This window comes from Medicago sativa, chromosome 7, assembly GCF_051527215.1.
Source record: "Medicago sativa cultivar Bolivia chromosome 7, Bolivia_mono, whole genome shotgun sequence".
Classification (NCBI taxonomy): Eukaryota; Viridiplantae; Streptophyta; class Magnoliopsida; order Fabales; family Fabaceae; genus Medicago; species Medicago sativa.
In genome coordinates this window covers 72,489,644-72,561,732 of record NC_140755.1, presented here as the reverse complement: position 1 = coordinate 72,561,732, position 72,089 = coordinate 72,489,644, and the positions used below count along the sequence as shown (strand labels likewise).

The window sequence follows — 72,089 nt, the reverse complement described above, 5'->3', positions numbered from 1 at the left end:
AAACCTCCACATAAACATGTGACATGTGGCTTAGACCCCACAAACACTTTGTCTTTCTTCCCTTTCATCCATCTCTCTTCTCTCAAATATGTGGGGGTGTATGGGTGGTATGAAAATATGAGTGGTCTACCAATCATTTTCCTAAAAAAATCATGAGTGGTTACAATAACTATAGTTGATTTTCTCACATACTAACTTCTCACTTTAAAACAAATTACACACCCTTAAAACAAAAATAAAAAATTCATTAACAAATGGAGGACATGAAGAAGACTTTTTTATTTGGACGATGTAGTGGATGTTTGAAAAACAGGAAAATTATTACTCCCTCCGTTTCAAAATGAGTGTCGTTTTAGGTGTTTGCACACATATTAAGAAATGCAATGATTAAAAGAAAGAGAATGATTATTTTACCAAATTATCCTTATTAACTATTGGTTAGTTTTAAAAGTAATACTTTGGAAGTAGTGTGCAGAGTATCAATTGGAGGGTACAATTGAAAAGAAAAAGTTATTATTGCATTGGAAACTGAACGCGACATTCATTTTGAAACAATTTTTTTGGCTAAAGCGACACTTATTTTGAAACAGAGGAGTATATTTGTAGGATATTGCAAGGAAACGGAGAAGAAATTACCAGAAAGCACCAGTAGCTATTTCCTGGATGATTTAATACTACTCATTAAAACTTATTCTTCACACATCTTCCACAGCAAACTGCGGAAATAAAGATGAAATTCACAACAGGTGCTTCAACTTCGGCAAAAAAACTTCGTCACCATGAGGTGTTTGTGAGTTTTAGGGGCGAAGACACGCGACACAATCTCATCGATCATCTTTTTACTGCTTTAAAAAGTAAAAAGATTGTTCCATTTTTGGATAGTAAAATGATGTTGAAAGGTGAATCCATAGGATCGGAGCTTCGTCGTGCAATTGACTTATCTCAAATTTATATTGTGGCCTTTTCAAAGAATTATGCTTCCTTAACATGGTGTTTGCGGGAATTGGTTGAGATCATTTATTTCGCTCAACAATATGATAAACGTATTCTACCAATTTTCTACCATGTTGATCCATCTGATGTGAGACATCAAAAAGGAACTTTTGCTGAATCCTTTATAAAGCATGGATAAAATTTTGGATATGATTCAAAGGTGGTGTTGAGGTGGAAGGAAGCTCTCACTCAAGTGGCCAATCTGTGTGGGTGGACTTTAACCAATGACAAGTAAGTCATCTTCTTTGAAAGATATACACTTAGCGAGAGTAAAAAACGATCTCACATCATTCATACTAATCACATATAATCTTTTCATTTGTTGCTCTCTCTTTTCTTATTTTATTTTTATGGTGATATGATCAAAATCACACATGATAGAATCCATTCTCGATAGATACGTAGATAGATTGGGTGGTCAATGGTGGTGGATCGTGGTTGGAGGTAATTAGAAAGTGGTTATAGTAGTGGATGGCGACCACGGGTGGTGGTGATAGCGTTGATAAAACAAGAACTCTAAAATCTGTTTTTTGATGATTTTGAGATTTAATTGAAAACTTTTTTCAAATTAAAGGAAAAACTAATTCAACCATGTTATTCTTGAATATATTTTGTTTTCAAGAAACTAAATGTTTCTCATGTTTGCGCTGTTGATGAAATAGTACACGAATAAGTTTTTTTTGGACCAAATAGTGTACCAATAAGTTGAAGTAAATGATAAATGACTACTTTATATAATCATATTGCATTTATTTAATAATAATTTTACATATTCATCTATCTCTATTTATCTCAGCTCATTTTATTTTATAGGTATACAATAACTTTTTTATTTCCATATATATCTTGTAAAAGAAAACAAAGGAAGCCATTGTTGCCCTTGCATTATACGTGCTTATCTGTCTGTCAAATAGATTTAAAGTTAGAGAGAGAAAAATTTAATTGTGCAAGAAAGTATTAAGAGTATCATCATCACATTGAAGTCAATGTCAAATAATTAACACGTTAAAATAAAATGATACGTTTAGAAGTTAACAAATTTTTTTTTTTTTTTGAGGGTATAGAAGTTAACAAAATTATTTTTCAACTTACCTAAGAATTTCTATTTGCACAAACACGTAGAATGGATACATTTCGGAATTGTAAGCGTGGCACAAAAATAAGATGGACAATCAGAGTCTTGACGACATTCCTTCTTACGTATGCCTCCTTCTGTTACAACAAGAAGTAGCGAAATAAATAGGATGACAACATATACAATCTTCAGACTTGTAGTCATATTTTCCTAATTTGTTTGTAATAAATGTAAATGTGTGTGCTCATTTTATATGTAAAACATTAATGCTTTGTTTATGTCTATGTATTTTTTTTAAATTAGAATATATAAAATATCTCTTAATTATATCCATGTGTCATATTTGTCCTTTGCAGTAGATCACCTGACTATTATTTTAAATAAAATATATCTTAACTTTATTAAGGATTCATCGTTAAAATATTTTTGGTCATTAAAGTTAATTTATTTATCCAACCCTTTTTTTAGCCTTTCATGGTAGACAACGCGAAAATTGCAAAATAATGATTTTGAAGGATGATGAAGTTAGTTGTGGGAATAATATAATATGAGGTGATTAATTAGCATATCAATAATATGGGTTCTCTATTTCTGGTGAGCTCGCCATGGCGAGTTGCTCAGGACATAACTCATGATTTTAGGCGTCCCGAGAAGTTGGGGCCGTTTTCGGACAACCCTAAGTGTTTCTTTTGATGTATTTGACTGCTGTTTTGACTTGAAAACCTACTGGAACATCAATTGGATTGGATTAAAATGGTTTTGATGAATTGAAATGAAACTTAGTTGAATATGGTCAAGGACGTATAATTTTCCGAAACTTGTTTTTCTCAAATAAAATAACGGGGTTATGATTTGTTTTCTATAACAATGAGCTTAGAATGATTATGTGGGCTTAAGACTTGATCTTACTTTGAAAATGATTTTTTTTTTTGAAAATGAGAAAATGAGACGAATTTTGTGAATTTTGTGAATAACCGAAATTGAGCTATGATATTGATATGTATGAACTACTGTGATGTTATGTGATATGTGAATATGATATGTTGATGCATTTGAACATGAATGTCTTCTTTTGATGAAATAAATTGGAAATAGACAGTTTTTGTAAAATATGCAAACTTTACTAAAATTGAGTGTTACGATCTTATAACTTGCAAATGGCTTTGCATTCATGATAATATGGTGAAATAAGGATGAATCAATGTTTGATTGGTGAATTAAATGTCTGTTATCATGATGTGGTGAAATATTCGTCTTTATGCGATTTGATGATTTGTGAACAATGTGTTTCTTTATGGTGATAAATATTGTCGATGACTTTGATGATGACTCTTTGTTGATTATGATTTGTTGAATTGTGTGGATGTAAATACTTGATAATGCAAATTGTGTTGAATTTATGAAGAATGTAATTGGAGGTGTACTTTACATTGCTTTGGTGAATATGTTAGTTTCGTGATTTGTGCATTGTCGAATTTTTACTTGAACTCCATGCATTCATAGTCATGTTGAGTCTTATGAATAATGTAAATGGAGGTGTACTTTTACATCTCTTTGGTGAAATACGTAACTGGAGGTGTACTCTTACGTGGGTGTGAATTCAATACGGTAAAATTATCTCCGGAATCTAATTGGTACCACATTCATCTAGAAGAGTCTAGAACATTGCATGCATTTGATAATTGGTGAGTCGTGTCATACTTGACTATGTGAATTGGTGATTATGTGCATTGGTGAAACTTGGTGAATATGTGAGAATATATGAAAAAGGTGAATTTGTATATATTGCTTTATTATGCTTGTAGGCTTGATGAATAATGTTGATGTGGAATTTCATTGTTGAATGATTTAATTAAATGTCTATTTATTGATCATTGAAAATGAATATGTCGCTTTACTTTCATTGATTATATATTATTTGTGGAATATTAACTAACCCCTAGTGGTCGTTTGGTTGACCGTCTGCCTATTTGTATGAATGGGTAGATCTCGTTTCTTTTCTTTGAAGTCTTAGTTAGGGATCTGATTAGGATGTCGAACTTCTATTATTTACTTATGTCTTTTGAAACTTGTTGCTCATTTATATATTATTTGAGACTTGAGATTTTATTTGGTGATGAATTATAAGACTTATGGCATGGTTATGGAGAACTGTTAAGTTGTTGAGATCATCTTGTATGCTTGTCTTCCGTTTGCAAAATTTTTATGAAAATCGATTATGCATGTTTTTGACAAATGAAATCGTAGCATCTAAACTCTTTTGAAATAATTATTTGTTTTGCATGATTTATTGCTTAAGGAGTTTAGGGTGTTACAACACTCGTTAACAAGGCTCCATTTTTAATACAAGAAAACAGTATTTTATAGACTAGAAAATACTTGTTTTCTTTTTCATAAATGGTTCTTATGATGATACAAGATTCGATCCTTAAGAGAAAAAAAAAATGATATAACATAGGTACGATACTCTCTTATAGCATCAAACCACTTCAGATGAAATAATCTGTGAGAATAAAAATTAAAGGGTTAAATATATTTTTGGTCCCTATAAATATACCAACTTTTCAGTTTAGTTCCTCTAAAAAATTTCTTCAACTTTTAGTCCCTATAAAATTTTCAATCACTACTTTTGGCCCCTATTTTAAATTTCATTTTAGTATTTTTTTAATGAAATTGTACAAAAATGTGTAGAATATTGTAAAAATCTTTCTTAAAAAAATTAGAATTTTTTAACCAAACATAAATTAAATATGAATTTTTAACCGTCAAAAATATAAAAATTCATATTAAATTCTTTTTTTGTTAAAAAATTCTAAATTTTTTTGGGAGAGATTTTTATAATATTATGAATTTTTCTACAAAATTTTATTCAAAAATATGAATTCTACATATGATTTTACTTTAAAGGAGGGACCAAAAGTGAAGATGGAAAATTTTTAAGGGATTAAAAGTTGAAGGAAAATTTTAGAAGGACTAAAACAAAAAGTTTGTATATTTATAGGGACCAAAAACATATTTAACCCAAAATTAAAAGCCAAAGCAATACTAGAATGAATGAAGGTGGAAAGAAGAGGGACAAGGCAACACTTAAAATGACAGTGATAAGAACCCAATGGTTAACATAATAAGAGTAAAAAATATAGAACAAGTGGTTTCTATTCTCATTCTACTGGAACTTTAGATGAGAAAGCTAAAACTTGTTAGAAATTAAATCAAGCTATCACCTAAACTTTTGAGAAGCAAGTTGAGGCTTATACTTAATCATTAGAAGGAGGGGAGCCACTCGATACAAAAGTTAAACACCACCCCAAAATTTGTTCTTGAAACTTACTAAATTGATTCATATCCTTATTAGAAGCTTATGTTTGAGTTTATGGTTCTTTACACATTTTGTGAGTTATGGAAATTAAAATCAAAGAAAGAGTAGATGTTTCCTTTTCTCAAGTGTTTTGGAATTTTCTTTTGTAGAATGAGAAGAAAGAATAGAAAATAACAAAAAAAAGAGAGAAAAAGTAATAAGAGAGGAGATAGAATAGTGATGAACAAAGAAATGAGAGAGGGGAGAAAAGAGAAAGGACCGAGAAAGAAAAGAAGGAAGAAAGAAGAAAGAACATAGAGGAATGAGATATTGAAGAGGAATTTTTCTCTTTGAAGTGGAAATGAGTGATTGCCTTTGGTTTGGTTATGTGTATAAATAAGTGAACAAGATACATGAGAAATATGTGGTTGCTTGTGTTCTCTTTTCCGTGGAAGGATACGAGGTGCTATATAATATTTTTATCTCTAAAGTAAAATCCTTATTAGATGCAACTAATAACTCTATGTATCTTTATCTTGTAAAAATATTTTACCAACTCATTAAAATATCTACGGCTTTCATTGTGAATGGACATAGTTGACAAGGATACGTGATACTGATAAAAATATCCGAAGTCCTTTTTGCTTATAAAAAAACCTTTTTATATTCTATACACGACCAAATAAAATTTAACACTGAAAAATTATTTTTACTGCATACATCAATCTTAAATAATTTTTAAGTCCATACAAAAATTTTCATAGTAAATGAAGTTCGTTTATAAATTTACGCGCGGTGAAATTGCCGTCAGTTGAAGAGCTTCAAAATCGTGTTTTAGAAAAATTTATAGAATTTCACCATAGGTTACTAACGCGACAAAAACCCTAAAATATTCGAGCAACGATTAAAATTCATCATTGAAAATATTATTTATTTTTATTTGATCATAAATTAAAAATAGACGTGGGAACATAATATTATATTATTAATATTTATTTACTTTAAAAAAATACGGGTCTTCCACACGTTATTAATTTCCATTTTAATTCATGATAATGAGAATCAACCAATAGGTTTATTTACTAAATAATCAAACAATAGTTAATGAGCTTACTATGGTAAAAAAAACTGTTATTCTTTTCCCTCTATTTATAACTTCTTGTTATTTTGTTAAAAATGATGTACTATGTGATTTTTGGTGGGACGAAGCTAGTATGTTTTTGGTTACATGAGAGAAGGAAAACAAAAATAAAAGAAAAAGAAGTAAAGAAAAACTACGTTCTAATAAAGGACACTCCCATAAATAATGCATGAGGATAGACATAATAATGCATGAGTTATATTTACAACAAAATAAATGCAGTCATATTTTCATTTTAACTTATTTAGTTAAAAATTAGTTTAATTAATCTAATAGATGCATGAAATGTATGCTCATAATTGTATGCATAGAATCATTAAAATACACGATAATATTTGTCCACCTGAAAGATATAGGACTAGAATAAATTATAAATGGTGCCAATAAACTGAAGTAAAATATAAATGACTACTTTATATAATCATATTGCATTTATTTGATAATGATTTTACATATTCATATATCTATATTTATATCAGCTCATTTATATGTCTACAATGACTTTTTATTTTCCATATATATCTTGTAAAAGGAAACCATCGTTGCCTTATATGTGCTGCTTATCTGTTTGTCAAATAAATTTAAAGTTAGAGAGAAAAAATAAATTTTGCAAGAAAGTATTAAGAGTATCATCATCACGATGAAATTAGTGCAAATAATTAACAAGTTAATATAAAGTGATATATTTAGAAGTAACACAATTATTTTTCAACTTACCTATAGGAATTTCTATTTACAATAACACTTAGACCAGAAACACTTCGGAACTGTAAGCTTTTCACAAAAATAAGATGGACAATCAGAGTCCTGACGACATTCAAACCTACGTATGCCTCCCATTACAGCTAAAAGTAGTGAAAGAAATAGGATGGCAACATATACAAACTTAAGACTTGTAGTCATGTTTTTCTAATTTGCTTGTAATAAATGGAAATTTGTTTGCTCATTTTATATGTAAAACATTCATGCTTTGTCTATGTCCATCTAAATCCTTTTAAAATTAGAAAATAAAATATCGCTTAATTATATCCATGTGTCATATTTGTCCTTTGCTGTTGATCATTTGACTCTTGTTTTAAATAAAATATCTCTTAACTTTATTAAGGATTCAGATTCATCGTTAAAATGTTTTCTGTCATTTTACTCCAAAAAAAAAAAATGTTTCTGTGATTAAAGTTAATTTCTTTATCCAACCCCTTTCTTAGCCTTTCGTGGTAGACAATGCCAAAATTGCAAATGAGAAAAATGATTTTAAAGGATGAATGATGTTAGTTGTGGGAATAATTTAATATGAGCTGATTAATTAGCATATCAAAAATGGAAAATATATTGTATATTTCCCTCTGGTCTCATATATAAGGAAAGATTCCTTTTTAGGTTAATTGAATAATGTATCAGCTTTACAATGTAGATTAGATATATTAATTGTTCAATGAACATTAACAAAGAATTTCTTTTATATATGAGATCGAATGGAGTATATATTAAAAACATTAATTATTCAATGAACCTTTACATTGTCATGCCTTGTGCACCGGATGCTGACGAGGGCGAGGAGTGATCGCAATTGCACAAGCTAAGGCATAACAATGAGAGGCTCCAGACAGCTACTAGACAAACCGAATCACATTGGAATGAGAGGGATCCTGGGGTTGTGCATGTATGGGACTGCATGGTTGAAGTAAGACTTATAAGGATTGTTAGGTACTCCCTATACCAACAAGATGCATCTTCTTTTCGGTTTTCGGTAGCCCATTCCATAATAACTCCACAGTTAAGCGTGTTTGGCTTGGAGTAGTCTTTGGATGGGTTACCTTATGGGAAGTTTCTTGGAAAGCGTGTGAGTAAGGACAAAGAACGCCGAAAAGACTAGTGTTGGTATGTAGGGTCAGTGTCATTGCTTAAAGTTGTCTAGGATGTTACAAGTGGTATCAAAGAAGACCTCTACAGTAAGATGTGGTTCGGGGACGAACCAATCGGAAGCTAGTGGCATGTAACAACGAGGGTGGGGAGTAATCGTAAGTGCACAAGGCATGTCAATGAGAGGCTCCAGAAAGCTTCTCTGTAACCGAATTCACATCGGAATGATAGGGTTCCTGAGGCCATGTAGGTATGGGTCTGCATGGTTGAAGGAAGACTTATATGAATTGTTTGATACTACCTATATCAACAAGATACATCTTCTTTTCGGTAGCCCATTCCATAAGAACTCCACAATTATGCGTGCTTGACTTGGGTTAGCCTTTGCATGGGTGACTTTCTGGGAATTTTCTCGAAAATCATGTGAGTGAGGACAAAACATGCTGAAAAGACTCGTGTTGGTTTGTGGGGTCAGTCGGCAATCCTGAAATTCTTCTGGGATGGTATATGTGCATTGTGTCCTCCGGGGAACATCGTTTCCCCTCGCGTCAAAAGGAATCTCAAAACCATCCCTCCATGTTGAAAACCAAGGAGGACGTGAATCAGGACCATAAGAGATGAAGGGAAGAAGGTCACGCTCAGCAATCACCGTGAGGGAACCGTTGAGAAGCGCATATGTGAATTTTCACCTCTAAAGGATTGTCGTAGGGAGAAATCTGTTGAGATAAGTTCCCACGAAGACGAGCCAACGCTAAAGAACACTTTTACCAACAAGATTAATGACTACCTTGTGCCAAAGGACCTCCAGAAACCTCTAAGTATCAATTACTATGACGGCACCATTGACGCCAATAAATACGTTTAGACCATCGAGACACTCCTGAGTTTCATGGGCGCTTGCGGACCGGTTGTTTTATCTTGGTTTTTGGGTGTCAAACATTGATTACGTTTGAACCTTTTAAACCGGTGATATCTTATTTTTTCTTGGGAAGGGAAAAAGTAAGCAAAACCCTTGAGAATCGAGGTCCGGGAGTTGTTTTCGCTACGGGAAGGTGTTAGGCACCCATAACGACTATAGTATCCTATAGGAACCGTCTTTAATTTCTACGCGCGCGCTTTATTTTTAAATGCTATTTTGAAAGATGCTATTTAAACCTAAGAGTTTCTAAGTGAAGAATTGGAGGGAGAAGAATGTTTTTGGATTTTTTATTTTAGTTGAATTGAAGGAATTTTGTTCCTTGCCTACGTACCCGGTTAGGGGATCAAATCCACCGTAGTTCTCTCTCAAAAATGTTTTTGTTTTTGTTGGTTGATTTTAAGTTTGAAAATAGGATTTTGAAGAATAGAAAGAGGCCTCAAGGGCATGAGATTTAGAAAAGAGTGGGGTTTGATTAGTTATTTGCAAAAACAAGTCAAAGCATGATTAAAATTTGTTGAAATTTGATTAAGAAAATAAAAGGAAAATTCAATGGGGTTTTGACCCCAAGGTTTATTATGAAAAATGCTTGAGTGAAGCTGTTCACATTTGTTGGGAAAATTATTTTTCTAAGTATAAAGCCTAAACATTCATCTAAACATACAATCCTAAACATACATCTAAACATACATATTCTAGCTATATACTATAGTGATGTGTGTGCATGTGTCGGTGCTTGTGTCAGTGTACATTATTAGAGTCCATTGTCTTTTACATCATTGGCCTAGATACATTCTATGGTCTTGCAAGAAATTAAAATTGCATGAAGTAAAATATTACAAAAAGCTCCTAAGTATTACATTCTAATTTTGGTACAAATTAAATTGCAAGAAAAGAGATGAAGATGTAAAATGAGATGCTTATGAAACATGAAACAAAAGGGTTAGTAGCACATGATAATATCAAGAAATAAGAGCAAGGAAACATTACTATAGCAAAAACAAGAAAAATATCACAAAACATGGCAAAAATAGTGCGAAATAGGCCTAAAGATTCATTAACAATGCAAGGCTTGAACAAGGCCTATAATCCTCATGTCTTAACAAGTTTCCAAAGAGTTTTATTTCAGTCCCAACACAAGAATTAAGAGGACCTATCAAGCCAAGCCTCCTAGCATATTTTTAGGCATATTTCCCACTTTATTTTCACACGAATATTCGCATTATTTGTAAAACAAGAAAGCAAAATTTAAACACTCAAAGTAATAAAATCATAGACATTTCCAGGGGTAGACCAGTCACAAAATCAAATTTCAAGCATCCATATCACATAGTAACAAAAATACATGATCAAAGTTTGGTAAAAATTACACAAGATTTATCAAGAAAACGTTGGCAAGAAACAAGATATTATCACACATTTTTTTAATCAGGATTATCATGAGGAAAAAAAAACATCAAAACAACTAGGAATGTCAAGAAATGCCTTGGTAAAAATTTTGGGTTCTTTGCATGAAAGTTAAACAATATAGCGGCTCAGGCAGCAAAATACGGTGTTCCTATAGCAAGAAAGTAAGGTATCATGAATTTATCAATGAAACTAGGCCCAAGCCCAACCCAAAGTGCAGAAATGGGTTATGGAGCGGGTTAGTATGTTGATGGATACGGGTCATGGGTTAACCAAGAATAGGAGTAGCATAAAAATTGGTCTGAAGTAAAAAGAGGCTTCACGTTTAAAACAAATTGCTCTCTTCTCTTCATTGCCAAACACAACAGCAGTCATCTTCAACCTCTGTTTCCGGCGAGTTTCATGATTCCGACGCGGTGGCCGGTGGTGGCACCACTGCGTCGGAAACTAAAACTCCCTCGTTTCCAAAATTTTTCGCATATTCGCAAATCCTTTTCAGCATAGAACACAAATCCACAGATTAAATTTCGAAACCAGTCTTAAATCATCCTGGATCTACGCTTGAACTTCGAAAATTTCTCAGAAGATATGAACAAACAGGATGTAAAGGATCATTACCTCTTCTCTACGGTCCGATTACTCCTTCCAAGCAACTCGGTTTCTGCTTCTCCTTCACGTTCGCGAATCCAGCGACCTTCTTTCTTTCGCCTTCGATTTCTCTTTCACGAATTAGCTCAGCATCTTTCCTCGAATTTTCGTGCGATTCTGGTACGGCTGAAGCTTCGTTTTTCTTCTCTTCTCCTTTCTTTCCCGATCTGAAACCGAGCCTGATAATTGTTGTTGTAACAGCTTCGGAAACGAACAGAATGGTGGATGGATTCGGTGTGATATATGAGTTTGCGTATTGTTGTTTTCGAATTTTGGTGTTGTTGGAATGATGATGAAGAAGATTTGGACGGTTTAGTGATTGACGTGAGAAATGAAAACTGTTGTGGTTTAAGGAGATTGAAGATGAAGATGATGATTTTCGTGGTGGTTTTGCGGTGGTTTTGTGAGGTTGAAGTGATGAATGTGGTGGTTAATGGTGGTGGAAAGAAGTGGTGGTTTAGGTTGGTTAGGGTGGAGGAAGTGGTGGTTTAGGTTGGTTAGGGTGGAGGAAAAGTTAGTTAGAGGTTGTTGAAGATGAGAGAAAAATGGGAGAGAAGATAATTAAAAAAATGATTTTTTTGGAATTTTTGGTGTAAAAATGATTAGTTGTTATTGACCTTGACCAATGACTTTGACTTATATAGGTGATGTGGTAAACCTTGGACCAATGAAAAAATGCCATGTGGCACTTGACTTGTAACAAACTTTTAAGGACCAATAACATTTGGACACATGGCACTTGGACTCTAACAAACTTAAAAAGGGATTAAAATGCAAATAACAAAAATACGAGGACCGAAATGAAAATTAAAACTAAAATTGAATTGAAAAAGTAAATTGAAAATTAACGTAAAGCGAGATGATTAAAACAACAAAGCAGATTAAAATTAATCAGCAATTTTATGTGAAATGACCAAAATGCCCCTGGAGGCTTAAAACGACTAAAAATGACTCAGATGAAATTTTACAATGGATTTTTAACAGGGAATTAAAGCAAGAATTCATACAAGCAAAATAAAAGACTCAGAGACAATTTTTAAAATTTAACCAGGGCTTTAACACATGAAAAGACTAAAATGCCCCTAGGGGCAAAACTGACTCAAAATGACTTCAAATGCAATTCTAAAATGGATTTTGACATAGAATTGAAATGAAAACTTATTCAAACTATTTGAAAGGACTCAAACAAATTTTTAAAAGACTGAAAGAAATTTTAACATAGGAAATGACTAAAATGCCCCTAGGGGCTAAACTGACTAAAAAATGACTCAACTGATGTTTTCTGAAATGAATTTTGACATGAGATTGAAACAAGGACTTATACAAACCACTTTAAAAGACTCAAGCAATTTTCAAGGATTAAAATGAGTTGAATGCAGGAAATGACTAAAATACCCTTACATGTGAATTTTGCAAATAACATTGAAATAAAACGCAGAGAAGGATGCAATTGATCAGAGACATATCAAATGACTTATAATGCCAGAAAAGAAGAATTGAACAAGTATTTTTAGGTCCAAAATTAGGGTATAACAGCTGCCCCTATTTAAGTTTCTTTGTCCGGAGGGTCAAGAGACGGAGTCTTTGGGTTGACGGGACGAAGATACTTAAATATTAACATTTGCACTGCTTTTGGACATAAAAATACGTTTTCAGATTTTCAAAAACATGAATGCCATGCAACATTTCATTTATGAATGCAAGACAATCGAACCGGAATCTACGGGCTGTGTCACACCACCAAGGGATTTATAGACATCAAGGTAGAAAGAACGGGCAACAAATAGACAGGTACAAGCTGTTCTTTGGATCGAACTAGCCACTTGACCAAGAAATACATAACAGGAGATAGGTGCAAGCTGTTCTTGGGATCGAACTTGGCACTTGACCGGAAACATAGACACATAGGCAGATACGAGCTGTTCTTTGGATCGAACTTGACACTTAGCTGATGATACAAACAGATAGGCAGACACAAACTGTTCTTTGGATTGAACTGGCCGTTTGGCTGGAGACATAGACAAAAGGGTTGATACAAGCTGTTCTTTGGATCGAACTTGCTTGTCGGATTATCACCACATCATGTGGGAAGGTGCAAACTGTTCTCTTAGATCGAACTTGTCGTTTGACCGATAACAAAGCATAAGCTGGGTACAAACTGTTCTTTTTAGATCGAACTTGTCGTTTGACCGAATCAAAGCATAAGCTGGGTACAAACTGTTCTTCAAATCGAACTTGCCGTTTGTCCGGAAGCATAGGTATATAAGCAGGCACAAGTGGTTCTTTTTTGGATCGAACCTGGCACTTGACCAGTAACAAGATACAAATTGAGAGTCTGGTTTAACAAGATACCAATTGAGGGTAAATTGTCATTGACTTGATTTGAAAGTAAACATGACCATTTTTGTTGGCCCAAAAGTAAATTGACATTGATCTGAATTGAATTGAAAGTTGAATTTGACACCGACATTGACGTTGGCTTGGAAATTGAAATCGACATTGGCATTGACATTGGATTGACATTGACATTGACATTGGCATTTGACATTAACATTGACATTGGCATTGACATTGACATTGGCATTTGACATTAACATTGACATTGGCATTGACATTGGCATTTGACATTGACATTTGACATTGGATATTGACATTTGACATTAACATTGACATTGACATTGACATTTGATATTGACATTTGACATTTGACAATGACATTAACATTGACATTGACATTGGCATTTGACATTGACATTTGACATTGGATATTGACATTTGACATTGGAATTGAAATTGGAGATTGGCATTGAAATTGGAATTGAAATTGGAGATTGGAAATTGCTTCGAATTTGACATTGAATTGAAATTGAGATTGGAGATTGCATCGAATTTGACAGTTGACATGATTGGATTTGGCAGTTGGTATTGAAATTGAAATTGACAATTGGAATTGAAGTTGAAATTGAGTTTGACAGTTGGAATTCGGACTGAATTTGACAGTTGAGAGTTGGATATGCAACATGTATGTATGGTATAGCAAGATTATTGGATGTATGAGCACATAAAATGCATGATTATGCATGTATGAATGCTTGAAATGCATGATTGGCTTGTAATTTGACAGAGAAAGTTTCACAAAGGCAGACAAGACATTGGAAGATTGGGCACGTAGTGGCTCGTGCTGCTACATATTCACAGGGGGAAAACCTCTTTGGAGAGACCGTCGTTGAGAGACGTATCGAAACCATGGCTGAGGGCAATAAACTTGCAAAGGAGGAATCCTTGGAAAATTCTTGGATACAGGTCGCCATTGCTAGGCGTGTCAGTGCTGGGTAAACATTGGATGTTCGCATCTGTGGTCAATGCTTTTTCAATATTCTTTTCATTCTTTTCATTTTTCAATCCCACTTTTGCCTGAACCGCCCTTTCGGGTTTTCAATTCACCGGGGAATAAATATTCTTTTTATTGCCCCATTTTTGCCTGAATTGCCTTCATAGGTTGCCAATCAGCGGGGTGCTCATTTTTGCCTAAGCTGCCCTTTCGGGTTTTCAACTTAGCGAGCTTTTATTTTCATTTTTCATTTTTCATTTTTTCATTTTTCATTTTTCATTCTGTTTTTCATTCTTGCCATTGACCACAGATCATCTTGGGGAGTAACCTGCTCGTAACATGTATTGAAATAGACATTGACACTCATTTATTCATGCATGTTTCATTGAAATGTACCCTGTTGCTCAGGTTTGCTTCCAAAATAGACAGAAAAAGATGTTTTAATTTTCAAAAGATGTTTGTTTCAGACATTAACATTATCAATTGGAAAGGAAATATTTTGTATAAAGCATTGAAAGTAGAAAGGAAATAGAGTTTCAAACAATAGAAAGGCTCAAATTGATGTAGAAGAGTGAGAGTCAGCCAAGGGCATGCCTCCACGGATTTACAAAGCTTGGAAAATGGTAATTTTATTGGTTGGTGATACATTGAACACGATGACCGCTACATTTCATAGAAACTTTGAATTCACAAGTACAGAAGCCTCTGATGAAGACGACCGTTGACAGTTGCAGATGCCCCAAGGGGTGATGGTGATTTGCCAGATATAGTTACTTGTCTTTTATTGTCAACCTCATTTTTGCATGAACCGCCCTTTCTGGTTTTCGGCTCATCGAGGCGCTCATTCTTGCCTGAGTTGCGTACAATCTCAGCGAGCTTTTTCATTTTCATTTTTTTGTCCCTAACTTTTGCCTGGATCGCCCTTTCAGGTTTTCGATCCACCGGGAAGCGCATTTTTGCCTAGGCCGCCCTTTCGGGTTTTCGACCTACCACGCTGTTCCTTTCTTTTTTAGACAAAGTATTTCTTGACTATATCGGCATTAACAGGATTTGGGAGCTCAACACCATCCATGTGTGTAAGAATCAAAGCACCACCAGAGAAAGCCTTCTTGACAACATAAGGACCTTCGTAGTTAGGTGTCCACTTGCCCCTTGGGTCGGGTTGCTGACTTATCCTTCTTTTCAATACAAGTTCGCCTTCCTTGAATTCTCGAGGTCGGACTTTCTTGTCAAAAGCATTCTTCATTCGCACTTGATACAACTGTCCATGAGTCATAGCATCCATACGTTTCTCTTCAATCAGATTCAATTGATCATACCGACTTTGACACCATTTAGCCTCAGTTAGTTTTGCTTCCATGATCACTCGGAGAGATGGAATCTCTACTTCCAGAGGGAGAACTGCTTCCATGCCATATACCAGAGAGAAGGGAGTTGCCCCGGTTGAACTGCACACTGTAGTACGGTAACCATGCAAGGCAAAAGGTAGCATTTCATGCCAATCTTTGTAAGTAGTGACCATCTTCTGAACAATCTTCTTGATGTTCTTGTTAGCGGCCTCAACTGCACCATTCATCTGAGGTCTGTAAGGAGAAGAGTTGTGATGTTCAATTTTGAATTCTTCACATAAAGCTTGCATCATGCTATTGTTCAGATTGGAACCATTGTCAGTGATGATCTTGCTGGGAACACCATATCGACAGATGATGTTATTCTTGATAAATTTGACAACCACTTGTTTGGTCACATTGGCATAGGAGGCAGCTTCAACCCACTTGGTGAAATAGTCAATTGCCACTAGAATGAAACGATGTCCATTGGAAGCTTTTGGTTCAATTCTTCCGATCATGTCAATGCCCCACATAGAGAAAGGCCATGGGGAAGATATAACATTGAGAGCATGTGGAGGCACATGAATCTTGTCAGCATAAATTTGACATTTGTGGCATCTCTTGGCATGTTTGTGACAGTCACGCTCCATGGTTATCCAGTAATAGCCGGCTCTTAACAGCTTCCTTGACATGGTGTGACCCGAAGCATGGGTCCCGAAAGTACCATCATGTACATCATGCATTAACTTCTCAGCTTCTTGCTTGTCAACACATCTTAACAAGACCATGTCATAGTTCCTCTTGTATAGGATTTCTCCGTCCAGAAGGAATTTGCTAGCCCATCGTCTCAACGTCTTTTTATCCTTGTTGGAAGCACCAGGTGGATATTCACGATTCTGCAAGAATTGTTTGATGTTGTAATACCAAGGCTTTTTATCATTCACATCTCTATCAGCTTGACCTGGCATATTTTCAATAGTAAACACGTGAGCGGGTCTATCAAGACGCTGCACCTTGATCACAGGCACATCATTCCAGTGATTCACACGAAACATGGAAGACAAAGTAGCGAGAGCATCAGCCATCTGGTTTTCATCCCGAGGGATGTGGTGCAGCTCGACCTTGGTAAAGTATGTCAACAGACGTCTTGCATAGTCACGGTAAGGGATCAGCTTCTCATGATGAGTCTCCCATTCACCCTTTATCTGATTAATAACAAGTGCAGAATCTCCATAAATGTCAAGGTGTTTGATTCTCAGGTCAAGGGCTTCCTCGATGCCCAAGATGCATGCTTCATACTCAGCTATGTTGTTCGTGCATTCAAAAGTTATTCGAGCGGTGAAAGGAATGTGGTGCCCCTGCGGAGTTACAATGATGGCTCCAATTCCTTTACCATAAACATTAACAGCTCCATCAAACACCAATCCCCATTTGCTATTGGGATCTGGCCCTTCATTGATCAGTGGCTCTTCATAGTCTTTTGCCTTCAGATACATAACTTCTTCATCAGGGAAATCAAATTTAATTGGCTGGTAATCATCAAGAGGTTGACAAGCAAGATGCTCAGCAAGGACACTTCCTTTGATTGCTTTCTGAGCTTTGTACACAATATCATATTCAGACAACAACATTTGCCAACGCGCAATCTTTCCAGTAACAGCAGGCTTTTCAAAGATGTACTTGATTGGATCCATTCGGGATATCAACCAAGTTGTATGATTCACCATATAATGACGCAGGCGTTTGGCAGCCCAAGCTAAAGCACAGCAAGTCTTTTCAAGCATTGTGTACCGAGTTTCACAGTCGGTGAACTTCTTGCTCAGATAGTAGATAGCATGTTCTTTCTTGCCAGTCTCATCTTGCTGACCGAGAACACAACCCACTGAATCATCTAACACTGACAGGTACATAATCAAAGGCCTTCCTTCCACTGGTGGGACGAGGATAGGTGGTTCCAACAGGTATTCTTTAATGCTATCAAAAGCTTCTTGACATTCATCATTCCATACAACAGGTTGATCCCTTCTGAGCAATTTGAAAATTGGTCCACAAGTAGTGGTCATGTGAGATATGAATCTTGAAATGTAGTTTAGACGTCCGAGGAAACCTCTGACTTGCTTTTCAGTTTGAGGGGCCGGCATCTCTCTGATGGCTCAGACTTTGTCAGGATCAACTTCAATGCCTCTTTGACTGACAATGAAGCCTAGCAACTTTCCAGATCTTACACCAAATGTGCACTTGTTAGGATTCAACCGCAGCTTGTACTTTCTCAGTCTTTCAAACATCTTTTTCAAATACACAACATGCTGCTCCTCATCACTTGACTTCACAATCATATCATCAACATATACTTCAATCTCTTTGTGAATCATGTCATGAAACAGAGTGGTCATACCCCTTTGATAGGTAGCACCAGCGTTTATCAAGCCGAACGACATCACTTTGTAACAGAACGTTCCCCACGGAGTGATGAAGGACGTCTTTTCTCTATCTTCGGGAGACATTCGTATCTGATTATAGCCAGAGAAACCATCCATGAAGGAGAAGACTTTGGATTGAGCAGTACTGTCAACAAGCACATCAATATGAGGCAATGGGAAGTTATCTTTTGGGCTGGCTTTATTCAGATCTCTGTAATCAACACACATTCGAACTTTCCCATCTTTCTTTGGTACTGGTACGATGTTGGCAATCCACTCAGGGTATTCAGCTGTCATGAGGAAACCCGCATCAATTTGTTTTTGTACTTCAGCCTTGATCTTAAGAGCCATGTCTGGACGAGACCTTCTCAATTTCTGTTTGACAGGAGGACATTCAGGTCTTGTCGGTATCCGATGTTCCACAATCTTGGGATCTAGACCCGGCATATCTTCATAAGACCATGCAAAGACATCTGGATAATCATGGAGAAGCTGAGTGATCTTCTTTTTCACTTCTGGCTCAAGTGCAGCACCGATCTTGATCTCTCGCTTGTTTTCTTCAGTACCCAAGTTGATGAGTTCAATCTCTTCCTGGTGAGGCTGAATGGCTCTTCTTTCTTGCTCAAGCAGTCGAGTGATCTCATACGGTATCTCTTCATCATCATCCTCATCTTCAGCTTCATATACAGGGAATTCAAAATTTGGAGGAACCATAGGGTCACTGTGTTCAACGGGTTTATTATGGTTCAATCTGCATAATATGATTGGGATGATTTTAGAAAATGTTTTTCATGCAGATTTTTGAATTTAATAAGAAAAATACAGATGTTTTGGTTTTTTCTGGCATTACCATTATTTCCAAGAAAAAGGCACTAAAAAGTAAAAAAACAAAGAGTCGTGAGAAAAACGACAACTTTTATTGATAACGGCAATGCCGAAACAAACACGCCCTTACAATGATATCACTTTCGCCTTGGGCAGCGCGAAAGGATTGTTATTTTGAAAACAAAGAAAACATGAGCAACAAAACACATTACATGGAAGCATGCATGACTAAAGGAACATCAATGGCTTCCCAATTTCTCATAGTGCCTCCTGGTATAACAAATGTAGGCACGTAGTTTCTTTCGGCAGCATCTTCAGTAATAGCATTGATGTACCCAGCACTGTAGAAAGTTCCCTTTGAAACAGCAGATGTCGGGGAGAATCCAAGGCCTTCTTTACGCTTGTTTTCCAGAATCTGAATCACTTTGCCCCAGCCAGCAGCTTGCCCTGCTTGAACAGCCTTCTGAGCGTCTTTCAACGAAGCCATACTAGCACCAACCCTTCGGGGTTCTGCACCCTCAACAGTCAAGCCTGGCACAATCACACATACATCACTGGCAATCAAGTGTTTGTCATCCATCAGACTCTGGATATCATCTTGCACAACACAACAGCCCATAGGATTTCGAAGACATTCTGAACAAGAAGTATGATCATGTTTGAACAAAGAAGCCTGACATAGCCTGACATGTAATGGCACCAAAGGAGTAACGACATTGCGGACATCCAACATGGGATCCTCTTGAGGAACGGGAACCCCTTCAAAGGCCTCAATCATGTTAACAGCAGCATGGTTTGGAAGCGGATTGTCAAGGACATGAGGAACACTGTTCTCAAAAGTCAAACGCCCTTTTTCTATCAGATCTTTCACAATATATTTCAGAGCAAAGCAACCTTCAACATCATGGCCTTGAGCACCCTGATGAAACTCACATGTTAGATCCTGTCAGAACCTGGGAGGCAAAGGATTAGGCGGAGGCTTGCCTGGTCTGGTGACGCAGTGTCCCTTAGCTAGTAGAGTTGGGAGCAGCTCACCATACCACATTGGTATTGTTGGAAAAGAAGGTTTGGGTCGGGGACCCTGTTGTTGCTGCCGTTGCTGTTGAGTAGGAGGCTGTTGTTGTGTTTGCTGAGCGATGGCATTGACGGGCACTGGTGGTTGGCCCAGTGGCAGAGGATATTGCTGGTAGAATGGCGGGAAGAAAGGATGTTGAGAGTATTGCATGTAGTGATAGGGCAAGGGTAATTGCGTAGCAGCCGTAGATGGGTTACCAGATACCATCCCTACTTCGGATTCTTTCTTCTTATGGTGGCCATTACCATACTTCTTAGGTGCACTAGTTGAGGATTCACCCTTCTCGAGGACAATAATACCATCTCGGACGGCCTCCTCTAGACGAGTTCCCATTGTAACCATATCAGAGAAGTTGTTTGGGGCAGAGACTATCATTCTCTCCTTATATTCCTTCTTCAGAGTCTTCAAGAATGTCTGTGTTAACTCTTCCTCATCAAGTCGAGGAGAAACACGGGCAGCTGCCCCTCTCCACCTCTGAGCATATTCTCGGAAGGTTTCATCTGATTTCTGAGATAGGGCTTTAAGAGAGTCCCTATTTGGTCTCAGACGGGTGTTGAATTCATATTGACCTTCAAAAGCAGCAGCGAGTTCCTCAAAAGTATGGATGTTATCTTTGCTCAAACTAGTGTACCAATCTGCTGCATCGTCTGTCAAGCTACTCTGGAAGCAATGGATCATCAGTGCATCATTATCTGCATAATTAGCCATTTTTCGGACATACCGGATGACATGGTTGTGTGGACAAGAAGTTCCATTGTATTTGTCAAATTCTGGCTCTTTGAATTTCTTAGGAACCTCAAATCGGGATACCAAGCATAGATCACGAGCTTTAGCAGGAGCACCATTGTTTCCTCGGCTAGCCTTGACCTCACGGAGTTCTCCAGCCAACTCCCTCAACTGTCTTTTCATAGATTCCATTGCGGGATCTTGTCCACGCGGAGTATCAACATCAATCACCTGTTGCACAGTGTGTGCAATAGGGTCGGTAACAACAGTAGTCACCTGAGGCATAGCAGTGGACACAGGAATCTGTCCTTGACCAGCAAAACCAGAGACACCAGCAGCAGTATTAGGAGAATAGTAAGCTGAGAGACCATAAGGACGCCCGTTGGGCATAACAAAGCGAGCATCAGTAGCCACAGTAGACAGTGGGATAGAGGGAATCACCTCAGCAGTAACTGGAACAGAAGTGGCTGGTTGTTCCTGTGCAGCCATCATAGCAGACATAGCGTCATGTGCCTTGGCCAAATCTTCTTTCATAGCAGCCAATTCGGCACGGAGCTGAGCATTTTCCTCTTCAAAGTTAGCCATCATTCTTCTCTTGTGAAATCTTGTTTGATGAATTCTGTCTGGTTGGTAGACTTTGCGAACACGAGCCACTTTTCAGACTGCGGCGGACAAAACCAGGAGGCGATGAGCACGAGGGAAGTTTTTTGTGACCAATGAATGCATATGATGCATGAAATGTGTTAATGCGTATGTAAAAAGACCCTTTTTGTGTTATCGAAGGGTTTTAGACAAATTATAAACTTTTAAACATTACTAACCAGCAATTAACATAAACGGGAAACAAACAACAATGGAACTAACAACAGGAAAAGAAATCCTCAAGCATAGGAAGTGGAAGCGTCATCCTCAGACTCAGACTCATAGCTGCAGTATCGTGCATAGAAGTCACGGGCACCCCTAGCCCTCTTGGAGTCCCTCATAAGCATCCTATCTTTCTCTTCAATCTCTCTCTTAGCCTTAGCTAACTCTTTCTTCAGTGTCAAGACCTCATGAGTCTGCTGCTCGTCCTTTCCATCCAAAGTCATGATCAAGTTCTCAGCCTCATAGTATCTAGCTCTCCACTGACGCTTCTCCCGACTCTCCATAGCTAGATGCTCCTGATACATCTCCTGGGTAGGTGGGAGTAGAGGCAAAGGCATGGTAGGAACAGATGCAGACACATATCTCATAGAGGGGTAAGGCATACCAATCTCCACAGCTTGGTTTATCACCCACTGTGTATAGGCCTCATGAGCAATACCGGACCTTACACCCATATGCTTCACCTCTTTCTTCCGAAGCTTAGTCCAAGCTTCCATGAAGTCCTCTTTTATGCCGGTGGGAGCATTGGAATAGTGAAAGAAGTAAGGAGCTGTAGCAAGATTGATGGGCTTATCTTTCATCGGGAAACCAAATTGTCGCAAAGCAAGCTCCGGGTTATAGTTGATTCCACCCCGGGTACCAAGAAGAGGTACATTAAGAAACTTTCCACCGCCAAAGATAATTTCCTTAACCCTAGAAGCGGGAGTGAGCCAAACCACTTCATTAGGAGTGAGAGCCATAATCCTCTGTGAAATAGACCAATTCTCCGGATTGGCGTGGAAAGACTCCGGAAGGTGCGAAATAAACCACCTATAGAGGAGAGGCACACAACAAAGAATGTAGCCACGACCCTTGCCGGAACGATCATGAATAGCATGGTATGTGTCAGCTAGCAAAGTAGGAACCGGATTCTTAGAGTGGAAGATCATAATAGCATTCATGTCCACGAAGCCATCAAGATTCGGAAAGAGAATAAGCCCATAGATGAGAAGTGCAAGAATAGCCTCGAGAGTGTCCTGACAAGTAGTATTGAGGTTGGCTTTCCCAAGAAGATACTCTGAAGTGAACCCTCGGATACGTGCCTTAGTAACAAGATTCTTGGAGACATCGGTGGTCCTGAGATAGAGATCCTTAGCAATAACCAATGGAGTAAGAGGAGGCTCAAGTCCTGAGAAAGGTACCCCCTTAGTAATAGACAGATCCATCAAGGAAGAATAAGCCTCTAGAGTAGGCACCAACTGAAAGTCGGGGAAAGTAAAGCACCGATACTTCGGATCATAGAATTGCACTAGAGTGTGCACAAGCTTCTCATCCACATTAGTATGAAGAATAGGAAGTAAAGCCCAGTAACGATGTCGGAAACCAGTCGGATCCTCAACCTTGAGTGCCAAATCTCTCAAACTAGCCAAATCCACTTCCTTGAATTTGTAGGAATTAGTCCTCTTCATTCCTACAATGTTTACAAATTCAACTTGTCTAAGCCCTTCGATAACAATGCATGGAAAAAGTTTATGCATGTATGCATGTATGCATGAATGCATGATTATGTTCAAGTTCGGAGAAAACATGGTGGGTTTGAAGTTCAAAGTCGAGGAGTCATGGGTGGACACGGTGTCCGGTGAATCTAGGGCTTTAGGATAATAGTAACCGGGTTCTAAAAAGGTTCCCAAGCTGCGACCTCTCCGACGTATATCATGGTGTCACGAGACAACACTCGCTCCATGATTATCCGTGGAAGGTCTAACTTGAGTGTAGTATCGCGTGACGACTAAAACTCGAGACAACACTCGGTTTAGCCTCCGCACTACGTCCTAAAAATGGCCATGGATGGGTTTGGTTATCTACGGTTCATAGCGTCATAGAACAATTAGAAGTAAAGTGCCTAAACGCGACAACACGCGCCGACAACATCACCCCCAAAATGCCTCAGCTATGTGGGATTGATCGCATAATCCAAAACACGAGGCAACCCCCGGAATGAATTGTCGATTATATCCCTCCTAAATCCTAAGTTCACTCAGCCCGGGTGCAGGACTTTTGATATTCTCACCCCACACGTTTGCAAGAAATTAAACATTTATTCACATAGGAAAGCAAGTAAAAGAAACAAATAAAAATACAAGCGCAAGCGTGGAAATAAAGACTAGGCGTAACTCTCGAATGTCCCCAGTGAAGTCGCCAGCTGTTTTATCTTGGTTTTCGGGTGTCAAACATTGATTACGTTTGAACCTTTTAAACCGGTGATATATTATTTTTTCTTGGGAAGGGAAAAAGTAAGCAAAACCCTTGAGAATCGAGGTCCGGGAGTTGTTTTCGCTACGGGAAGGTGTTAGGCACCCATAACGACTATAGTATCCTATAGGAACCGTCTTTAATTTCTACGCGCGCGCTTTATTTTTAAATGCTATTTTGAAAGATGTTATTTAAACCTAAGAGTTTCTAAGTGAAGAATTGGAGGGAGAAGAATGTTTTTGGATTTTTTATTTTAGTTGAATTGAAGGAATTTTGTTCCTTGCCTACGTACCCGGTTAGGGGATCAAATCCACCGTAGTTCTCTCTCAAAAATGTTTTTGTTTTTGTTGGTTGATTTTAAGTTTGAAAATAGGATTTTGAAGAATAGAAAGAGGCCTCAAGGGCATGAGATTTAGAAAAGAGTGGGGTTTGATTAGTTATTTGCAAAAACAAGTCAAAGCATGATTAAAATTTGTTGAAATTTGATTAAGAAAATAAAAGGAAAATTCAATGGGGTTTTGACCCCAAGGTTTATTATGAAAAATGCTTGAGTGAAGCTGTTCACATTTGTTGGGAAAATTATTTTTCTAAGTATAAAGCCTAAACATTCATCTAAACATACAATCCTAAACATACATCTAAACATACATATTCTAGCTATATACTATAGTGATGTGTGTGCATGTGTCGGTGCTTGTACATTATTAGAGTCCATTGTCTTTTACATCATTGGCCTAGATACATTCTATGGTCTTGCAAGAAATTAAAATTGCATGAAGTAAAATATTACAAAAAGCTCCTAAGTATTACATTCTAATTTTGGTACAAATTAAATTGCAAGAAAAGAGATGAAGATGTAAAATGAGATGCTTATGAAACATGAAACAAAAGGGTTAGTAGCACATGATAATATCAAGAAATAAGAGCAAGGAAACATTACTATAGCAAAAACAAGAAAAATATCACAAAACATGGCAAAAATAGTGCGAAATAGGCCTAAAGATTCATTAACAATGCAAGGCTTGAACAAGGCCTATAATCCTCATGTCTTAACAAGTTTCCAAAGAGTTTTATTTCAGTCCCAACACAAGAATTAAGAGGACCTATCAAGCCAAGCCTCCTAGCATATTTTTAGGCATATTTCCCACTTTATTTTCACACGAATATTCGCATTATTTGTAAAACAAGAAAGCAAAATTTAAACACTCAAAGTAATAAAATCATAGACATTTCCAGGGGTAGACCAGTCACAAAATCAAATTTCAAGCATCCATATCACATAGTAACAAAAATACATGATCAAAGTTTGGTAAAAATTACACAAGATTTATCAAGAAAACGTTGGCAAGAAACAAGATATTATCACACATTTTTTTAATCAGGATTATCATGAGGAAAAAAAAACATCAAAACAACTAGGAATGTCAAGAAATGCCTTGGTAAAAATTTTGGGTTCTTTGCATGAAAGTTAAACAATATAGCGGCTCAGGCAGCAAAATACGGTGTTCCTATAGCAAGAAAGTAAGGTATCATGAATTTATCAATGAAACTAGGCCCAAGCCCAACCCAAAGTGCAGAAATGGGTTATGGAGCGGGTTAGTATGTTGATGGATACGGGTCATGGGTTAACCAAGAATAGGAGTAGCATAAAAATTGGTCTGAAGTAAAAAGAGGCTTCACGTTTAAAACAAATTGCTCTCTTCTCTTCATTGCCAAACACAACAGCAGTCATCTTCAACCTCTGTTTCCGGCGAGTTTCATGATTCCGACGCGGTGGCCGGTGGTGGCACCACTGCGTCGGAAACTAAAACTCCCTCGTTTCCAAAATTTTTCGCATATTCGCAAATCCTTTTCAGCATAGAACACAAATCCACAGATTAAATTTCGAAACCAGTCTTAAATCATCCTGGATCTACGCTTGAACTTCAAAAATTTCTCAGAAGATATGAACAAACAGGATGTAAAGGATCATTACCTCTTCTCTACGGTCCGATTACTCCTTCCAAGCAACTCGGTTTCTGCTTCTCCTTCACGTTCGCGAATCCAGCGACCTTCTTTCTTTCGCCTTCGATTTCTCTTTCACGAATTAGCTCAGCATCTTTCCTCGAATTTTCGTGCGATTCTGGTACGGCTGAAGCTTCGTTTTTCTTCTCTTCTCCTTTCTTTCCCGATCTGAAACCGAGCCTGATAATTGTTGTTGTAACAGCTTCGGAAACGAACAGAATGGTGGATGGATTCGGTGTGATATATGAGTTTGCGTATTGTTGTTTTCGAATTTTGGTGTTGTTGGAATGATGATGAAGAAGATTTGGACGGTTTAGTGATTGACGTGAGAAATGAAAACTGTTGTGGTTTAAGGAGATTGAAGATGAAGATGATGATTTTCGTGGTGGTTTTGCGGTGGTTTTGTGAGGTTGAAGTGATGAATGTGGTGGTTAATGGTGGTGGAAAGAAGTGGTGGTTTAGGTTGGTTAGGGTGGAGGAAGTGGTGGTTTAGGTTGGTTAGGGTGGAGGAAAAGTTAGTTAGAGGTTGTTGAAGATGAGAGAAAAATGGGAGAGAAGATAATTAAAAAAATGATTTTTTTGGAATTTTTGGTGTAAAAATGATTAGTTGTTATTGACCTTGACCAATGACTTTGACTTATATAGGTGATGTGGTAAACCTTGGACCAATGAAAAAATGCCATGTGGCACTTGACTTGTAACAAACTTTTAAGGACCAATAACATTTGGACACATGACACTTGGACTCTAACAAACTTAAAAAGGGATTAAAATGCAAATAACAAAAATACGAGGACCGAAATGAAAATTAAAACTAAAATTGAATTGAAAAATTAAATTGAAAATTAACGTAAAGCGAGATGATTAAAACAACAAAGCAGATTAAAATTAATCAGCAATTTTATGTGAAATGACCAAAATGCCCCTGGAGGCTTAAAATGACTAAAAATGACTCAGATGAAATTTTACAATGGATTTTTAACAGGGAATTAAAGCAAGAATTCATACAAGCAAAATAAAAGACTCAGAGACAATTTTTAAAATTTAAACAGAGCTTTAACACATGAAAAGACTAAAATGCCCCTAGGGGCAAAACTGACTCAAAATGACTTCAAATGCAATTCTAAAATGGATTTTGACATAGAATTGAAATGAAAACTTATTCAAACTATTTGAAAGGACTCAAACAAATTTTTAAAAGACTGAAAGAAATTTTAACATAGGAAATGACTAAAATGCCCCTAGGGGCTAAACGGACTAAAAAATGACTCAACTGATGTTTTCTGAAATGAATTTTGACATGAGATTGAAACAAGGACTTATACAAACCACTTTAAAAGACTCAAGCAATTTTCAAGGATTAAAATGAGTTGAATGCAGGAAATGACTAAAATACCCTTACATGTGAATTTTGCAAATAACATTGAAATAAAACGCAGAGAAGGATGCAATTGATCAGAGACATATCAAATGACTTATAATGCCAGAAAAGAAGAATTGAACAAGTATTTTTAGGTCCAAAATTAGGGTATAACACCGGTTAAGTGCAAGTTGTTCGTTTTTAATTTAGAGGCATGAGCCATGACATGGTTCAAAAACCTTTGAACTCTAGTAAGGTCTATCTCATATACTAAAAAAAAAATAGATTCATACGCTTTGCTCTCTAAAAGTCCTAGTAGGCCTATCATTCTGGTATGTATATATTGTACGAACCAAGTTGGTTATGACATAATTTCTTGAAGTTGATGTTTTGATGATAACAATAATGAATAATTTCTTTACTAATTGTGAATTCAAGTGTAAAGGTCATATAGTACTCATTAAATAAAGTAAGCAATCGTATTTATCAAGAGATTGGAACACATCAAGAAGTGGAAACGAAAGAGTACAAAACAAGTCTTTCGTCTAGAAGTACAACTCAAATATATGCCAGTCAAAGAAATGACTTAGCTGGAGCAAAACCTGTAGAATTGACCTAGTTAGCGAAAAAGTTTTGGAAAGCATCATCTGGAACACAAATTATAGAAAAATGCTAGATAATGTGAATCTCAATTTCAAGAAAGCATCCCGACCTTTATTCCACTCAAGCCATGTTTTGTGACTGCCACTTTTTTGCAAGACTTCCCGTGAATTTTGACTGGAAGCAATTTTTAATTGGTTAGTTTTTACATCGGGATGCTTTCGCTGTAATTTCTTCGTTGTGTTTAGCAATGCTGCAAATTATAACTGATAGCAGCTATATGCAGCGAAAACCGTTTCTCGAAATTTTCACGAAGAGATGCGTATATGCTTTTTTAACGTATTAACAAGACATAATTCACCTTAGAAGAGAGAGGAACATTTTAGAAATTCACCTTCAATAATTTGAGAGAAAAATCATGAAAGAGAGAGGATCATGAAAAACCAATAATTTAGACATTTGTTTAGAAGAAGAACACAGAAATTGTAAAATGAAGAAGAATGGGTGTTGTTGTTTGGAGACAGAGGATGAGAAAGAGAACAGAGAGAAACTTTAATTGAGATTAACTTTAAAAAACAGCTTTGCTATTTCTCGCGAGGCTTTTCGTCTCCATCTCGTCCCGAACTGATGTGCAACCAATCACATCACATGCTGGCCGGCAAAAACGGGTTGGTGGGGTAGTGGAATTTCAATTGCATAGTAGGGATACCCCTTCATGATGTTCTCGTTATGATATTTTTCGCTGGTTTAAGCATTTTTCTTGAAAAAAAAAAACCCGTAATTCGCTGTCAGTTCGGGAGATTAAGCATTTCTCATTATAACTATTGCAAAAGGATGGTTTAACTTAATACATTGACAAATGAGGAGTTGCCTCTCATGTATCTTATACATACGATAGAGCATTTGACGAATCAAATGTCTTGTACTCACAATTACAAGACATTAAAGGACGTGTCTAATAGGTCAAATGTTTATCTCTCAACCTCATCATATAGTATATCTAGACATGTAGCAAAGCATCTAATAGTACAACTAGACTTTTCACCCGTGCTGCCGCACGGGTCATAAGCATTTGCAAACAATAACGTAGAATAATATATCAACGTTTGATCAAACACAAAACAACTATGTTATAGTAACAACCCTACATCATAATAATTGTTTTAAACGTTCCTAAAAACCTCTTGTAACACAATATTTGTAGTTTCGTTTACGGTGTTTCCATACTCGTCAATAGTCAAGATCTTCAAACCGCTTCTTGACGTAACACTCGAGATTGCAACATATAGTTGACCATATGAAAAAAGAGGCTGGGGAAGGTATATTCCCACTTGTTTCAATGATTGGCTTTGACTTTTGTTGATTGTCATTGCAAACAACACATATATAGGGAATTACCGATGTATCAACTTGAAAGGAATCCTTGCATCAGGCGAACTTAGCGACAATTTAGGCATAAATAAAGATTACGCAATTCAAACACCAGAAGTTGATACATCATACACAATGCTCATAAAGAGTTCAATAAACCAAGGTACGCTAATAAATGCGCACAACTAATCATAAAGGGTGGCAGTTCTAAATTGGCTGTTTAGTATTCCCACACTAAAAATCCTCAACAACTAATTATTAAAATAGAGGGTTCCAATAACATTTAATATTTTTCTGCAACTAACAATTTTATGCTTCCCACTAAACTCAGAGAATTAATAACCAAACTACAAAATGGATGAGGTGTATGCATTACTATTTATTTTATTTTCTTTTTGGTTACAAAGCAAACAAAGGAAAAAAGAAGACAGCACAAAAAAAAAACACTCTCTAGAGTAGAAAGTTCCAATTCGTAATTATATATAACATAACACATATTACCATATATAAACATAATACATTTCGCATGCTTTTCATTATATAGTGATGAAAATATTTAATTATACCAAGAGTGACAAAATGCATAACTAAAAAAATACAAAATACTCATTAGAATTATGAAAAAAAGGCCACAATACATTTTTGCCGTAACCATGATACTCTTACACTTATATAGTGATTAAAGAAACTAATATAGTGGTAGGATATGGTTTTTAAAAAAGCATGCTTCTTAACTATCGGCCTTAAGTACAAAACATATAAAAGCATGCTCCACTCATAAAATAAAAGTTAGCAAACAATGTGGTTAATTGAAGAAAAAAAAATATCTAGAAGAGGCTAATGAAAAGGACACTATACAAATGAAAAATTACATGGATAATAATAAGTGAATGTCATGTATGTTGTTGCTGCAATCCCACTTAGTTGTTTGTCCTTTAGTAACCAACTATTCACATTAACTAATTTCCAATTTAATTGACTTATATGTAATTTTTTAACAGTTTAATTGCTAGCACCAATTTTTTGATTTAAATTCTGATTTAAATTCTAATTTAAATCCGACCAGTTTACAATAGATGATACTGCTTGAATAAATTGAAATACAAATTGAGACAATCATAAAACATAAAGACCATTGCTTCTTTTCATTTCAACATCAATGGGTACAGGTGAAACATATAATAGAGAACTGACTTCTACTAATAAAGAAGGAAATACAACTTGCTTACCAAAACAAAATGAAAATACCGGGTGAATATAGGGATTACTAAAGACATAGGCAAAGTCTTGCAAAATGAAATAAAATGTAACTATTATTACTGATCGAAAAATAAAACATTTACACTTTTACGTAACATATGCTGCTGTTACACTTGTAAATTATTAGACATTTAAAGCACATTATATAGTGATAAAAGAAACTAATGCATTGGTTGGATTTGTGTTTTTTTTATACTTTTATGGTTCATTCAGCATGGTTCATTACTCCGTTTAAATAGTTTTAAGAAAGATTGCTTCCTGATCATTTTTTAAATTATAAACCATATAGAAAGTTTAAAAAATAAAGTGGTTAATTGCAATTAAAAATAAATAGAATCAGCCAAGGAGAAGGACGGCATACAATGGAAATATTACATGGATATTTATTTGCTTGACCAAGATGATTATTGTTGCAATCCCACTTACTTGTTTGTCATTTCACTTCCATAATCCACCTAAAACAATTGAAAACTAATTCCAGTAAACTTATTTTATAAACACTACGCCTATAAATAAATCTTTTTTTTTCAATGACTGTAATTTTTCATTGTAACAAAAGTCACAACACTCATATCCTCTCTGCATAATAAAGAAACGAAATTTCCATAAAACAACTAACTTGAAATACTTTATTTCAAAATTTCCTTTGACCAAGAACATATGCACATTTTCATTTTCAGTGATCTCGTACCTGTTAATTTTATATGATCATGCTTGGATAAATATGAGATCAATTTCAGACAATCCCTAAACATAAACATCATTGTTCCTTGTCATTTCATCATCATAGGATCAAGTACAAACTTAAAATATAGAACCGACTTCTAATAACTCAGAATGAAATACAACTTTTCAACAAAAACATAAAGAAACAACTGATGCAGATAGGGATTACTAAATACATTAAAGACAAAAAAACACCTCAAAAACTTAGACATAGACAAAGTCTTGCAAATTTAAACAGGTCCACACATGATAACTCAATGGAACATTCCTAACGCCAGATAACTCGAAAATACTGAGTATCATTGCCTCCAACAACCGGTGCACCCACCATCACATGAGAACCCTTGCAAAGCCTTCTACCAAGAACCATTTGATTGAAATGCCCACCAATTTTTTACTTAGCATATGGTCTATCCTCAAATACCAGAGTACACTCCCAAAGATTTCCACAGTCATCTACAATCCTCAGCGCAGGCGTCGCTACATCAAGGGTGAGCTCACAGAATCCATTATAAGCAAGGGTCTGTACGATGAAAAAAATGTGAAACATATTAGGATTACTACTCAATCGACATCAGATATAAATATGAGAAATAAAACAAACATATACATGAGATCATACCATACAACCATCCTTAATCTCATCAGCAGACAGCCTTTTTCCAAAAGTAAACTGGAAATTAAGCAAGTCATGAGCAAAAGGATGAGGAACAGCATGAATCAAATTGGTTGGATAGTAGTTTCTTTCAACCCTAAACTCAATGAAAAAATTTAAACTCACCATTGAAGTGGGTAGCATGAACGACAAAGAAGATTTCATCTAAACCAAGCAAGGTAACAAAAAGCATACTCAATTTGAAAGAATAGACTCACCATTGAAGTGGGTAGCATGAACGACAGAGAAGCGATGGTCGGCGAAGCATGTTTTGTCTCATAGTGAAGCAAAAAAAAAGAATGAAAATGAAGGAACTTGAAAGTAGGAATGTAAAATAGAGTTAAAACGAAAGGTTATGGCTAAAATGGCCCATATGATAGGGCCAAACCGCAAGTGCACGGCCTATCGAAGTAATAGTAGTAAGTAGAGTATCGTTCCGCTAGGGAGTTGTTCAACTTAATTAACTTTTAACGAATGATTAGAGGAGAGAAAGTTGATAAGAAAGGGTTTGATTGCTGAAGGTAAAAACAATAATAATAAAAGGGCCTTAGGATCATTGGTTCATCTTAATAACTAATCCTTCACTAGACAAAACCTAAACATCTAATTTCATGATTTACACACTAATTTCTAAAGACCGGTTTCCCTTAGCCTCTCACCTTTCCGATGAAAGTCCGGTGAGAGTTTACTTCTAGCAACCAAGCCTATTTCGCTGACATGATTACTAGAAGATGCATAGAGGATTGAAACTACTCTTTGTCTCAATAATTGCAAAGACTATTTCACTGTTTTGCAATTATTGTCTAGATTCACTTGTTCCAACATCAAGACTCCGCTCTCGCTTTATGAATTGATGTTTGGGATGATGGATTAACGATTATCAAACCCTCCGCTTTCGCTTCCACAGTTTGATAATTGTTAATCCACGTTAAGACGGTGAATCTAGATTAGAAATTAGGGTTACATGGAAATTAGGGTTTAGACATGTTTTGTTTAGGATTGAGTCATTAGACTCCCCAACAATCCTAAGACTAAGAAGTCTACTCACTCATGTTCATCGTAGACATGGAGGAAGAAGAGAGAAATGCGGTAAAATAAATTGCAAAGAAAGTAAAAGGGAAAATAAAGACTTTTATTAAAATAGCAATTGAAATAAACAAAGTAAAGCATCCTCGTTTATGGTGGAGAGCTACTCTATTTATAGCTTTACAATTGACTTAGAAACTAAGCAACTAAAAGGATAAAACGGTAAAGCCGCAACAGGGTAACTTGGCCTTGAAGAAAAAGCAGCAAAAGTGGTTTCTGGGACGGGCACGGCCGTGCCACATGTTGGCACGGGCCGTGCCAAGCTTCTGAGTTGGGGGAATATATTTTTGCCCCGTATCTTCGTATTCTTGCGCTGTATTTTGCTCCAGTCCTCTTTCTTTTGCTCCAAGGCACCTTCCACCATATATTTATTCCTAAAATAAAATAAAAGACAATTTGAAGTAAAATATTCTAAACTAAAATAAAATGCAATAAAATAAAATCAAATCTAAAATAAAACTAAACTAAATAAGGCAATAAATTAGACTATCTATGACTCATCAAACTCCCCCACACTTGAATCTTTGCTTGTCCTCAAGCAAAAGGCAACAAGCATAGTAGCAACAAAAGATTGATTATGGCAATATTAAGAACAATGTGTCTCAAAAGAAAGGCTTTGCCTCAAGTACACTAATTACAATTTCAAATTCTTCTCATGAACCTATTCTACCCAACATCAAGTCTCAAGTGAGTGTGTGTGTGCAGTCCAACCTTTTTCTTGCTCCTGTATAAGACAGATATTATGAGGAATAGGTTCTATCCTTAGTGCTAAAGTAACCGAGAAAAGTCCTTTCTTCATTTCATATAAGAGTGATGGAAATTTAAGTTAAGATTGAATTAATTTAACAATTAAGCACAAGGGGCTGCAGATGCTTAGGGGCTATCTATCCTCGTAGGAAGTCTTCTCGGATGTAATTGTCCTTTCCCCCTAGATTCAAAATCACCCTAAGCAGTGCTGCAAAATTATTATTTGTTTCATCTCCGCGTAGGAAGTCTTTTTGGATGTAATTGTCCTTTCCCCCTAGCATTGATGAATTAGTTTCACTTTAAGTTCAAATTAAGGAGTCACCACCACAATTAGGAAGTTAGGATGTAATTGTCCTTTCCCCCACATGTTGGTGCCATTCTCCTGCCCCATTTAACATTAACAAATTAAAGAATATAACAATTAAGAACAATTTGATTAATTTTCCCACACAAACTTATACTACTTTTACTCTTAAGACTTTAAGGGTCTAAGTTAACACTAAAGATAGAACGTGCTCCTTAAAATACCTATTCATACATTTGCTCAAAGATTGCAACCGAGTGCTTTTCTCATTGGAGATTTTCACAATAAAACAAGATGTGGGTATAGCAAGAACATAAGAAGCACAAGAAACCACTTTCATGTACAAGAAACAACCTTTGAGAAAGAGACAAAACAAAAATTTTCATGCCATATTTACATTAAAAACAAGCTACTTAGTCATGCCTCTTGCTATAAAAACAAAACAAAAGAATAAAGTTCAAGGGAGTTTGGACACACTACGACTCTAGACACTTTATTAGGCCCCCCCCACACTTAGGGGAAGCATTGTCCTCAATGATTCAAAAGAAAAAGAAATGAAAGAAGGAGAAGAAGTAGAAGAAGAAAGAAGGAATAGAATAAGAGTAGGAGAAAGAGATGAGTAGAAGAAGAATGAGAGAGATAGGAAGAAGAAGAAGGGAAGAGAGGAAGAGGAAAGCTCACATTTGTTTATTGAGGTCCGTAAGGAGGACCTTGAAGTTGGAGGTGTTGCATCATCCGACGGAGCATCTCATTATTTTCATCATTGACACGGTTGCCCCTTTGAACTTCATTGCGAAGGCCGGAGATCTCAACACCTTGCCTTTGTTGCTCGGTGCTCATCCTCTCGATTTCATTGTGAATCCATGTCCATCTTTGGTTCTCATTAAGCTCACCAGTTTCATGGCCATGGTGCCCCTCTTGGTGCAAGTTAGCACCTTCTCCTTCATCATCTTGTTGTTCTAGTACCTGCACATCATCGACATACAACCAATTTTCTTCCACCTCGGTGGTAGTCCGAGATGGGTTAGGCAATAAAAACACGATTGGCACATTTAGCTTAAGTTGGTAATGGAGTGGTGGACGATGTTTAATGAAATTCATAGCAATGAGGGTTTCCCGGTTAAGCTTATTGTTTCCCTCAATTGGTTTGATCCCCTCATCCTCACTCACACCAAAACACTTAGCTATATATGTAATGATGCCACCCACCACTATGTCTCCCCTACCGGCTGGTCTAGTAGCTACAAAGTCTAGGTAATCAATCAAATAAAAGCCAGTGACGGGGTGGTTGTAGAGCATTGCCCATAACATGAACAACTCATCGGTTCTAGTGTTTCCTAGCTCTGTTCTACCCCAAATAGTGCAAGCCATGACCCTCTGAAGGTACCTAAGTACGGGGTTGTGAATGTTGCTAGCTTTGTTGGCTCTAGGGACATAGTTATCAAGGCCGGTGATACGGTTCCAAAAGGCAGCTGTGTCATAGTTATCCGGTTTCAGACTATCATCCCAATGATCATGAATATACCCCTCATTGACAAAACCTAAGGCTTCACAAAAGTGTTGAAGAGACATATTATAATCAATGTTCATTAACCGGAAAACAACTCTATGATTAGGGTTATCAAAATTCAACTTATCTTTGGTAAAAACAAGTGAGCTTAAAAATTCATAAGTAAAATTCTCATAACCCCTCATAGGTGTTAGCATATCAGTCCAACCTAGCCTACCCATCAACCTAAAAACATCATCTCTAAGCCCTAGCACTTGCAAATCATAGGAATCAGGATATCTAGAGGGATGTAAGGTTTTAGAAGTAAGAATTTTGTACCTGTCCCTTTGTTTGTTGTCTTTGAACTGAATTCCATGATTCTTCACTTGTGCTTGCTTCTTTGGGGGAGGACCGGAGGAACTTGCTGGCTCCTTTCCACTTCTTCTTCTTGAAGCCATTTGACCTTGGTTATGGTTGGTATGAAAGTTTGGGGTTTTGGAAGATTTTTGGTGAAAAGGATTGGTTTAGGGTTGGGGTGGATGTTTAAGTAAGGTTTAAGGGTTTAGTTATGGAGATTGGTTGAGGTTTTGTGGTGTTTGGGTTAGGTTTTGAAATATTAGGGTTTTGGTGAATTATGGGTTTGAATGGATGAAGGGTGTTTTTGATTGGTGGTTTTTGTTTTGGATGAAGTTTGTGGTTGATTGGTGAAAGAATTAAGTGGTTTGGTTAAGATTTGAGTGAGATAGGGAGGTTTGAAGGTTTGAAGGTTATGGAGATTTAGAGAGAAGTTTGAAGGTAGAGAGAGGTTTGTGGTTTGAGAATGAATGGAGAAGAAGAAGAAAAAGTAGGTTTATATTGGCTAGAACACGGGCACGGCCGTGCCATCCTTGGCACGGGCCGTGCCATCTTCCTGACTTCAACATTCCAAATTTGTTTTAAAAACTTGGCACGGCCGTGCCATACCTAGCACGGGCCGTGCCACCTTTCTGGTCCTGGGGCTTCAAAATTGTTCCATCTTTTCGAATCAACTCGGACAAGTACCTACAAAACAACTTAAAACAAAGAAAAACAAAACAAAGCAGTAAAATGCGTGGGTTGCCTCCCACGAAGCGCTCTTTTAATGTCATTAGCTTGACGGTTAGAAAGGGTCCTTAGAATGGATCAAAGATATCATATTGTGTAGATGACGCTATAAAACGTTCTTTCACAACATGATCGTTAAGCATGCAACAAGAGTAAAGAGCGGGACCTTTGATAACGTTTTCCAACTCAAATCCTACCATTTTATCACTCACTTGAAAGACTATCCTACCAAGTTTAACATCAATGAGAGCTCCTGCAGTTGCAAGGAAAGGTCTACCTAGGATTATAGGGACGTCATCGTCTTCTTCAATGTCAACGACTACAAAATCAGTGGGGATGTATATCCCCTCTATCTTAACAGGTATGTCCTCGACAAATCCTACAAGTTTCATGGTAGAACGATCAGCAATTTTCAATTCCATCTCGGTAGGTTTCAATTCTCCCATCCCTATCCTTTTAAGAAGAGACAAAGGCAGCAAACTAACACTAGCTCCTAAGTCACATAAAGCTTTGTTTATGGTTTCATTCCCAATTTCACATGGTATGGCAAAGCTACCTGGATCTCTAAGCTTAGGGGGTGCTTCTTGGATGATTGCACTAGTTTCCTTAGCCAAGGCTATTGTCTCATTATGCTCTATAGCCCTTTTCTTTGAAAAAATTTCCTTTAAAAACTTGGCATATAGAGGCATCCTAGACAAAGCTTCAGCAAAGGGAAGTTTAATGCAAATCTTCCTAAGTATGTTAACAAATTTTTCAAACTTACCCTCTAGTTTAAGCTTATCAAGATTTAAGGGGGATGGAGTTTTGTTTTCTTCAAGCGGTTTTGCTTCTTCAATCACAATTTTATCACCTAAAGGCTTGACACTTTCTTTCCCAATGTTTTTAACCTTAGCAAAAGTTTCGCCTAACTTACTACCCCCAAAAGATATGACATTAACTTGGGCTTTGGGATTGGCTTCGGTTTGACCAGGAAAGACCCCCGGTGTTTGGGAAGATGTAGCCACTTGTTGGGCTATTTGGGCGATTTGTGTTTCAAGCATTTTAGAGTGAGTAGCAATAGAATCAACCTTGGTATTGAGCTTGGAAAGAGAATCATTCAGAAATCCAGTTTGGTTTTTGAGTTCTTGAAGTTGTTTGTTTTGGTTGGCAATAGAGTTTTCCAACAAAATTTCCAAATTGGATTTTTGAGTGAATCTTTGGTTGTTTGCATAACCGGGTGGTGCTACTTGTCCATAGGGATTTTGGTTTTTATAAAAATTTTGATTTTGTCTCATCCCTTGGTTGTATTGAGCATAATTCATTTGCTCAACACCGTTAATAGCACTACCTAGTTGGCAATCAACACCAGCATGACCAGTTATACCACATATTTCACAAGAAGGAGTAGAAGCAGAATTGATAGCACTAACATTGAATTTTTCAAGTTTTTCGGTTAGTGTATCAATTTTAGAAGCAAGGTGATCATAGTTAGAGACTTCGTGTATACCTGCCTCCCTTTTGGAGGGTGAAGAACTAGTGATGGCTCTCTCGTCGGTCCACTTGTAGTGATTTTGAGCCATGTCTTCGATCAGGGCATACGCCTCCGTGTAATTTTTGTTCATAAGTGCTCCACCTGCAGCTGCATCAACAGACATCTTAGTGGTATAAGACAAGCCATTATAAAAAGTGTGGACTATAAGCCACTTCTCTAGGCCATGGTGGGGACAAAGTCTTAGCATTTCTTTGAAACGCTCCCACGCCTCATAGAGAGATTCCCCATCTTTTTGGTTGAACCGCGTGATTTGGTCTCTAAGTTTAGCGGTTTTAGATGGTGGAAAGAAATGGGCAAGGAATGCTTGCCTCATCTGATCCCATGAAGTAATGGAACCGACTTCGAGGGAATGGAACCAAGCGCTAGCTCTATCCCTTAAGGAAAAGGGAAAGAGATGAAGTCTTACGGCTTCTTGGTTCTCCTTCATGGTTCCACTAATTCGTAGGAAAACAGAGATGTGAAGATTGGGATCCTCAGTGGGGGATCCCGAGAATTGGTTTTGCTGCACCAAGTTAAGTAGGGCAGGCTTGATTTCAAAGTTGTCATCCTCAACCGTTGGGTACACGATAACAGCTTGTGGCTCAGCCGTAGACGGCGTTGCATACTCTTTGAGAGTGCGATTGGCCATGGCGGTGTTATTTTGTGCGTCTCTCCTTCGTCTATGCAAATACCTTTCGATCTCGTTGATTATTACAACTCGATTTCTGGTTTTTCGCATAAGAATTTGAGAACCCAAGAAGTTAGTGATAACAGAAAAATAAAAATAAAAATAAAAACAGAAAAAGAAAGAGAAGAAGAGAGAATTCTAATCACTAAGAAAAAGCTAATTAAATTAGTTAACTCCCCGGCAACGGCGCCAAAAACTTGATAGGGCCAAACCGCAAGTGCACGGCCTATCGAAGTAATAGTAGTAAGTAGAGTATCGTTCCGCTAGGGAGTTGTTCAACTTAATTAACTTTTAATGAATGATTAGAGGAGAGAAAGTTGATAAGAAAGGGTTTGATTGCTGAAGGTAAAAACAATAATAATAAAAGGGCAGGATCATTGGTTCATCTTAATAACTAATCCTTCACTAGACAAAACCTAAACATCTAATTTCATGATTTACACACTAATTTCTAAAGACCGGTTTCCCTTAGCCTCTCACCTTTCCGATGAAAGTCCGGTGAGAGTTTACTTCTAGCAACCAAGCCTATTTCGCTGACATGATTACTAGAAGATGCATAGAGGATTGAAACTACTCTTTGTCTCAATAATTGCAAAGATTATTTCACTGTTTTGCAATTATTGTCTAGATTCACTTGTTCCAACATCAAGACTCCGCTCTCGCTTTATGAATTGATGTTTGGGATGATGGATTAACGATTATCAAACCCTCCGCTTTCGCTTCCACAGTTTGATAATTGTTAATCCACGTTAAGACGGTGAATCTAGATTAGAAATTAGGGTTACATGGAAATTAGGGTTTAGACATGTTTTGTTTAGGATTAAGTCATTAGACTCCCCAACAATCCTAAGACTAAGAAGTCTACTCACTCATGTTCATCGTAGACATGGAGGAAGAAGAGAGAAATGCGGTAAAATAAATTGCAAAGAAAGTAAAAGGGAAAATAAAGACTTTTATTAAAATAGCAATTGAAATAAACAAAGTAAAGCATCCTCGTTTATGGTGGAGAGCTACTCTATTTATAGCTTTACAATTGACTTAGAAACTAAGCAACTAAAAGGATAAAACGGTAAAGCCGCAACAGGGTAACTTGGCCTTGAAGAAAAAGCAGCAAAAGTGGTTTCTGGGACGGGCACGGCCGTGCCAAGCTTCTGAGTTGGGGGAATATATTTTTGCCCCGTATCTTCGTATTCTTGCGCTGTATTTTGCTCCAGTCCTCTTTCTTTTGCTCCAAGGCACCTTCCACCATATATTTATTCCTAAAATAAAATAAAAGACAATTTGAAGTAAAATATTCTAAACTAAAATAAAATGCAATAAAATAAAATCAAATCTAAAATAAAACTAAACTAAATAAGGCAATAAATTAGACTATCTATGACTCATCACCATACCATGGAAGAAGGGAGAAGGTGGGTCTCGTTGTGGCAAAAATCATCTTTTTCTACCTCCGGTAACATTTTTGAGTGCCTAGTGGAATGAAAAAAAATTGATGCTTATGCCTTGGCAGAAGAGAGAGCGTGTGGTGCATGGGAAATGAAAACTAAGTAACAGCATGGGAATATGGAAAGGATTGGGCACGTAAATGACCAGGAATTAATTGCAATTAGTTGGAGGCAAAATTCAAATATCTTGGAGCCATTTTGGTGAATTGAATTAAGCAACATAGATTAATCTAATGGCCGAAAAGATTTGGAGCCAAAAATTTTAGGTTTAGGGTTGGAATTAGGGTTTGGATGTCAGCTAGGATTAGATATAAAAGATATTCTAGTCAAACCAACTCTTCCTCTAGTTAAACTCAACCCTTTATCTGCCTCTAATATAAGGATCCTCAAGACCAACAAGGATATTATGTGATGAGTCATCATATGTAGATCAACAAAGGTGATCCTTCAGTGATCAAAGATCTCATCCTCTGAAAGTATTGTCAACAAATATTCTCTAGAAGGTTATTGTCTAAAGAACCTAGAAGTTTGAATTCAAAGACACCTTGCATGAGTTCTGCATATTCAAATTAGTGTTTGTGGAATCGTACAAAACATTCAATAGATTGATTAACAAACCTTATATCTTCTGTCAACATTTCTTTTCCTTAACAACTATATTATTTGATGAGTATAAAAAATACTCCCTCCGTTTCAAAATGAGTGTCGCTTTAGCCAAAAAAAATTGTTTCAAAATGAGTGTCGCTTTCAGTTTCCAATGCAATAATAACTTTTTCTTTTCAATTGTACCCTCCAATTAATACTCTACACACTACTTCCAAAATATTACTTTTAAAACTAACCAATAGTTAATAAGGATAATTTGGTAAAATAACCATTCTCTTTCTCTTAATCATTGCATTTCTTAATACGTGTGTAAACACCTAAAACGACACTCATTTTAAAACGGAGGGAGTAACATTCACACTATTGAAGAAGTCGATGAAGCTGAAAGCAAGAAAAGTTGTTGGCTGAAGAAATTGAAGCTTACAGTGAATAAGAAAGATGTTTGAATAAGGTCTTTCAAAACAAGCTTTTAAATGAATGTTTTAAAATGGTCAACACAATTCAAACCTCCTTTATTGTGTTTCCTCCATCTTATGATAGTGTAAAGACCTTCAAGGATGAAAACCTTATGAAAAAGGTTTAATATGTTTTGCACTTTGTTTCAATCTATCCTATTTTCAAAAGATTCCAAAACTGATTTTTAAACCTTGCATTGATTGACAAAAACAATATTTTGTTTTCAAAAAGATTATTTTTTTTGTTTATCAAAATCTTTTTCTTTATTTTAAATTATATTTTTAAATCATTTTTCAATGATTTCTTTAGCTGTGAAGTTATTCACTAAACTTAAAAGAGATGCTAAATGAGAAAAGTGGAGATTGCAAGAGAATTACATACTATATGTTCTATGTGAATAAAGTATAAGTTCTTAATCACATCTGCATATTGTAATATCTACCAATGCAGCATAGGGAAATATTTCAACATATGGTTTGAAATTAAGTGATGCAAATACTCAGAGAGAGATAAATAGAGAGAATTGGAGCTTAGACTATAAAATCAATTAAGTAGGGTAAAACGTAGGGAATTTATCGTCAATTTGGCACTTATTCCTACGGAAGTGCTTATCACACTACTTTATTACTTATGCAATTTGATACGCATCTAGCTTCTTTTGAAAGTATTTACCAGCCAACAATTTGAATCAAATGCCGGATTTTATAAATAATTTCTAGGCAAGGAGTTTTCAGATCAAACCATACACTTTGTAAAATTTGAAACAAGTGTATGAATATTCATTTCTCATGGCAATACCATCTACAGTAGTACAAATTCAAAAGTAGAAAATTGTAAACATATAAAACAGTGTCTGAGTATTCATTTCTCATAGCAATATAATTTACAGTAGCTCAATTTCAAAAGTAGAATACGTACACACATAGGACTAGACAATCAAAACTCTAAGTTGATCTTTAAACCTAAATTGAGATAATAAGGTACGAGACCCACCAATGACATCAAACCGATCGATCTCTAGTCACCAACAAAGTCACCTCATCACCACGTCTTCAATGTCATCGCGACTTCCACAAATAAAGTAGAGGGTCACGATCTAAACACAACATATATACGTACCAAAAAATACAATGGGTAAGCATACATGGCATGGTAAATATCATTAAGGTAAACATTCCGGAAGCAAAGGTAGTTTAATCTTACTCCATTAATTTAATCTTTGTCACAAAAGTAACATAAAAAAATTATTTTTAAACCAAAATATCTTATCTAGTTAGTATTTAAGCACATGGTTATGTCCCTTCTGGCTTGCCCTCCAAGATTATGCTTAAATGTGGTTCACTATATATGTGTCGTTAACTGCTCTATATAACTCACAGTAAAATAAATCTTGGTATCTCGCGACAATTGATTTTCTTCGACTGAGAATTTAATCTATAACTCTCACCGTTGTAAGATTTAAAATTATGACTGCCTAAGATATAGATAAAGTCTCTTTTTTATTTTAGTGACCAACAAAGGATAATAAAATTTTAGCAGCAAATGAATTTTCGTAGGTTGTCACGAAATTATTTTCTCACAAATATTGAATTTACACAAATGAAGTCATAGAACATGTTCACATAAATTTTTCAAACTTCGCAAAGCATTTTACAAATATACTCAGCCACACAGAGAAAGAAAACAATATAATAACCACAACTAAGCTTTATCGTACTAAGCGGTGTCGTCCACATGAATTAAACGACGTCATCGTGTTCTATCACAGCGGCGAAGCTAGTAAAAAAATTATGCAGGGGCCAAATATAAAGGAACAATAAAATATTTTAAAAACGAATATATTAAATTTAAGGATAAAAATGTTTTTAGTCCTATAGATTATAATTTTTTAGGTTTAGTCCTTACAAAAAATTATTCAATTATTGTCTCAATTTTTTAAAATTTTACAAAAAAAAAAAGTGTTTTTAGTCTTGTATTTAATCTTTAACAAAAAATTAAGGACTAAAATCAAACAAAATCTTAGAAACATAACTCAAAAATTGCAAGTGTTGTAAAAACTAAAAACAAATTTAATCCGAAAATTAATCAAAAGATGAAAAAAATGACAATAATTTTTACTTATATGAAATGTAAATTAAAGCAACACCAAAGGATAAAAATTGACAATAGCTATTTAAAAAAGTTGGATAAAATGCATTTCAAGAAGCATATTTTATCCATAATTGACCATTTACTAAATAGATTAATAATGTCTTTTCCAATGTATACAAATAGGTTATTTGCAAGAAACTCAATGTTTATGTTTTCGGCAACTGAATTTGCTTGGGGTGACTCATTGTTTATTATTTAGGGTAGCCGAATATAAATTTATACCAACCAATTAAAGATTAATATGTTTTTGGGGTAGCCAAGGCTACCCCTTGCCAGTGAAGGGCTACGCCCCTGTTCTATCAAAAACCATGTTTTTATCTAAATCCTTCTTAATAGTTTTTGTAGGTCTTCTCTCTATATTTCCAAACCACATAGTCTAGTTTCTACCATCTTTTCTATTATGGGTGCTACTCTCTCTCTCTCTCTCTCTCTCTCTCTCTCTCTCTCTCTCTCTCTCTCTCTCTCTCTCTCTCTCTCCAACACAACATTATCATCTCTTCTACTCTTAACTTATGTTTTTTTTGGTGTTTTACCGTCCAACACTCTATCCCGTACAACATCGTCGGTCTTACCGTTGTTCAATACAATTTTCCTTTCAACTTGAGCAGTATTTTTGCATCACATAAAACACCTGAGGCACTCCTCCATTTCAACCACCCAATTTGAATTTGATGGTTTATATCTCCTTCTACTTTTTCTTTGTTTTGTAGCATAGACTCAACATATTTAAATTGTGTATTTGCTGGTATGATATGATCTCTAACTTTTACCTCTACTATGAGAAGGGAAAAAAACAATATATCAAACAAACAACAAAAACCCTAGACTGGCTATTTCTAAGCTACAGGTCTAACACTACACAACTTAAAAAAGTCAATTTAGTACTCATAGTCATCGTGGAATCGATATCTTTTTATGAAGCAATAAAACCGTTCACTTACAGGACTTATCATTGATCCATGGATGATTATATGTCATCATATAATAAAATTTGCTGGACGATATCACAATAGGTGTACCAAGCTTTTAACTTCACCCCTTAATAAAATTTGCTGGACGATATCACAATTGGATGTTTATAGATGCATGAGTTGTAGCTTATAACTCCATGCATTTTTTTTAGGGGACTCCATGCATATTAACATTAAGGAAAATGCTCAATTGTGCGACAAAAACCATCGTGTGTATCCCGCGAATGCGCTGGCAACTGAGGTCCCCACTCTTTTTCATACAAAATACCGAAATTAACCTTAGAGTTGTTTTGTCCAACTACTGCAGCTTCTGGTCTGAACATAGATGCAGAAATTCAACGAGAATGAACCTATAATCACCGGAAACCAATCAACCTCCGATCCCCAATCATTCTGATCACCGGAAACCAATCAGAACGCGGATCCCCAATCTCCGATCCCCAATCTCGAATTCTCTCTCGGTGACATCTCTACCTCAACGACTTCAATTTCATTAAAGATTAGATTTTGTCTAATTCTCAATCAAGTTGAGATGTTCCCAAGCCTTATGCCTCATCTCTTCCATTTGTTAGCTTTTCAATTCTCAATTCCATTTTTATTTTATTTAATTTTATTGCAGTAACTCTGTTTTTAGCTAGTAATGACATTTTCCAAGTCTCACTTGAATACCTTTGGATGCCTTGATTGGGAATATTCAAGCTTGGGTTGTAATATAGTGTAGTCCCTACGGGACACTGAGATCAGAAATATGAAATTGATAGATTGTTATTACATAAACTTACACTCAGAAGTATGAAATTGATAGATTATTATTACATAAACCTTTTATTACAATTAGGTTGTAACTTCTAAGTTATCAAATTTGAGTGGATATTGGTCTAACCTTTTTTATTATTTTTTTTTCCCGCCAGTGGTGTGGAATCCTTGGGATAAGAAAGCAAAGGCTATGGCTGATTTTGGGGATGATGAGTATAAGCATATGCTTTGTGTAGAGGCTGCTAATATTGAAAAGGCTATCACTTTGAAACCTGGAGAAGAATGGAAAGGAAGGACGTGCCCGTGTCGACGTGTCCATGTTGGATTGTTATCCCTTGGTTACATTTTAAGCATGTTTTGCAGCTGCTGTAGAGGTAGAGAGACAACTTAGATTTTGTTAGAATAACATAGAGAAAGAGCTTGTTGCACATATTGTGTACATTGAAAGTTTTTGAATAAATTGTCATTATATTGTGCATCTGCTTGGTATTTTTGTTTCTCTATTTTATGATACTCCACACACTATATTGTCTTGATAATTATAGAACTATTAAAACCTATGCTTTGCTAAAAATTCAATCGATACTATCTTTATTTCTTCTATTTGCAGAAGCTGAATAGCACAAGAGAATCAATTACGCCAAAGCTGTTTGCAGGAGCTGAATAGCACAAGAGAAACAATGATGCTAAAGAGAAATGATAAAATAGATAGTGTTGCTGGCCTAATATGGAATGGTATCTTGTACTTGTGGTGCGTTTGCAGCTGCTGTTTTGTTTGAGGTTTTCCGACGGCTTGCTTGGTTTATTAAGTTTGTGCTCAGCACGGCTTTTCTTGTTGAGCAGCTGTTGTGTAGGCATTGTGCTGATCGTGTTTTTCTCAGCTTCTGCATCTTTATTTGAGATTGATCGATGTATTATTCCTATTGAGCAGAAACATTAGTCTGTCTTTGTGATTTTCAGGGTGATCCACCTATATATGGCGCCCTTTAGAATAACTTTGTTGTAATATTTGAATATTTAATATTGAAGAATGATACTTTCCCAAATCAATATTCAACATGATTATTCTTTTTAGAAACGGCAATTTATTCACGTTGAGTGTGTGCAAGAAACACAACAAAAACTCGCAGCCACAAATAAAAAAAATACAAAGGGCTCTAATATAGCAGGAAAATGAGGCTACCATATGCCTGCTAACAGAAACTCAATTTTTCTCCATATGCCTGCTAACAGAAACTCCATATGCCTGCTAACAGAAACTCAATTTTTCTCCAATATATGGCGCCCTTTATATTGTTAATGTAATTAAGTAAATGTAATATATTTTTTTTAGAATAACATTGTTGTAATATTTGAATATTTAATATATTGAAGATTGATACTTTCGCAAATCAAGTTTCAACTTGATTGATAATCTCTGTTTCAAAATCAATTACATAAAAAGGACTGAAATTGAAATATATTAAAACATTCAACCAATCAGAAAGAGTGCAATGATGGAAAAATTACAAAAAGTTTAAAATGATAAATGAAGGCTAAGTAACGTTAAAGCCAAAATGAAACCAAACTAGACCAAACTGAGAAATGGCACTGCCCTGCAACTTACATACACCCCACAACAGAGAAACTACTGCAAATATGCAGGAAAACTACACAATTGAAACAATAAGACTCCACCTTACAATATAAACTCAAATTTTACTCCAATAGTTTAATAACCATTTTCACCCCATCATGATGATGAATGATCATTTATATGGTGTTGTGCCTGCAAAAAGTACACACGAATGAAATAATTATTGACTTATGTTGAAATTTGACTATATTGCGAAAACAAATCATAAATCAATACCTGTAAAAGTTCTAAATATGAAACATTGTGGTCTATGCTTTGAGAAGAATATGGAACCTAAAACCAATAGATTTTGAATGAGTTATTTTCATAATATATATTTATATGTGTAAATAAAATTGGAGTGTTGAAATCTATATTCACCTGATTAACATCAAGATATTTTTGATTTGGATTGAAGGGAGCTAACATTTGTTTTACTTGAATGCTCTCTTGTGTGTCAATCACATCAAGATCAATGGTCTGAGATATAGAGAACTCTTGATTTTCTTGAACTTTAGATATACTAGGCCCCTACATAAAAATAAATAAATTAGACATACATTTTATTACGTGTAAAGGAGATAAAATAAACTTGAAAATTTCAAGATTACCTCTTCTTGACTTTGATAAGTGTTACTTTTTTTGTTGCTTTTTTGTCCTTTCTTTCCAGCAAGCTTCTTTTTCACAATTTGATCAACTTTAGAAGCCTTCCTTTTTGAAGGAGGACGCCCTTTACTTCGAGTCGCTACAGGATCAAGAATTTTAGTCATCTGATTTTGAACTAAGTTATCTCCTTCAGTGATCTCTGAAAAACTTTCTTGACATGTCATCTCCAGTTTTAAGTTCTCTATTCTATCCATTACTTTTGATAAATCATTTTCAGTATGGATACATGAAGAAGCAAATCCGTAAAAGGCATCGCAGGCTTTAGCTACACGCTGCAACTCTTCATTTCCGGCTAATTGATCAAAACCACTTTTAATAAGTGTATATCTTCGCTTAATATCCTTCCTCCATCTTGGCAATATATAACAAGAGGGCACTGACTCTGTTTTAGCTGTGAGCTTAAGAACACAAAGGATATGTCTACATAAAATACCCTTAAACTCAAATAAACAGCATGTACATCGTATTTCAAAGTCTTTCTCATTGAAGAATACCTTGAACATTATGTCTTTAACTGTATCAAATACCTTTTTACTTTCTGTAACACAATATGTTAAGTTCAAAACCTCCATTCTCTCAAAGAAAGCATGACAGTACATCATAGAAGCCACTTCTACTTGAAACTCTTTGAATTTTGCATTGGTATATGCCTTTTGAAATTGAGATTCAAATCCAAAATGACTTATACAAGCAATAATTCTATTGGATGAACTAAAATCAGCCATATTTTCCTTTTCAATTTTATCTTTCAATGCATTATCATATTGTTCAACAAATTGCTTCAATGATGTCTTTGAGTGCACATATCCATCAAAAAATGCGTTCATACTTTCACTTCGTTGTGTTGTTGACATTCCAGCCCAAAATGTGTCTCTCACATACACAGGAACCCAACGATGACGCTCATCAAACAACCCTTTCAACCATTCATTATCATGAAGTTCATAACATTCAATCATTTTTTCCCACTTCTCCATGAAATCACTTATGCTCAAAGAATCATACACCGCATCATGCAAAAGTATTTTGATAGACTCATAGTTAGAGAGTCTACTCAATTTTTCTGGAACCTTTTTCATTATATGCCACAAGCACCATCGATGGCGAGCTTTCGGGAAGACGGCCTCAACTGCATTCTTCATTGCTCCATCCTGGTCAGTAATTATGGCTTGTGGAGCACGCCCACGCATACATTCTAACCAAGTAGTGAACAACCAAGAAAAAGTTTTAGTATCCTCCTTCGACAATAGGGCGCAACCTAACAGAACTGACTGACCATGATGATTTACTCCAACAAAAGGAGCAAAAGGCATGTCATATTTATTTGTTAAGTAAGTGGTGTCGAAGGTTATTACTTCACCAAAATACTCATAAGCAGCCCTACATCTCGCATCTGCCCAAAAAACATTTCGTAAACGACTTTTGTCATCCACATCCATTACATAATAAAATTCACTATTTTGTCTTTGCATTCTAACAAAATAATTTTGAATGGCTTCAGCGTCTCCTGTCCCAAGTCGAAGCCGCCTCACTTTGTCAATGTAGTTTCTAACATCTTTTTCCCCGAATGTAAGGTTATCATATCCACTTGCTTCAACAACCATAGACCGAAAATTTCTACTTACATTAATCCCAGCTTGGTCATTAACCTCCAATCTCCTTTTTATACTAGGGTCTATATTCTTGTTGCATCTAAAATATCTTGATTTGCTTGGACTTATTAAGTCATGATTATGTTCAAGAGCAACCTTAGAAATAGTAATTGTTCCATCTGAAGACACACATACATTTATTCTAGCCTTACAGTGTGTTTTCATGCTAGGATTTGGCTTTAAAAGATTTTTGGACTTACTCACATAGCTTCTTGCACGGTTACACCCTAGAGTAAAATACTTTTTTCCATCATCTCCCTTTTTTGTACTGATTGTGCTAACTCCAAAACCTAAACATCTTGCATAATTCTTGTAATATTTGTCAACTTCCTCTGTAGAATTAAATTTCATGCCAACCTTAGGTTCATCATCTTCATTTTCTGTTAAATTATCCTCACAATTTTCATTTATGTGATCACTCTCTTCTTCATCTTCTTCAAAAGATCTAAAAGTTTTCTCCACTAATGCAACAAATTTTTTAAAAAAGAAACTTAAATTAATCAACTGAATTAAAAGTAAAGGCAACAGGATTAATTCTAAAACAATAAATAAATAGATAAATTAGACTTACTATTGTCTCTTGAACTGGATGCTAAAATAGGGAAATCAAATTTCAATTGATGGTTGAGGTTAGAGTAGCAATGCTGATAAACAGAGGCATAAGAGAATGACGACAACGAGTTTGAAAACGGCGGTGAATGTTGGTAACCGGTGAGTTTGTGTTGTTGAACAAAATCAGAACATATAAGGTTATGGAGAAGGAAGATTGTACTGTGATTGTCCAAAATCAAAACGTGTGCCGTGATTGTCTCTTCCATATATTTATTTATTTATTTTAATGTTAATATTAAAAAAATATAAAAAGGAAATTGGATGGTGGGGACAGTCATTCTTTCGTGCAATTCGTGGGGTGCTTGTCGCACCATATAGCACAACTGTAACATTAATATACATGATAATATTTGGTCGCCTATAAACTATTATTATTATTATTATTATTACTACTACTACTATTATTATTATAATAAATGTTTTTTAAGGGATTATTATTATTATTATAAATGTTGTATCCAAGAATAAAAAAAATCGTTACTTTTTTGGTGGTGTCCGGGATTCGAACCCGGAAATAAATGCTTTTTAAGGGATTATTATTATTATAAATGTTGTATCCAAGAATAAAAAAAATCGTTACTTTTTTGGTGGTGTCCGGGATTCGAAGTGGTGTCCGGGATTCGAACCCGGACCTTGCATATATTATGCATTGTTCTTACCAACTGAGCTAATCTCACAGGGACAAAAAAAAAATCGTTACTTTATTATATAATCAATTATCTTTATTTATAACTATTTTACATAATCATCTATATTTATTCCAGCTCATTTATTGTTATCTAGTGAAATTTTTCTTTTCCATAGATATCTTGTAATACTTTTCCATAGATATCTTGTAATAATTTTTTTTTTTTTACGGTGTCTTGTAATAATCTTGTAAAAGCAAACAAAGGAAACAACCCTTTTCTTAGATATGCTTATGTTCCTGTGAAAGAAATGTAAAGTTGAGAGGAGTAACTGAATGGTGCACAAAAGCAATAAGACTATAAATACGTCAAATTTATTGTCAAAAAATTCAACATGATAAAATAAAATTCTAAGTGTAGAAGAAGTATATTTTTTTTTGTCAACTTACATGTTAAACAACTCCCTCTAGTCACTGTTACAAGCGTAAAACAAACTAATTTCTTAGTGATTTTGAAATTTAGTGAGCGATAATGCATAGATCACTATTACATGGTCGCTATTACAACCTTTTTTTTCCCGTAAGGTTAACTCACTTGGTAATGAATAATACATCAGAGGCTAAGATTCGAACCCAAAACCCTACTTATTTACCTTTGAATTTCTTTAATCACTAAACTATTTAAAAAAAATAGTTAAGTAATTTTCTAGATTTCATGCAAGATTTATGTTACTAAAGTATCCTTATTGATTTTTTTTTTTTAGGGAAAAGTATCCTTATTGATGTTTAATAGAAAACCTCACTCAACTCCCTCTGGTCATTATTATAAGCAAATTTCTACTTTTTAGATTCATTCAATAAATGATGTATGTGGTCTATATTATAGACCACATACATCATTTATTGAATGAATCTAAAAAGTCAAAATTTGCTTATAATAGTGACCGGAGAGAGTAGTAGAATTAAATGATTCAAAAGTACTTTTACTTTTTTATAATAGTGACCAAAATTTAATACTTTTTATTGCTTATACTAATGATTGGAGAGAATATCTTTACAGTGACACTCAAACATAATGCACCTCGGAACTTTAGGTGTAACACACAAATAAGATGGACAATCAATGTCCCGTCTGCAGTCTGGATCTCTAGGAAAATTGCGCAAGGGCTCATATATGCCTTCAGTTAATATGGGAAGTATAGAGATAAATAGGATGATAATATATACATACAAGAGAACTGTAGTCATATTTTTCTCATTTGTATGTGATCAATGTAAAATTGTGTGGTCATTTTATAATGTAAAAATATTAATTCTTTGTTGATATCAATTCAAATCCTTTTTAAAATTAGGGTTAATACGTTTTTACCCCCCTGTAATATAGGCGAGTTCCGGTTTTCCCCCCTGTAAAAAAGATTCTTTCGATTCCAACCCTGTAATATAAAGATTCCGTCGAAAACCCCCCTGAGCACATTTGAGACCCCCCAGCTGATGACGTGGCGTGACGTGGCGCGCTGAGTCACCCTTGTCTGCTGACGTGGCTTGCTGACTGTATAATTAATTTTATTTTTTATTTTTTTATAGGGTACACGTGGCATTTGTAATTTTTTTTATGTCTTTACCCCCCTGTAATTTAGCCGAGTTCCAGTTTTACCCCCTGTAAAAAATTTAAAAATAAAAAATAAAATCTGGAAATTTTAAAAAAATAATAAAATGAAAAAATAGATTTTTTTTGAAATTTTAAAAATTATAAAAAAGTTCGGATTTTTTTTGAAATTTAGAAGATATTTAAAAATACTGGAATTTAATTTTCAAAATAAAAAAGTTTAGATTTTTTTGCGAAGCTCAAAAGACATTGGAAGAGCAACTTGAGGTACTCACTTTTTAAATTTTAATGTCTCTTAAATAAGACACTTTTTAAATTTTTTTTAAGTAAAAAGAAAAATACATTAAACAAAAGAGAGAGATACAGAGACTGGGGGGACATAAAACCTAACCCAAGTAAAACCCAAAACGGGCATACATCATTATAAATCAGACCAAGCGAAATAGTCCTAAAATATCCTAACAAAAATTCACTAATCATGAGCATAACATAGCGAACCCGTGTACGGGAACGAAACCAGATTACAAAAAAAATATATGAACAGTGAACATTTGTCAAAAACAATTAGGATTTAATTTTAGCGAATGGATTGACCGCCAACACAATAACAAACCCAAGTGCCAACAACTCCCTGCTCAAGCAGCAAGCATAAAGCTCTTTCGAGTTCGATGAACCTGAGTGTAAGCGGACACTTTTTAAAATTTTACACGCATTAATAATTCTTTTTACAAAAATATTCCTATGTAATTCAAGCTTCTCAGATTTTTTTTCTAAATTTTTAATTAAACTAAAATCAATTTTTTTCTTCAGATTATATGATTTTTTAAATTTAATTTTCATATTGTAATTGGATTTTAAAAAAATATATATCCAGATTTTTAAAATTTAAAATATTTTCCAGTTTTTTTATTTCGCAAAAAAATCTAAACTTTTTTATTTTGAAAATTAAATTTCAGTATTTTTAAATATCTTCTAAATTTCAAAAAAAATCCGAACTTTTTTACAATTTTTTAAATTTCAAAAAAAAAATCTAGATGTCTTTTCTGCTTTTTTATTTTATTTTTCGAAAAAAATAATCTGATTTTTTGTTATTTTTAAAATTTAAAATAAAATCAATCTTTTATTTTTTTAAAAAAATAATCTGATTTTTTGTTATTTTTAAAAGATTTTCAGTTTTTAATTTTTATTATTAAAATGATTTAATGATGTGGTATGTATATACACACATGTCATGCGAAATTTTTTTCCAGATTTTTAATTTTTTTGTATTTTTTCATTATTTTCAATTTTTATTAATTTTCCAGCATTTTTTTAAAAAAATAATTATTTTTTTAAATTTTCCATATTTTATTTTTAAAATTTTTACAGGGGGTAAAACTGGAACTCTCCTAAATTACAGGGGGGTAAAGACATAAAAAAATTACAAATGCCACGTGTACCCTATAAAAAAATAAAAAATAAAATTAATTATACAGTCAGCAAGCCACGTCAGCAGACAAGGGTGACTCAGCGCGCCACGTCACGCCACGTCATCAGCTGGGGGGTCTCAAATGTGCTCAGGGGGGTTTTCGACGGAATCTTTATATTACAGGGTTGGAATCGAAAGAATCTTTTTTACAGGGGGGGAAAACCGGAACTCGCCTATATTACAGGGAGGTAAAAACGTATTAACCCTTAAAATTACAATATTAAATGTCTCTTAATCATATCCACGTATCATATTTGTCCTTTCCTCACTCAGCCGATCACTTGACTCATTATAAAAATAATTAAAAAAATTGCCCTCTCAACTTTAGTAAGGATCTCACATTAGAATATCTTTTGTCATTGACATTCATTTTTTATCGACATTGTCATTATTTTTAGTATGGAGATGTGATATCAATCTCATTTATGTGGTTGATCTCTGCACAATGGATTGATCCACACGAATATTGGCTTCCTCATAAGGTCCAATGATGGTATCATGGCTCTCTTCGATTTTGTGGGAAAGCATGAGTGGTTCTTGGTGGATTATGAATGCATAAAGTCTCATAATTGAGAGAGTGAGTGAGTGAGTGAGTGAGAGAGAGAGAGAGAGAGAGAGAGAGAGAGAGAGAGAGAGAGAGAGAGAGATGTTAATGTATCAAGTTTGTGTTAAATTTTCACATTGGAGGCAAGAGTGGATGATCAGCAACATATTAGTGATATGACAAATATACATAATGCCTTAAGGTTTATGTTGAAGATGTGGTGTCAAACTCACTTGTGTGGATTCTCTTAGTCTAATATGATGATCAAATTCAATTTAGGATACGTCAAAAATCACCAACATTATGCTGAACTGATTTTTTATTTTTTATTTTAGTTTTTGAATGTCACTTGTGTAGTCTGTTCTATCTTAAAATTTAGTTTTTGGGTGTCATTCTCTTTCATGTGAATTTCTCCATTCAACCTCTATTATTTCAAATTCATTCACTTTTGGTCTTTAGCGTCTATTGATAATGAAAAATTGCAGATGTGTGTTGCTGAGTACATGTCTATTAAACATTTAAAATTATGTGGCATTTTTACATCTTATATTCATTTTTTTGGAAAAATGATAATTCAAATAATGATTCACCAAATTGTCTTTTAAATACAAAAATAAGCTAGTAACAACAATCTAAAAATAGTCCAAAAATGAATAAAGCAATCTTTATTGACTTTGTCCATTCTAAATTGATACATCTTTCAACATTATTGGACATAAGTCAGTTAAGACTACCTTTCTTTATTTGCCCTTATTTTTTGAGGTATTTTGCAAATGAGCACTATTTTATTCTTTATTTGCACACTTTATGAACTAATTCTTTAAGGGATCATTCCTAACTTTAATAATTATACTTAATTGTGTGTAAATATAATATTAAATGTTGAGTTTTCAAACAAGTTACTTGATAGTCGAAATCATAGTGCCTTAGAAAGATTAAATATTTACATAATGTGCTCTTAATATTTTCTTTGCTAAATAATCTTAATGAAATACTCACTCTCCAATGAGAGTTTGTCTTTCTCTATATTGCTTTAAAATCATACAATAAATTATAAGAAAGATAATTATCCGGCAAGTTTTAGCAAAGACTTTCAATAGTTGACAAATGACAAACTTGCCGGATAATTATCTTTCTTATAATTTATTGTATGATTTTTTTTTAATGACAAAACAAAAAGAAAATAAAGTACATGCGGACACCAAAAAAGAGGAGAGTTGAAACCACCAAACCAAACAAAAACACCAGTCCCACCACCAACCGAAAAGGAAGGGAGAAGGACAACACACGCTCGCACAAAAGATATAAAAAAAAATCGAAAGAGCCAACCCAATGGGAGATTGACCAAACCTACTACTCCAAGAGCAGAGATACAAAGATCAGGACAAACTCATGACCTCGCTCAAAGGCATCAAAACACACTCCCTCCCTATCAAACTACCGGTCTCCACAAATAGTTGGTTCCACCACCCACACATAATGGGAACACGGATGCCCTGAGTGCCTCCCAAAGAACCAAAACCAAGAGGTAAATTGGATTTTGTCAACCAGTTGCTTAACATCTTCCACCTTGACAGGGAACACTAGATCATTACGAGCAAACCATATGGACCGCACAACTAAATGCCAAATCAACAAAAAAATGAAACCACTGAAAGTTCACTCTCTCTCAGGGAGCATGCAACACCCCTCAAAAAGATCTAACACATCCCTCGGAAGGACTAAATCTCAACCTAACCACATAAAAATCATATACCATACCATCAACGCAGTTCCACAAGTAACAAAAAGGTGGCTATATAAGCGGACCTAACCAAAAAACACACCATCCGAGCATTGCTTCCAGGACAAATAGTCAGAACCCTAAAAAAGACGGTGTATCTCCAACACACCCAACAATTCGACCACTAAGGTTTTTTCCCAAACAAGAAGGCTCCGCCTCCAACTCAACTCCCAATATTGTATGATTGAATGATTACTTTTGTCGAGTTATACTCTCTAATTAATATTATTTGCATTACTTTTAAATTATTTTTATTTTTAATAATAAGAATCAACCAATAATAAATTAAACTAATTTGGTAGAATTGTTATTCCTGTTCTTTCATTTATAACGTCTTATTTTTGTTAAATGACGTACTACCTCAATTTTTGTGGAAGAGTTTGTTGGAACAAAATGTGATTAACAATGAACCTCAAAGAGTTTTGATGATAACAAGGTATTAAAAATTGTAAATTGGACTAGCTAATATTTGTTCAAGTGTACAGGACCATAGTTAAAAAGTTACATCATTAATTGGTTCTGAATGAGCAAATAAAGAGCAAATGAAAATGAAGCTTAGACGATTCTGAAGGCAATACGCTCCTGAAAGTGGAAAGCGCTCCTGAAGTCAAGCTGCTCCTGAAGAGAGTAAAACGCGCTCCTGAAGAAATAGTGCTCCTGAAGACAAGAGGTCCAGAAGCCAAATTATCAGAAGTTGCATCATCAGAAGCTGCACCATCAGAAGCTGCAGAAGCTGCATCATCAGAAGCTGCCTCATCAGAAGTCATTTCACCAGAAGCTGAAGATCAACTGGATTTGCAAAAGATTCAAAGATTGAAGAATCTACATTGCAAAAGCTGTCTATTGGATTCGAAAACACAGCAGAAAATTAGTGGAACTTTGCAACGGTCATTTCAAAGGTGTTTGAAGGCATGTGCTTGCAATTTGGACGAAAGCGTTGACATTGTACTTTTGTACGAACTGTACAACCACCTTCTCCACTACTCTGTTTTGTGTCCACGCTACAAGACAAGAAAACAGCTTCAGAATACGGCTTCGCCTGCATAGATGTTCCTTTGGATAAGGAATGGATTTCAAATTTATTCTTCATAGGACAACAACCAAATCAGGCAAAATATCATTGGTGAAAGATCAAGCTTCAACAACGACTCTTTGGTGTGCTGCCAATTTCACAACGTCTCTTTCACACCTCTATATAAAGGAGTGAAGACGTAGAGTTTTGGTAATGCAAGAACGCTGAACGAAAGACTCACAACATTTTTACAAGTGTCAAACCTCTGCTGAAATTGTTCTGCATTCACTTAGAATTTCTGTGTCTCAAAGTCATATCTTAGAAATTCTTAAGTCTATTGAGTCTGTATCTGATTTATATTGTGAGCACCTCTGATTGTATATCAAGTGTTCAACCTTAAACAATTTTCTGTGTAATTTTGTTTAGTTAGGAAGTCTCTTGCAGTTGTGCTTGAGCAGGAAGTCTCTTGATTGTGTTCTTGAGCAAAGGAAGTCTCTAGCTTGTGTGCTTGAGCAAAGGAAGTCTCTTGCTTGTGTGCTTGAGCAATTGTAATCAGATATTACTCTTAGTGAAATCTCCTTGGAAGTGCAAGGGGGACTGGACTACTTCCGGATTGTGGAAGGAACCAGTATAATTGCTTTGTGTCGTTCTTCTTCTCTCTCTCTATTTATTCCGCTGCATTTAGATTCTGATCATCACTTCAGAAGCTGTCTCACTTAGCTTCTGATTAGTGTGTTCAGTTTTTAGGAGAAACGAAGAATTTTTCAAAATACAATTCAAGCCCCCCTTCTTGTGTTTTTCTCACCTTCAATTGGTATCAGGAGCCTGGGTCTGTTGTGTAACACTTAACCGTGCAACAGTCAAAGATCTGAGAAAAACATGTCTACTCCTCCTCCTACTGGTTCTACTGATACTATCTATAAAAATGTCTCACATGATTATAGTGATAGTAAGAAATCCAATGTTGGGAAGATTCCAAAATTCAATGGAGATGTTGAAGAATTCTCTTGGTGGAAGACCAACTTTTACAGTTACATCATGAGCCTAGATGAAGAATTATGGGATATTCTGGAAGATGGTGTTGGTGATTTAGTCCTTGATGAAGAAGGAGCTGCTGTGGATAGAAAGAAACATACTCCAGAACTAAGGAAACTCTACAAAAAGCATCATATTATCAGAGGAGCCCTTGTCACTGCCATACCCAAAGCAGAATACATGAAGATGAGTGACAAATCCACTGTGAAAGCTATGTTTGCTTCTCTCTGTTCAAATTATGAAGGCAGCAAGAAGGTCAAAGAAGCAAAGGCTCTCCTGCTTGTACATCAGTATGAGTTATTCAAGATGAAGGATGATGAAACTATTGAGGAGATGTACTCAAGGTTTCAAACCTTAGTTTCTGGTCTACAGATTCTAAAGAAGAGCTATGTTGCTTCTGATCATGTAAGCAAGATACTCAGAAGCTTACATGCCAGATGGAGACCAAAGGTGACTGCCATTGAGGAAGCTAAAGATTTAAACACTTTAAGTGTCGAAGATCTTATTAGTTCTCTCAAAGTTCATGAGTTAAGTCTTAATGAACATGAGTCTACTAAGAAGAGTAAATCAATAGCTCTTTCATCCAAAGGCAAGTCATCAAAAGCTCTCAAAGAGGTTGAATCTGAAGAGGAAGAACAGTCAAGTTCAGATTCTGAACCAGATGCTGCTGAAATGGCCATGCTCTCAAACAGACTTCAATATCTGGCCAAGAAGAACAGAAAGTTTCTCGCCAGAAGGGGTAACTCTAGAAGCTCAAGGAAAGAAGATCAGAAGGGATGCTTCAACTGTAAGAAGCCGGGACACTTCATTGCTGAATGCCCTGATCTTCAAAGAGAAAAGTCAAAGGACAAGTCAAAGAGGTCTACATTCAAACCAAGCAAATTCAAGAAGCAGATTAAGCAGAGTTTAATGGCAATCTGGGATGATTTGGGTAGTGAATCTGGATCTGATAAAGAGAAAGCTGATGAAGATGCAAAGGTAGCTGTTGGGTTGGTAGCAACAGCAACTTCAGAAGCTGGATCAGATTCAGACTCAGAAGATGAAAACGAGGTATATTCCAAAATTCCCAGAGATGAACTTGTTGAGTCACTTAAAGAACTTCTTACGCACTTTGAAGTAAGAACCAATGAGTTGAAGGATTTAAAAGAAAAATATGCTGATTTGGTACAACAGCAAAAATCAACTCTATTGGATCTGAAAGCTTCTGAACAAGGACTTAGGGGCTTTGACTTCATGTGTAAAACATATGAAGATCAGCTCAGGTTCTTATGTCAGAAGCTACAAGAAAAGTGTAATGAAAAATCTTTAAGTAACCATGAAATTGCTCTTGAAGATTTTATTATATCTGACATTGACAGAAGCAGAGTAGCTTCTATGATTTATAGCATTTACAAGAACAATGGCAGAGGAATTGGTTTTCCAGAAGTGAAACTTGAGAAAACCAATCTAAAATCTTGTTGTGAATGCATCAAGGAAGGTATGAAAACCTTCTTTGTACCAGAAGGGGCTGAGTTGGAAACTGTTGTTCAATCAGAACCTGAAGCTTCTAGTTCTAAGGCTAAGATTACTTCAAAGCCAAAGAACTCTAAGTCAAAGGTTATGATCAAATCTGATTCCAAGACTTCAAAGGTTAGGATCCTGAAAAGATTAGAACCTATTCCTCAGAGTCTGGTGAAACCAAAATCTGGGGTTCTGAAGTCTAAGTTTCAGAAGAAGACAGTTACTACTTCTGAAGTACCAAAACCTAAGGTAATGGTTAATCAGAAGCAACCCAACTCACAGCACAAGGTACAAGAAGTGAAGAGTAAAGCCTTAAGTACTAACCTTCCAGGACCCATAGGACAATGGGTGCCTAAATCTAAAAATGTCAATGATGCAGGTATGTCTAAGAGCAGTGCCAAAGCAAAGATCATGGTACCTAGACAGCGGTTGCTCAAGACACATGACAGGAGACAAGTCCATGTTCCTCAGCCTAACAATGAAAGAGGGAGGAAATGTCAAGTTTGGAGGAAACCAGACAGGCAAGATCATAGGTACAGGAACTATTGGTAATTCCTCTACCTCAATTAATAATGTATGGTTGGTAGATGGTCTTGAACATAACCTTTTGAGCATTAGTCAATTTTGTGATAATGGTTATGATGTGCTTTTTGAAAAACCCAACTGTACAGTAATCAACAAGGAAGACAAATCCATTGTGTTCAAGGGAAAGAGAGTTGACAATGTCTATAAAATCAATTTTTCTGAACTGGCTGATCAGAAAGTGATTTGCTTACTATCAGTGAATGATAAGAAATGGATGTGGCACAGAAGGTTGGGACATGCTAACTGGAGGTTAATCTCTAAGCTTAGTAAGTTACAACTTGTGAAAGGGCTACCAGACATTGACTATCATTCAGATGCACTCTGTGGTGCATGTCAGAGAGGGAAAATTGTGAAATCATCTTTTAAAACCAAAGACATTGTTTCAACCTCAAGACCTTTAGAATTACTCCATATTGATTTATTTGGACCAGTGAGTACTGCATCCTTATATGGAAGTAAATATGGATTAGTCATTGTTGATGATTACAGCAGATGGATTTGGGTGAAATTCCTGAAAAGTATGGATTATGCATATGAGGTATTCAGTAACTTCTGCACACGAATTCAAACTGAAAAAGAGTCAAAAATTTTGAAAATCAGAAGTGATCATGGTGGAGAATTTGAAAATGAGCCATTTGAAGCTTTTTGTGAAAAACATGGAATCATCCATGAATTCTCTTCTCTTAGAACTCCACAACAAAATGGGGTTGTAGAGAGAAAGAATAGAACGTTACAAGAAATGGCCAGAACCATGATCCATGAAAACAATTTGGCTAAACATTTTTGGGCAGAAGCAGTGAATACAGCATGTTATGTTCAAAACAGGATCTATATTAGACCTATTTTGGAGAAAACTGCATATGAACTCTTTAAAGGAAGAAAACCAAATATCTCTTACTTTCATCAATTTGGATGTACATGTTACATTCTGAACAACAAGCTCTACCTAAAGAAATTTGATGCCAAGGCCCAAAGAGGAATCTTTTTAGGTTACTCTGAAAGGTCAAAGGCATACAGAGTGTATAATTCAGAGACACTCTGTGTTGAAGAATCTATGCACGTCAGATTTGATGACAAAGAGCTTGAAGATAAAACTTCAAAGCAAGATGAAAGTTTTGCAGAGATACAGGTTCCTGAAGTTACTCCAGAACCTGATCAGATAGCTGAATCTGAAGATAGTCCAGAAGCTGAACCCACATCAGAAGCACAAGATGAAACTGCTTCTAATGAAGCACAAGATGGCTCACATCAAGAAGATCCTCCCAGAAACATATTCAAACATAAGTCTTCACATCCTGAGGAGCTAATCATTGGAAATAAAGATAGTCCAAGAAGAACAAGATCACATTTCAGACAAGTAGAGTCAATGATTGGACTAATCTCAATGATTGAACCTACAACAGTCGATGAAGCACTCTCAGATGATGGATGGATCTTAGCTATGCAAGAAGAGTTGAATCAATTTCAAAGAAATGATGTGTGGGATCTGGTACCCAAACCTCAGCACAAGAACATTATTGGAACAAAATGGGTATTCAAAAACAAGCTGAATGAGCAAGGTGAAGTAACAAGAAACAAAGCCAGGCTTGTTGCACAAGGGTATAGTCAACAAGAAGGCATTGATTACACTGAAACATTTGCTCCAGTTGCAAGATTGGAAGCAATCAGGTTACTTCTTTCCTATGCAGTAATCATGGCATAATATTATATCAGATGGATGTCAAGAGTGCATTTCTAAATGGTGTCATAGAAGAAGAAGTGTATGTCAAGCAACCTCCTGGATTTGAGGATATTAAATATCCTGACCATGTTTTTAAACTGAAGAAATCACTATATGGCTTGAAACAAGCTCCCAGAGCTTGGTATGATAGACTAAGTAATTTCTTAATCAAGAATGATTTTAAAAGAGGACAGGTTGATACAACACTCTTCAGAAGGACCCTTGGGAAAGATATTCTTGTTGTGCAAATATATGTTGATGATATAATATTTGGTTCTACTAATGCATCTCTTTGCAAGGAATTCTCTAAGTTGATGCAGGATGAATTTGAAATGAGCATGATGGGAGAGCTGAAGTTCTTCCTTGGCATTCAAATCAATCAATGCAAAGATGGAGTCTATGTTCATCAATCAAAGTACACAAAGGAGCTTCTGAAGAAGTTCAAACTTGAAGATTGTAAAGTGATGAACACTCTAATGCACCCTACGTGCACCTTAAGCAAAGAAGATGAAGGAGCTAAAGTAGATCAGAAGCTGTATAGAGGTATGATTGGTTCTTTGTTATACCTTACTGCATCTAGGCCAGATATTTTATTCAGTGTATGCTTGTGTGCAAGATTCCAATCAGATCCTAGAGAATCTCATATGACTGCTGTCAAGAGAATCTTCAGGTATTTGAAAGGAACAACTAATCTTGGACTCCTTTATAGGAAATCCTTAGATTATAAGCTAATCGGATTCTGTGATGCTGATTATGCTGGTGATAGGATTGAAAGAAAGTCAACCAGTGGTAATTGTCAATTTCTGGGTGATAATCTTATATCCTGGGCTAGCAAAAGACAAACAACTATTGCTATGTCTACAGCAGAAGCAGAATACATTTCAGCTGCAAGTTGTTGTACACAACTACTTTGGATTAAACATCAGTTGGAAGACTATCAGATAATTGCTAACAGTATTCCCATTTATTGTGATAATACTGCTGCTATTTGTTTGTCTAAAAATCCAATTTTGCATTCAAGAGCTAAGCACATTGAAATCAAACACCATTTTATCAGAGATTATGTTCAAAAAGGAATTTTAGATATACAATTCATTGATACTGAAAATCAATGGGCTGATATATTTACTAAGCCTTTAACTGTTGAAAGATTTGATTTTATAAAGAAAAATTTGAACATGCACTTTGTATCTGATTAAATGCTTGCTTGCTCCTGAATAGGATTTTAGGTTCTGAAGTTAGCTCAGAAGCAGTAGTCCATCAGAAGCTCTTTATTGAGGTTCTGAGGAAAACTCGCTTCTGATAATGATGACGTCAGCATCTGAAGTCCAGAAGCTGGATTTATTGCTTTCGAATAGTTGAATTAGTGGAAACATTGGGAGTTACTTTTTAAAAGTAACTTCTGGCCCACTAACTTGGTAGTTACTCTGTGAACTTCTTACGTGGCCTGTATGTGTTGGTGTATAACAAAAAGGGCAATGATGATTTAATAGCTTTGAAAGTACCTTTCACGTGCCCCCAATTTGTCATTAATGTTATGTTTGTTTGTCTCTTTTGAATTGCAAACGTTTTTACTCTTAAACACTTTTTCAATTCACACACTACTCACTCACAACAAACACATTTTGCTCTCAAACCTCTTGCGAAGTAAGCGCAAAAACCTTAGAACCCTATATTCTCTAAATCTTCTTCAATCATCATCAAAATGGCATCATCAAGCTCAAAAGTTTCAGAATCTACTTCAAGCAAGCAAGGCGCATCAGGATCTGGGTCAGTCTACAAAGAGAAGACTATGGATATTCCATGGAAATCCTTAACAGTTCAAGTAGAATCACCGGTGGACTTCGCTTCACTTAAGAAGTACAAAGTGAACATGGAAGGATTGATAGAAACTCAGAAGCTGTCTGAGTATTTCAAGATGCTAAATGGATCAACATATGTGAACTTGGTCAAGGACTTTTGGTTAAAAGCTGAAGTGTACAATGAAAAGCCTGCAAAAGTTGTAAGCAAACAAGCTGGGTCAAAGAAAGGGAAAATGACCATGAATATGAATCCTACATCATTTGATAGCTTAGAAATAAGGTCTGAAGTGATGGGCATTCCTATAACCATCACTGAGGGCGTTATAGCTAAAGCTTGTAGAATGAATGCAGAAGGAAGGTTTCAAGAAATAGTCAAGAAGGAAGATGTCCTGCTGCAAAGCTACTACAACACTCTTCTGGGTGGAAACAAAGATGCTAAGCCTTCTGAAATGGAGATTCACAACAGAATGTTGGTGAAATTCAGTAACGATTGCTTCTTTCAAAGAGCAGGTGGGTCTGATCAACCCAACAACCAACAGAAGCTAGCAATTTACTTCATGACCAATCTGGAAAAGATAAACTTCCCAAGATATGTAATGGATCATCTCTGCTGGGCTATAAATAAAGGCACTACTAAAGGAAGAAAACAAGTACCTTATGGAAGATTATTGTCTGAGATCTTTCATCAAGGAAGAGTGCTGAACTTCTTGAGAAATACAAGGAGTGCTTCTGATAAATGCTTTGAAGTATCTACTGCTGAAAGGACTATCAGTAGTAGGAGCCTATTCTCTATGAAGTTTATCAAGAAAGCCCCTGAAGATGAAAAGTGGTTGGAGATGACCACAGAAGAAACTGAGATTATCAGGAACTTTCCTTCAATCTTTGAGGAAAGTAATCCTGAAATCTTGGCTAAATCAGTAGCTGAGTATGTCTTGGAAGAAGATGCAAGCACTCAGGAGGAAGCTGTTCCTGCTAAAGTGAAGAAGGGTAAGAGTGCTACTGCATCAGAAGCAGCTACTGATAAGGGCAAGCAAAAGAAGGACGTTAAAAGAAAGAGGGGAAAAGCTGAAACAGTTTATCACAAGGAAAAACTGGATGAAGCCTTGGATGAAATAGAAAAGGAAGAAGTTGAGCCTAAGCTGAAAAGAAAGAAGGCTCCACTTGATATGAAAAGCTCTATGGTTTAAGTGACTCCAGTCATGAAGAGAATGGCGAAGGAACATTCTGATGACTTTTTAGCTAATAGGCGAGAAGTGAAAGCCTTGAAAGAACTTGAAAGAGAAGAGGAAGGAGAAAGGATGCTAATCGTGGATGAAGCTGATGCTGAAAATGTAGAGCAAGTTCAGAATCTTGGAACTTCAGAAACAATAGATAACTCTGCAATGTTATCTAAGGTACCTCAAGTTTCTCACATATCTTGTACCACATCCTCTATTCCTTCTGAAGACACTTCTCTTTTAGATCACCTAGAAAGTCATTATCTAGGTGAACTACCCCAATCTGGCTTTAACACAACCTCAGAAAAAGCCTCTGAGACAACCCCAGAAGCAGCTGCTTCTGATAACGTTGTTTCAGAAGACCCCCCTCAACAAAAACCTTCACCAGAAAAAGCCTTTTCACCCCCTACAACTTCTTCACCCCCAACTGTTCCTGAACAAGTCACTCCTCAAAAGACCGTTCCTGAACATATTGTTCCTGAACAACCAGTTGCTAAACCCATTCCTGAACCTGAACCTGAAACTGCTGCTCCTGAACACATTGTTCTTGAGCCAAACCCTGCTTCCATAACTCCTTCACCAGTACAAGTTATCAAGATCACCCATCATACTGGTGTATGTGATATGGACACAGACTCTGAGGATGATCAAAATGATCATGCCTCTGATATGGCAGTTGACCCCACTCCTGACCAACCATCAACTAGCCAATCCTTAACCACAAATGACCAATCATCATCAAACCTACCCATTATACACTTAGCCCCTCCAAAACCCTCTAAACAACCTTCACCTCCCACCATTTACCTGGATTCTCAAGTACTAAAGGATGTGTGGGAAGATATTGCTTCTGAAGTTCTCAGACTGATAGCAGGAAGAAATGACTTGGGTCATCAAGTTAGCTATCAGAAGCAATGGAGAAGGATAAAAGAAAGGGTCATCAACCTGATTTCAGCTTTGCATGATTCCTGCATTGAGGCTCAAGAGCAAGCCAAGCAGAAGCTGGAAGATTGGTTGAATGGAATAGAAGAGAATACTGGAGATGTTGAAGTTCTTGGTACTTGGGTGAAGAATCCACTCAGTATCAGAGGCAAAGAACCTGATGAATTCCTGCCTAAGGAGCTGCATCTGATTATTCCTTCTGAGATCCTGGAGAAGATTGATGCACCTAACCTGGCTCTAGCTCAGGAGAACAAGGTGCTCAAAGAAGAAAATGACAGGCTTGAAACAGAGCTACTAGAGCAGAAGCTGAAGATATCAAAATTGGAAGCTGATATGCAAGAAGCCAAGATCAGAGAAGACAACTACAGAAAAGTTATGGACAAGAAGTATGCTGATGTTCAAGAGCTTCTGAAGAAGATTTTAGAGAAATAAGCCAAACCCATAGTTGCACACTTTTAGCTTATTTTTTTTTGTCTCTTTAGGCTTTTGATATTCTTGGTTCATCTCTGCTTCTGACTTAGTTCTTTTCGCTTCTGATATTATAAGCTTCTGAATTCTTCTTGCTTCTGAAAATCTTTAACTGTTCATACCTTGTGTGTTATTATTTGCTTTGATAATAATGCTTGCTATGCTTGTTATTTAATCTTTGGAGATGGTTAATATGCTTTAAAATAATTTGAATTATGCTCTGAACCTTTAATCTTATGTTTTTCTCATCTCTTCTTTTTGTTTATGTCTTTTTGCTAATGACAAAAGGGGGAGTATATGTGATAGTATTTAAAGGCTCTGAGCCCCATTAATAATATTTGAAAATTTTGAAAAATTTCTATCTTTTTGTTTTACCTTTAAAAGGGTGTATCAAAAAGGGTGAAGTATCAAATTTCAAATAAAATTAATTGAACCATTCTTCTTATCTATAAGTCAATTCTTTCAATTTTTTTAAGCTCTAATATTATTGTGCGAAAAATGAATTTAATTAACCTGGATAGAACATAGGGGGAGCTTACAAACCTCACCTTAAAGACTATCAGACTCAGGGGGAGTTAGAGCTTACAAACCTCAGACTCTGAGCTTACAAACCTCAGAAACCCCAAAGTCAACTCGTTAATTAGATTAACAACAACTGACCAATTTTAAAAACTATTGTTTGTCATCATCAAAAAGGGGGAGATTGTTGGAACAAAATGTGATTAACAATGAACCTCAAAGAGTTTTGATGATAACAAGGTATTAAAAATTGTAAATTGGACTAGCTAATATTTGTTCAAGTGTACAGGACCATAGTTAAAAAGTTACATCTTAATTGGATCTGAATGAGCAAATAAAGAGCAAATGAAAATGAAGCTTAGACGATTCTGAAGGCAATACGCTCCTGAAAGTGGAAAGCGCTCCTGAAGTCAAGCTGCTCCTGAAGAGAGTAAAACGCGCTCCTGAAGAAATAGTGCTCCTGAAGACAAGAGGTCCAGAAGCCAAATTATCAGAAGCTGCATCATCAGAAGCTGCACCATCAGAAGCTGCAGAAGCTGCATCATCAGAAGCTGCCTCATCAGAAGTCATTTCACCAGAAGCTGAAGATCAACTGGATTTGCAAAAGATTCAAAGATTGAAGAATCTACATTGCAAAAGCTGTCTATTGGATTCGAAAACACAGCAGAAAATTAGTGGAACTTTGCAACGGTCATTTCAAAGGTGTTTGAAGGCATGTGCTTGCAATTTGGACGAAAGCGTTGACATTGTACTTTTGTACGAACTGTACAACCACCTTCTCCGCTACTCTGTTTTGTGTCCACGCTACAAGACAAGAAAACAGCTTCAGAATACGGCTTCGCCTGCATAGATGTTCCTTTGGATAAGGAATGGATTTCAAATTTGTTCTTCATAGGACAACAACCAAATCAGGCAAAATATCATTGGTGAAAGATCAAGCTTCAACAACGACTCTTTGGTGTGCTGGCAATTTCACAACGTCTCTTTCACACCTCTATATAAAGGAGTGAAGACGTAGAGTTTTGGTAATGCAAGAACGCTGAACGAAAGACTCACAACATTTTTACAAGTGCCAAACCTCTGCTGAAATTGTTCTGCATTCACTTAGAATTTCTGTGTCTCAAAGTCATATCTTAGAAATTCTTAAGTCCATTGAGTCTGTATCTGATTTATATTGTGAGCACCTCTGATTGTATATCAAGTGTTCAACCTTAAACAATTTTCTGTGTAATTTTGTTTAGTTAGGAAGTCTCTTGCAGTTGTGCTTGAGCAGGAAGTCTCTTGATTGTGTTCTTGAGCAAAGGAAGTCTCTAGCTTGTGTGCTTGAGCAAAAGAAGTCTCTTGCTTGTGTGCTTGAGCAATTGTAATCAGATATTACTCTTAGTGAAATCTCCTTGGAAGTGCAAGGGGGACTGGACTACTTCCGGATTGTGGAAGGAACCAGTATAATTGCTTTGTGTCGTTCTTCTTCTCTCTCTCTGTTTATTCCGCTGCATTTAGATTCTGATCATCACTTCAGAAGCTGTCTCACTTAGCTTCTGATTAGTGTGTTCAGTTTTTAGGAGAAACGAAGAATTTTTCAAAACACAATTCAACCCCCCCTTCTTGTGTTTTTCTCACCTTCAGAGTTTACTTAAAATTTAGTTAAGCTAGCTTAAGGTATAAACACTTGTATTAATGTCTTGATACACTCATAAAAATAAACTTATGTCACATCTATAAATCTTGCTCCACATACAATAAGGTCTCCAGAATAGTGCATGAATAAGCTCTTTAACTTTTTTCCATTTGACAAATATAAGCTCTTAAACTTCTCTACAAGTATTTATGAGAAAATAATAAAAAAAAAGCTCATAAAGGTTTACATTTGTTTTGTTCATAAGAGTGTGACTACAAAACTCACACTAGTATTTTTTTATCAAAACAAAAGAATTTTTTTTTTTTGACAAAAGAAAAAGAAAAGAGAGAAAGAATTGTATGCTTATAATTATATGTATGGTAAAATTAAAATACATAATAATATTTGTTCACTTATAAACTGTAGGACTAGAATAAATGATAAACATTGTACCCAACATTAAATAAATAAATTATTATTTTATTTTTTTTAAGGAAAAATGATTACTTTATTATGTAATCATATTTTCTTTACATACTGCTGCTCATTCATTGTGTTGCGACAGACATTTTTATTTTCCATTCATATCTTCCAAAAGAAAATAAAGAAAACAATCCTTGCCTTTTATATGTTTATTTTGGGGAAAATTTCTTCCGCTAAATGACACTTATTTTAAGGTGATGGGAATATATTTACAGTGACACTCAAACATAATGCACTTAGGAACTTGAGGATTGACACAAGAAATAGATGGACAATCAGCGTCCTCTTTGCAAGTTGGACCTTCGGTGAAACTAGAAAAAGGCTCACGATAGCCTTTAGTTACAACAAGAAGTAAAGAAATAAATAGGATGATAACAAATACAAACTTAAGAATTGTAGCCATATTTTTTCTCGTTTGCATATAATTAATGGAAAATTGTTTTGCCTAAAAAAAAAAAGAAAATTGTTTGATCATTTTATAATGTAAAAAAATTAATACTCTATTTATGCCAATCCTAATCCATTTTAAAATTAGAACGCTAAATGTCTCTTTGTTATACTCATGTATCATATTTGTCTTTTGCTCATTAAATCGATCACTTGACTCTTTTTTTTTAAACTAGGTATATAACTCGTGCGTTACACGCGTTGGATTATAGCTTGTACTTGAGAAAATAAAAGTTGTGATATAAGTATAATCATATTTCATTAATATTTTATTGATTTATAATATTAGTGATATGATTATTTTAATATTAATTTATACTAAAATAGGAGTATTGTTTAAAACATATGAGAATTTATATTGATTTATACCGTAGATCTGTGTAAATATTTTAAGGATCAATAATATAGTTTTTGGCAGATCCTATAATACTCCATCCGTTTCAAAATGAGTGTCGCTTTAGCCAAAAAAAATTGTTTCAAAATGAGTGTCGCTTTCAGTTTCCAATGCAATAATAACTTTTTCTTTTCAATTGTACCCTCCAATTAATACTTTGCACACTACTTCCAAAGTATTACTTTTAAAACTAACCAATAGTCAATAAGGATAATTTGGTAAAATAACCATTCTCTTTCTCTTAATCATTGCATTTCTTAATATGTGTGTAAACACCTAAAACGACACTCATTTTGAAACGGAGGGAGTATTTAATAAGTTTAAAGACATATATCATAGTTTATCTTAATGCAATCATATAAGAAAATTCATTCATCGTATCGTAGTGGTGTAATTAATAATATATATTTTTTTTTATCTTGGAATGTCACTTTTTGCTCCTATTAGAGTTAGAGTTATTCATGCTTGATGTCAATATTACTCATAAGAAAGGTTGCAATAAGTTCAAGTTAGGGTAAAAGTCTTTTATGTAAACATATGGAATAATTATAGCATATCAAAAGCATCTTTAACTTAGAGCATAGTAGAGTAACCGTAACATGGTATATACAACCAATTTTACTTTTTTTTCTTCCTCAAGTTTTTCTAATTAAATATTAGTGAACGTTTTAGTTTTGTATCATTAACATCAGACATTAACTTGATATAGTGGAGATAAACAATGAACTTTAGAATAAGAGAGAGTGGACAATTAACTCTTTTAGAAGTGCCACATAGATATAATGCTTGCATATGGTTAACTCAAGCTTCCTTTACAAAGATAGATAGATAGATAGATAGATAGATAGATAGATAGATATCACAGCGTGGGAAAATTCTCACACAATGATAATAACCACTTGACAACTCCCAAACGCAAGTGGGAAATTCTAGATTTGAACATGGATCACAACGTTTATCATAGCAGTTTCATCCTTTTTCAGTTGAGTTAGGAGTTATAAAAAAAATATTGATCTCTTGCCTTTATAAGGATATCACATTAAAATATTTTTGGTCATTAAAGTTCACTTTCAACATTGTTATTATTTACCCCCTTTTTTAGCCTTTCGTGGTAGACAAGGACAAAATCCCAAAAGAGAAATAATAGATTTGAAGGATGATGAAATCTGTTGTAAATTCAAACCTTGTTCGAATTAACAAGAAAAAAGAAGTGGATCAAATGATATGAAAGAGCAACAAAAGATATGAAAGAGCAGCTTTTTTATTCACTATCAATGATTCTTTACAAGAGATACAAAAGAGTTACAAGAAATTAACTTTAAGATTTAAACAAGAGCAAACCCTAATTTCTAGAATTTCTTCCCATTCTCTTGACCCACAAGATTAACACTCAAGAAATGCATAGAGAAATCTTAGATTCTTCCTCGTATGAAATCTCACTACCAAAGGTGTTTAGAATGTGTTTCTCAAACCAATAATCTCACAAAAAAGAACCGAACTCTTATCCTTTATGTTTCAAAAAATTTCCCTTTTTTGGTTTCTCAAGATTACACAACAAAAGAATGGAAAATTGATTAAATATGCTCCAAAACCAGAGACAATCACCTCACATCCTACCAACGGTCGCTCCTTGCGCCTCGTGGATTGGCCAGCAGAAAAACTAGCTTTCAAACATCCAAAAAAAAAATGAGATTTAATGGCATGCACAAACAATCTCCACCTTGCCTTCAAGTCAACGATAATGTAAATTTAACTATCAATCATTTTGTTGCTCTCTTCATCCTTTAATTACTCTTTGAGACAATTGATCAAGTGTAAGTCCCACTTGAACTTTGACCAAGGCACAAACCTCCACATGAATTCAGTCACCCTTGATAGTCCCACAATCTTCCACGTTTGATTCTCCTCCCTACATCTAGCTAAACTTTGTAGTCTCACAAGATTCACTTTTACCTCTTCAACCATTAAAATATTTTTTGCTTCTTGAAGAACTTGTATCAAACTACCCTATGCTTTGATGATCTACTTTCCTCCGACTACCCTTCATTTTTTGAGGTAGTTCAAAAGTTGTACCATACCTTCTTCAACCCATGAAATGTCTTTCGTCCACTTGAAGTATTCCTTGTATCCAACTTTCTTTGGATTTTGTAGTAATCCCACAAGTTTAAAAATCTTACTTTCCTTTCTCTCAATTGCTTCCCTAAATGTCTTCGTTTTCAATCCTTTCACTTCTTGAGTTCCAATTTAAGCTTAACTTGCAAGTTATCCATGGCAAGGTTACTTTGGTGAAAACAATGTCCCTTATTTCCCTATGTATTATCAAAGAGATAAGAGTTAGTGTTGGTTGTCTTCTTCTAATTGAATTC

The 72,089-nt window shown here is 35.5% G+C and overlaps 1 protein-coding gene, 5 long non-coding RNA genes, 1 other non-coding gene and 1 pseudogene across 8 annotated transcripts; 3 read left to right on the top strand and 5 right to left on the bottom strand.

Annotated features, from left to right (window-relative positions):
- Positions 1 to 730: 730 nt before the first annotated feature.
- Positions 731 to 1,132, top strand: LOC146908246 (toll/interleukin-1 receptor-like protein pseudogene; annotated as a pseudogene).
- A 566-nt stretch (positions 1,133 to 1,698) lies between these two features.
- On the bottom strand, positions 1,699 to 2,338 carry LOC146908245 (uncharacterized). The gene is made up of 2 exons (XR_015018214.1): positions 2,086 to 2,338; positions 1,699 to 1,896 (listed from the first exon to the last, which is right to left on the bottom strand). It is a non-coding gene; the product is annotated as an uncharacterized LOC146908245 (long non-coding RNA).
- A 4,558-nt stretch (positions 2,339 to 6,896) lies between these two features.
- Positions 6,897 to 7,432, bottom strand: LOC146908244 (uncharacterized). The gene is made up of 2 exons (XR_015018449.1): positions 7,225 to 7,432; positions 6,897 to 7,071 (listed from the first exon to the last, which is right to left on the bottom strand). It is a non-coding gene; the product is annotated as an uncharacterized LOC146908244 (long non-coding RNA).
- Positions 7,433 to 31,485: 24,053 nt separating this feature from the next.
- Positions 31,486 to 32,482, bottom strand: LOC146908243 (uncharacterized). Its single transcript, XR_015019764.1, has 3 exons — positions 32,337 to 32,482; positions 32,086 to 32,136; positions 31,486 to 31,986 (listed from the first exon to the last, which is right to left on the bottom strand). It is a non-coding gene; the product is annotated as an uncharacterized LOC146908243 (long non-coding RNA).
- Positions 32,483 to 38,516: 6,034 nt separating this feature from the next.
- On the top strand, positions 38,517 to 38,623 carry LOC146908242 (small nucleolar RNA R71). Its single transcript, XR_015020810.1, has one exon. It is a non-coding gene; the product is annotated as a small nucleolar RNA R71 (small nucleolar RNA).
- Positions 38,624 to 44,833: 6,210 nt separating this feature from the next.
- LOC146908241 (uncharacterized) lies at positions 44,834 to 46,456 on the top strand. 2 transcript variants are annotated; one of them, XR_015018955.1, is made up of 3 exons: positions 44,834 to 45,115; positions 45,566 to 45,784; positions 46,021 to 46,456. It is a non-coding gene; the product is annotated as an uncharacterized LOC146908241 (long non-coding RNA). The 2 variants fall into 2 exon arrangements; XR_015018954.1 differs by having other exon boundaries at positions 44,834 to 45,221.
- Positions 46,457 to 47,082: 626 nt separating this feature from the next.
- Positions 47,083 to 50,133, bottom strand: LOC146908240 (protein FAR1-RELATED SEQUENCE 6-like). The gene is made up of 5 exons (XM_085726369.1): positions 49,915 to 50,133; positions 47,637 to 49,804; positions 47,407 to 47,556; positions 47,263 to 47,319; positions 47,083 to 47,178 (listed from the first exon to the last, which is right to left on the bottom strand). Coding segments are annotated over exons 1-5 (2,412 nt in total). The 5' UTR covers positions 49,916 to 50,133; the 3' UTR covers positions 47,083 to 47,142.
- Positions 50,134 to 50,657: 524 nt separating this feature from the next.
- On the bottom strand, positions 50,658 to 51,614 carry LOC146908239 (uncharacterized). Its single transcript, XR_015019444.1, has 2 exons — positions 51,031 to 51,614; positions 50,658 to 50,880 (listed from the first exon to the last, which is right to left on the bottom strand). It is a non-coding gene; the product is annotated as an uncharacterized LOC146908239 (long non-coding RNA).
- Between the last annotated feature and the right edge of the window lie 20,475 nt (positions 51,615 to 72,089).

Excerpts from the sequence above, each read along its gene's own strand:
- LOC146908240 (XM_085726369.1), bottom strand. Across the intron at positions 47,557-47,636 it reads CTTATCAAAGTCAAGAAGAG|GGGCCTAGTATATCTAAAGT; the intron begins GTAATCTTGAAA and ends ATTTTTATGTAG. Across the intron at positions 47,179-47,262 it reads CATATTTAGAACTTTTACAG|GCACAACACCATATAAATGA; the intron begins GTATTGATTTAT and ends TACTTTTTGCAG.